The 72,089-nt window shown below is 30.9% G+C and overlaps 5 protein-coding genes and 1 long non-coding RNA gene across 16 annotated transcripts in view; 3 read left to right on the top strand and 3 right to left on the bottom strand.

Moving 5' to 3' along the window:
• Positions 1-16,748: 16,748 nt before the first annotated feature.
• dtr (defective transmitter release) lies at positions 16,749-31,041 on the bottom strand. The gene is made up of 12 exons (XM_088228369.1): positions 31,033-31,041; positions 30,830-30,856; positions 26,907-27,186; positions 26,599-26,712; positions 25,519-25,662; positions 24,706-24,851; positions 24,451-24,625; positions 23,810-23,992; positions 19,598-20,449; positions 19,244-19,489; positions 17,351-17,496; positions 16,749-17,255 (listed from the first exon to the last, which is right to left on the bottom strand). The coding sequence occupies exons 1-12, from the start codon at positions 31,039-31,041 to the stop codon at positions 16,809-16,811; spliced, it is 2,769 nt and encodes a 922-aa protein (XP_088084495.1). The 3' UTR covers positions 16,749-16,808.
• A 576-nt stretch (positions 31,042-31,617) lies between these two features.
• LOC148280439 (uncharacterized) lies at positions 31,618-37,316 on the top strand. Of its 2 annotated transcripts, XR_015822603.1 has the most exons (4): positions 31,618-32,614; positions 34,805-34,881; positions 35,693-36,562; positions 36,633-37,316. It is a non-coding gene; the product is annotated as an uncharacterized LOC148280439 (long non-coding RNA). The 2 variants fall into 2 exon arrangements; XR_015822602.1 differs by having other exon boundaries at positions 31,645-32,614; positions 35,693-37,316.
• Positions 37,317-37,320: 4 nt separating this feature from the next.
• LOC148280440 (cancer-related nucleoside-triphosphatase) lies at positions 37,321-46,876 on the bottom strand. Of its 9 annotated transcripts, none has more exons than XM_088228365.1 (6): positions 45,558-46,876; positions 44,299-44,347; positions 43,599-43,861; positions 41,836-42,036; positions 38,205-38,290; positions 37,321-37,479 (listed from the first exon to the last, which is right to left on the bottom strand). In XM_088228365.1, the coding sequence occupies exons 2-5, from the start codon at positions 44,342-44,344 to the stop codon at positions 38,222-38,224; spliced, it is 579 nt and encodes a 192-aa protein (XP_088084491.1). In that variant the 5' UTR covers positions 44,345-44,347; positions 45,558-46,876; the 3' UTR covers positions 37,321-37,479; positions 38,205-38,221. The 9 variants fall into 9 exon arrangements, with proteins under 9 accessions (XP_088084491.1, XP_088084490.1, XP_088084489.1 ...); XM_088228364.1 differs by having other exon boundaries at positions 45,554-46,876; XM_088228363.1 differs by lacking the exon at positions 45,558-46,876 and adding an exon at positions 44,741-44,979.
• Positions 45,324-57,423, top strand: Echs1 (Enoyl-CoA hydratase, short chain 1). The gene is made up of 6 exons (XM_088228355.1): positions 45,324-45,499; positions 50,445-50,621; positions 52,419-52,567; positions 53,885-54,089; positions 55,779-55,966; positions 57,072-57,423. The coding sequence occupies exons 1-6, from the start codon at positions 45,391-45,393 to the stop codon at positions 57,135-57,137; spliced, it is 894 nt and encodes a 297-aa protein (XP_088084481.1). The 5' UTR covers positions 45,324-45,390; the 3' UTR covers positions 57,138-57,423.
• A 2,206-nt stretch (positions 57,424-59,629) lies between these two features.
• Positions 59,630-63,912, top strand: LOC148280442 (DNA excision repair protein ERCC-6-like 2). 2 transcript variants are annotated; one of them, XM_088228366.1, is made up of 6 exons: positions 59,630-60,005; positions 60,206-60,351; positions 61,068-61,257; positions 61,637-61,806; positions 62,259-62,468; positions 62,983-63,912. In XM_088228366.1, the coding sequence occupies exons 2-6, from the start codon at positions 60,211-60,213 to the stop codon at positions 63,709-63,711; spliced, it is 1,440 nt and encodes a 479-aa protein (XP_088084492.1). In that variant the 5' UTR covers positions 59,630-60,005; positions 60,206-60,210; the 3' UTR covers positions 63,712-63,912. The 2 variants fall into 2 exon arrangements, with proteins under 2 accessions (XP_088084492.1, XP_088084493.1); XM_088228367.1 differs by having other exon boundaries at positions 59,641-60,005; positions 61,071-61,257.
• A 4,363-nt stretch (positions 63,913-68,275) lies between these two features.
• Positions 68,276-72,089, bottom strand: part of LOC148280443 (uncharacterized) — a 6,253-nt gene continuing 2,439 nt past the window's right edge. The window contains exons 2-4 of the mRNA XM_088228368.1: positions 71,682-71,894; positions 69,791-69,984; positions 68,276-68,824 (exon numbers count right to left, since the gene is read on the bottom strand). Coding sequence (XP_088084494.1) covers positions 68,649-68,824; positions 69,791-69,984; positions 71,682-71,872 — 561 coding nt within the window. The 5' untranslated portion in view covers positions 71,873-71,894 and the 3' untranslated portion in view covers positions 68,276-68,648. The remainder of the gene's footprint in view (positions 68,825-69,790; positions 69,985-71,681; positions 71,895-72,089) is intronic.

The raw sequence follows: 72,089 nt of genomic DNA on the forward strand, positions 1-72,089 counted from the left end.
TTATTTATGTACAAGATGTTAATGTAAGTTGCGTCCGTTTTTTTTTCAAATAAAGAGAACAAGAAGACAAATTACAACACATTAGTGAATAATGGATTGGAGCAGCAATCAAGACTTTTTGTGTAATATAATTTTATTTGTCAGTGTGTTGTTTTTTTATATTTTTAAATATTAGTTTACCAATCTCATTTACTAATTTATTACTTGCTTTTAGTTTATACTTTTTTGAGTAATTTTTTTTCTGGGAATTTTTTTTTCAGCTTCATTTATTTTTTCAGTTTCATGTATTTTTTCAGTTTCATATACTTTTTAAGGCAGTTAAGATTTTTTTAAGTTCCATAATTTTTGTAAGATGATCATGTTTTTACATATTATTCAATTTTGTATTAATTATCTTTCAACATCTCTAATACAAAATATGCTGTATTTTGTTTTAAAAAAAAGAACATGCTGTCTACTTCAGAAAAGGTATTTACTATACCAAGTTAGAATAGACAGTGCCTAAAATGTTTGCTTAAATTTTGATTTCGCTTATTTGTATATTTTTTACCTTCTTCGCTGTAATGGAAACCGAGCATAATTTATTTATTTATATTGGGTAAACAAACAGTATGTTCACAAATATTGACAATTTCTTTGTATATTAGCGCAGGACACTCACGCACATACAAAAAATCTTGTTTTATAAAAACAAAAGCCGCCGATACACAAAATTTTCTTTTTGATACTCTTTCTTTAAAAATGAATTAAAATAAGCGCAGTTTACGGGTGCGATAAACGGTAATTCCAAACGTCGATTTTTGCTAGGCATAATCAATCCGACGCAATGTGCAGTTGTCTTTTTCGGACATTGTTTAAGGATCTGCAAAAAGGTGACATAAAAAAACTTAATTTAAAAATCTATTAATGAAACCGCTCTAATGACGAACATTATCTTAAACAGTGCCTAATTGGATAATGTATCTTTCAAAAATGATATCACAAAAGGTGTTAGGCTCAGTTATATATATTTTCTTATTTTTTTACAATAGAGGTAAAACAGAGTATTAAAAAAATAAAGCAAAATTACATAGCAATGAAATACATATTAACATTTAAAATAGTAAACAACAAAATCCCACAAAGGCCTGTTTTGTATTTTGTATTTTTTTTTTTGCACCACAACAGGCCAGGAAGCCCAATTACAGTGGTGAATTACATCACAGAACACCCAGGCTTAAGAAAAATCACATTTAATTTTTGTGTTCTCACCGGGAATCGAACCCGGAACCTTCCGTGTGTGAGTCAAGCGTCTTGACCACTACACCACGAAGGCCGCCAGTGTTCGTGGGTATACAAGAAATGTTTATGAATTTTTGCTCTTATAATAAATAGGCAGGTAAAATATTTTTTTGTAATTTATATTCTTATGAAAAAGAAAATAAAATACTATGTCAAAGATAATAAGGTACTCTTTGTATGATGTACTTGTATGTAATATTGATCTAGCATATCTCAGTCTGAACTTCAGAATGTTTATATGCAGGTGTTGGGTACTGAGTATTTTAGTGCTTTTACCAGTTTTTTTTATTTTTGGGTTTTATTCAATAAATATACAGTCATACACAAAAAGTATTAAAAACAAAGATTTTTTAACACAAAAAGTCTAAATAAGTTTTCACAAATTAAATAAAAGATGTTAACATTAAATGTGACAAAAAATAAATAAATAAATAACTTAAGAGAGAAAAGAACAAACGTTAACATTTTTATTTTCCATGAAGGTTTTTATTAACAAATTACAACCGAGAAGAAGAACATTTTAGAGAAGGAAATATGGAAGTCTAGGCATGTCCAGGGCTTATGACCTGTCATTGGCTGGTTTAAGTGGCCACTTCACCATTTTTCCTATGTTTTGACATCCACATTTCTTTCATTCTTCTATCTGTTTATTATAGTGAAGTTAAAGAGCTGAAACCTTTATTTATGCGGGTGAGATTCATCTAATTGAATTATTTCACCTACATACTAGGCAACGTCTGAAAACAATTTTTAATTTTTTAAACTTCTTGGACCAGTTGGTTTTACAATATTTTGAGATTTTGTAGACAAAAGATTGGATTTTTTTAACAGAGATGGAGAACACAAGGGAATATGGAATTCTAGGCATTTACAGGGCTTATGACCTTTTGTTGGCTGGTTTAATTGACCAATTCACAAACGGTGTAACATTCACCATTTTTTGTTTGTGTTCAATGTTTAAACATCCATATTTCTTCAATTTTTCATGTTATTATTGGTAATAAATAAAAGTACCGAATGAACACATATATGAACGTATACATATACACACATGCATACGCAAATCTACGTGCATATATAAAACATACAGAAACACATACATTACAAGCGGTGCTCGGGGGCGAATCATCGATTATGCGCAGCTTACCATTGTATAGAACTGTAAATAATAATGTTTTAATTACGGGGGGTAAATAAAATAACCTTTTATTATTATAAATTAACATAACCGTTTATATATTCTTCAAAAAATAAATAAAAGCACCCAAAAACGCACCCAGTGCATAGCCCGTTCTCAATGCGTGAAAGAAACGAGCCGATTATTGCAGCTTATTTTTCAGTACAAAATGTATTCTGTATTTTAACATCCAAAAACCCAGTAGGTATATTTTCCTCGCTGAGTTCACTTGCAGATTACAGATAGTATTTAAAGCTTCTCTATTTGGAGAGTAGCATTTCGATCATTATTTCCTAAAGACTGTTTTCGTTTGGTAGTATTCTGTTGACATTTGACGCCAGTTTTTTCGTCCGCGTGACGGTCTGGTGACATTTTTGTATTTTGGCATGAATAAATAAATCTAAATATAATCTAATTGGTTTTTTCAAAAGTTTTTCAGAAAAAAATATATATTAACGTTTGCCATTACGTAAAAGAAAAACAGTTATTGTGTACATAATGGAGAGTGACGTCTTACAATAATTTGTTTGTTTTATTTTTAGTTAGTTAATATTTTTAGTAAAAAAATGCAAAAAATATGTACGATGTTTTCAATCAGTGCTAAAGGAAAAGGAAAAACATATGAATATAATTATAATTTTATTATTATTTGTTAACATTTTTTTTTAAACTTTTTCAAACATGTACTGTATTAAAATAATGAGGAATATACCTACATATTTCGCAAAGTTATTAATTCTTGTTTGTTTGTTGGATTATTGGTAATAATTATTTTATTTAAAATAACTAGGTATTCCGTCTTCTGTTGTCAGCAGGTAAAACTGGAGCTGGAACGATGAAGTTCTTTTTACAAAAATCATAGAAAACAAAGCCGTGTAGATATATTTTATTTTATACACATATTTTTAAAGTTTATTTCTTACGAGTATATGTATGTATGTACTTGTATATGCAGGTACAAATTATGAAAAAAAATGTAGCTTATCTATAAAAAAGTCACCGTTCGCCACTGCGATACATATACCTACATATTTTAAACCAACCAAGATGTACAATGTACATTCAGCAACTATCCCAAATAATCAACTCCATGAAGAAGTTTTATGTATAAATGCAATGTGCAGTCAAAAATGTCTACATTAGTACTTAGTCCATTATAATTTTTACAGGTGCGTCTAATAAATGAATTTGAGGTACAATTATTTTAAGTTGGCATATAAAAAAAGAAATTTATTCTGGTATAGCGAAGAGGACAACGGAAACCAATATTTTGTTAAAGGTACGGCGAATCAACCATATTATTTAGAATTTTCAGAGAAAAATTAAATCACATGTGAGACGCCATTTTTGAAGTGATAGAGTAAAGATTCGCCGTAATCATTTTCAGTCTTACCAAAACAATATTCCAGGCTCCTTATAAATTTCTTTTAAATTTTTAAAGATTTGATTAATACAGTAGAACTCCAATTAGGACCGGACCTCATTCGAATAATCAAAGAACTGGATAATTGTTTTTTTTTTCCGAAAAATGGGTCAATTTTAATTAATTACTGAATGTATGTTGAAAATGGGAGAAAATTTTTTTAAAAGAAAAAGCTTCTAATAAATTAAATGAAAAGGCAGCACTTTTAAGTGCTGTACATTAGTGCAGTATATAAGTACCGAGCTGTAAATAAAAGTCCATTGCTTGCTGAACATCTCGTTCAAACTAAACTGTTTAACTGTCATCATCCGTTTTCGGGCAGCCTAGTCGCACATCCGCTTAACAGTGAGAATTTTCATGTGGTCATACTCGGGAAATCGATTCGGATAATAAGCGATTCGGATAGTCGGAGTTCGGATAGTTGGAGTTCGGATAATTGGGGTTCTGCTGTATATACTTTCCCTCTTTCCTTTCTTTTTTTTTCCGTCAACGCTTAGAATCTTCTTGACTACTCAGTTTTTATTAAGTCATGGTAAATTGAATCAAACATTATTTTTTTTTAATATTGTTGACTCCCCTTCGTGCTGCTGCGGATATCCTAACCAATCTTCTGAACACATCCTGTGGTCTTGTCCCTTTCCCCTTCTCTATGATTACCAAATGAAGCTTCTCGCTACTATCCGTGGCCCTGTTATAGGTCCTGTCAGATATACAGATCTGGTGGCTTCCAAAAAGAATTTCAAGGCTTTTAAAAAGTTTTGTAATCATTTGGGCGAATTGATCATGTCCAATAAATTTAATCGCAGTCAGTGAAGAATTCACTTCCCTCTTTCTCAATTTAATGAAGTACATATTATGTAATTCTGGATTACTTTATTTCAGCACAAAGATGCCAAGGATACCAGATTACAAAGAGTTCCTTCAGGCAGCTTTTCTCGTTTGACAACGAGCAAATTTTCCGCGTATGTGGGCACCGCCAAGGAGACTTATGCCCTTAGATGCGGTGTGCGGTATATGGTGGGCAAGTTGTATATGCATTCTACTATGGGGACCATACTAATGAAGCGAATTCGAGTTGACTACGTATATAATTATAGTAGAGAAGTTTGAGTGTATCTGGTGATGCGAATGGCTTAGAAATTCGTAAGATAAACCCCAGAAGTCTATACGTCTTATCCACTATTGTATTTAAACAAACAAACCATCACGCCGTTTTCCCGTAAGGGTAGGCAGAGAGGATAGAACGCCACAACACTCTATATTTACATACAGATCTCGCTTTCTCCACATTCATACATCTTCTCATGCACGCGCGCCGATTATTCCGACTTTTGACATGTCCATCTTTAAGTATTTGTTGGATTTAGTCATGCCATGTCTTTCTCGGTCTTCCTCTATTTCTGCATCCATCAACATTCGCATTGTAAATATTCTTAGCCGTTCTTTCGCTGTCCATTCGTTCTGCATGTCCAAACCAGCGCAGAGCTCCTTTCTTGATTCTGTCGATAATGCCTGTCTCAGCCTTACATAATGTATGGATCTCAACATTTGTGCGTCTATCGTACATAGTTTTACCACACATGCGCCTGAGAGATCGCATTTCGACAGCATTCAGTCCATACTTCGCTGCCATACATCAAGGACGGGACCAGGGCTCCGTTGTGAACAGCCAATTTTGCCTCTTGTGACAAACATTTATTTGCCAAGGTATTTATGTGACCTCTATATAAAAGTTTATCATCCATCTGTACATCCAAATCTCTAGCTTTCATTGAACGATTGACAATATTCCCAGATAGTTTGTAGTCAGATACCTTCCCTAAAGCTTTTCGTATAACCCGTCGCTATCTTTTAAAAGGCAAATTGAACAACGTTGCAAGGAGGGAACTAGGTATGAATTAACGATTGCATTTAACTGTGCAACTATCCATGTTGAATCGAACCGCTTGCCTATTATTACGATTTACGCCTACATGTTTTTACATCTAGATATCTTTAAGCGGCTATAACTTAAAAATCATAACCACTAGTCTTAACTAACGAACAGTTTCTCTGTGTTTGATTATAACGTCAAAATGAGATGTGAGATGGGAAACGATATGCCAGAGTGTTTTATTTACAGTTCTAGAGACCCGGGAATAGATAATACAAGTCTAGTTACACAATATCTTCAAGTGGCCAGTAATCTCGATTCGTTTAATTATTGAACGATTCAGAGGCAGTGCTTTTGTAGCGCAGAAACCTTTAAAGCATTAAGGTTACTCCACATTTGTTGAAAATAACTATAGCATAATTTCCCTTCTGGCATTTGAGATCAATTTTATTAACTATTTAGATATAGTTAACCACATTTTGTAGATAATCTACAATGAGGAATTCCAGCCCAACCCGGAATTAAATTTTTAAAATGTTTTCGTGTACACGTGAATATTTAAAAAATTTAGAGTAGGATGAAATATTTCAAAAACGCACGCAAAAATAAGTCAAAAATGTTAAAAATAGTTTTCATGTTAAAATCGTAAACGATGACGTCACTCCTTATATCTACGTGTAGTATTTCCGGTTTCCGCTTTAAAGCCCCCGCACCTTGTAAGGAACGTTTTGACCATAGAAAAAAAAAAAAAAAAAAATTTATTGGAGATTTGGCGGCGAATAATTCGATTACGATCTACGACCTGAAATCCGGCAAATAATACTATGTTGACATTTCAACCAGAGATTATGTCAACTTTCTAGGTTTTTCTAAATCGAAACGTTCGTAAAAACAACTATAATTATTACATAATTAGCGCATTATTACTCTGAGTAGGAAACCTTATTTGGGATCGTACATAAAATAAAACAATACATAATATCATACCTACATAGTTAATACATCCGAATTAGTATGAAACATAAAACACAGTACTTTACATATAAATAACATTAATAAAAATCACTACATACCAAAAAGATTTGAGTAATATTTTTTAATTGCGACACTTTTGGATTTATATTCGACTTTTCGTGTTTTAGCTCATTCGCAGTTCGTTAAATTCGGAATGGTCAATATTTTTCAGAGACCTTTTGCCAAACTTCCTTCAGCGAAACTTGAAGATTCCCTGAGTGCGTATTGTGATTGTGAATATCATGTCCAAATGTGTATTTTAAATTTGTGTGAGTAAAAAAGTTTATGATGTTTAAAATAGTATGGGTTGTTTGAATTATTTATTCGTAAAACTTTAAATAGTATTATTGCATGTACAAGATACTAGATTTAAATTAATTTATTTGGTACTTTTAACTTTAATTCGAATCACTGTTGTTTGTAGCTTTTTTGTTATCGGTACAATTTTTCATGAAACATATCGTACTTTTAAATATTTTTTAAACTCTTATCTTAATTAAAATGGTGGCCCCGTGGTTGAGACGTTTAACTCACCCGTGGAGAGTTCCGGATTCGATCCCAAAACACGGATTTTAAGGACATTACTTTAACATTTTCCTGTTCTTTCAATAGAGTATATTGTGTTTGAAAGTTCATGTTGTGGTCTCGTAGCTAGTGTCTCGGACTCACGGATCCCAGGTCCGCGGTTTGAATCCCACTCTACCCCAACTTGATTCCCATTTTCTAATAGTGAATTATTGACAACTGAAATTGAATATTTGATTAAATCATAAGAACGCAAATATTTCTTTAAATTGAAAAAAAAGTAGTAATAATATAACCAGCTTAATTTTTTTGTCTTTTTAAAAATATTTTTTTATCATTTTTATTAAACTTTTTGTACATAATGTTAATTGTACATTAGCGGGTAATAATCCCGTTAATGTACAATTAACGTAATGTACAAAATGACAATTTCTTCCATTCATCTAATAAAATAAAAGTTTTATAGTTGAAGTTACAAAACATATTCGTTCGAAAATTTAAAAAAAAAAGCTAAATATATATAAAAGTAGAAATAACTTTATTTGCATATAAATAACCTTAAATCAATACTGTTATTCAATAGAAAAAGGAAAAAAGAGAAAAGAGGAAAGGAGGAGAGATTAAGGAAGAAAAAAGAGATGCTTCTTCAGACGTGATTTAAACAGAGATACTGTAGTAACATCTTTGATGGTGGATGGGAGGTGATTCCAGAGTCGAGCCGCATGGACACTATATGAATTAGATAAGAAAGAAGAATTGTGGATGGGTATTAAGATAGCATTTTGAGAATTAGAAGGAAAAGGTAAACCATGAACTGATAAGCGTTCTCGGTGGTATATAAGAATGTTAGGACTATGAAGTACAGTGAACAGAAATGAGAGGGAGTGATAGTCTCTCCGCTGTCTAATTTTGAGCCATTTCAGTTGCCTACGTATTTATTCGTTTTCATAAATGTTTATATTGTTTGTCGTAGTTGTGTCTAATTTCAATGCTAAAATCAATCTTCTTAATTTCTGCTATGTTTTAATTAATTTAAGTTTCTAACAGGTTTTAAAAAATCACAAAAAACTGATTTGTAAGTTTTGGTTTAACCCGAATTTTATTTCTAGCAAGTCTATGTATGTATAAAAAAACAATAGCGTGTATATACAGCAACTAATAATATTTTTTAAAATTCAATTCTCATAGCATATTATTTCGATAAATAACCCTTTGACCAGCATCCAATGTGGGCGTTCCTGCTTCTTATCTCGTGACAAGCTCACATTAGCAGAGAAAACACAGCTAATAGTTATAATTGGACCCAATGCTGGTTCATTTGTTCTTGTCCTGAATGCCTTCATACTATTGTTATAAGCTATTAAATTGAAAAATAACCACGTGTTGGAGATTATGGAAACTGGTCGGGCGATATTCATTTCTTCTTGGAGGTACCGGACATAAGACAAATGTTTATAAAAGAGTCATTGACGCATTTTTGGTCATGCAACTACAGGATATGAGAGTAATTTGAATTGCCTAAAACACGTACGACTTTTGCAAAAATATCTTTGTCTTCAATGGCCCCAAGAGTGCTGAACATCTTGGATTATGTTCTCGTAAACAAAAGCCATCTTCAGGAGGAATATATAAAATAAGATTGTGTCTAGGGAAATAAACTATTCCAGGAGACTGCTTCGAGACATTGCATAAATTTGTTTATTTTTTATTTATTTATTTATTTTGTTCATTAACGCCCGAAAGGCATTTACAAAAAATAAAAATGAAATTCATGCTAACGTACTAAATAATAAACAGAATATACAGAAAAAACTTGTGAAATTAGTTAAAAAGGATATGATAAAAAGTTTTACAAAGTAAAAAAAAAAACAATAATAACAAAGGTATGCAAGAAAAAACAGTGAGCATATAAACAAAAAATGCAAAGATATAAGCTTATGAAATAAATCTATTATCATAGTCGAAGATAACTCTATTATCATAAGTTAATTGAGTTATCTTCGACTGTCTATAAAGTGAAATCAAAATTAATGTACAAAATTGTGTATATTTGTTTGAAATTTAATATCTTCATCGGTAACATGTAATTGAATACGTTAACGAATAAAAATATTTTTTCATTCTATTTTTCACATAGAAAACTTAATTTTTCTTTGTAGATAAAATTGAAGATAACTTATTACAATAGAAATGAAGAACATTTAAGAAAAGGTAATATGGAAGTCTAGGCATCTACAGGGCTTATGACCTGTCAATGGCTGTCAATGGTTGATAAATTACCTGGTCCATGAAGAAGTATATAAATTGAAAAAATAACATTTTCAGGCGTTGCCTAGTATGTAGGTGAAATAATTCAATTAGATGAATCTCACCCGCATAAATAAAGGTTTCAGCTCTTTAACTTCACAAACATCAACAGATGAAAAAATTGAAGGAATATAGATGTTCAAATATAGGCAGAATGGTGAATGTTACACAGTGTGTAAAGTGGTCACTCAAACCAGCCATTGACAGGTCATAAGCCCTGTAGATGCCTAGACTTCTATATTACCTTTTCTTAAATGTTCTTCATTTCTGTTGTAATATGTTAATGTAAACAGCTCCCCAGGGAGTTGAATCCAGTCCTTGTCTACAAAAATTTGGACAAACTCAAAATATTGTTTAAGATAACTGTTAACTTCGCATTGTAATCGGGGCCCATATTATGACAAATCCAAAATCATACTACAAAACGAAAATTAATAGCAAACCAAACTAACCATAGATAAAGCTAGTCAATTATAGAAATTCATTTCAAATTTATTATTTTTGACATTTTATTTTTGACCTTGCCGCCTACTTATTTTCAAATAATGTTGCTCATTGTCGACATAATATTAAGTATTTTTTTCATAATATTTTTTTTGGCTATTTGGGATTAAAAATAAGTATTCTATTTTATTTCTCACCTCTCCGGCTATCCCAACGCAAAAAATACGCCTATCGATCTCTCCGTTAAGACGTGAAGGAAATACAAACGAACACACTTTTACAGCTACATCGGGCATTAAAAGGTTAAAAAATACCACAATGTAAAGAAAACAAGAAATAACGATTCTTATGAACATCTTTTGCGGTTTGCAAAGTTGCGGAAACAATTATAACCTCAAATCTTTAAATCTTAAAAAAAAACAAAGATATTACCCTTTGAACCATCGAATTAAAAATGGTTCAGAAGGAGCGTAGAATCATATTTGAATACATCGGACTGTGTCCAAAAATCACCGCGCTTTGCCCCACTTTCACCGCGCGCATGCGTGAAGTCACCGCGTAATGTTGCCAGATCGCGAAAATTATAACCATAACACAAATGTAAGATTATATTTGAAAAAGGAAGCAATTTGTTTATTTCTCTGAAATCTTATTGTACACGCAGAAACATTGATTGATACAAGTAAAGGGTCATTTCATAAGAGTAATTGAAATAATGAACTTTGAACTTAAATGCATCATTCAATCACTCTGCTCAACTATGTTTTCACGTTTGCTCTATCTTTTGTAAGCGTATTGATGTAAAACAACAAAAAAAGAAAAAATAATTTATATTATCAATATTCAAATCATTAACTTTGTGGTCAAACATTTTACTAAATGTTATTAAATATTTGTATATAACCACTTACCGACTTTTCTATGTCTACCGGTTTCGAGACGTACCCGTCTCTTCGTCGGGACACCAATTAAACCAACAGGCAAAACCCACTATACACCTTCACCATAGTTGTTGCACAAAAATATAAAACCAACATGACATGCATTTTAATAAGCACATGCACTGAGGACAAACGTGCACTGATTAAAGTATGAAAATATTATCTTGTTTGAGAATTAATAAAAAAAGTAGAGGGGATGGAGGAAGGGGATAAGCTTAATATATAAAATAAAAAAAAACTATAAATTTATTTTAAACAAACCAATTAAATTTTCAAGCTATCAACACTTCTGTAGGTATGTGAATTTACGTGTATTTAAAAATGATTTATGGTTGTTGATTTGATCCATTGAATAAAAAATATGCGTCGAAGAAATGGTCCTTAAAATCGGTAAAATCGATATCATATTTCTATGGTATTCTAGAGTCTAAACATAACAATCTTAATATTTTATTGATTTACTCAAAATTTAGACATTTTGATTTCGTCGGTTTTATTTAGGTATTATTAGTCCGATGTGCAGTTATCTTTTTTGTACAATATCAAGGAGGCATCTGCTAGAGAGTGACAGAAAAACTATGTTCAAATATCTATTCGTAAAATTTCTCTGACACCGTATCCTCTTAAATATTTTGAAAATAGATCTTCTTCTTCAGCCTTCTGTCCTTCACTGCTGAATATAGGCCTCTTCCATACCCTTGCATTTTTCTCAGTCGGTTGCGACTTGCAGCCTATTTTTACCCCCTACAGCAGCTATGTCGTCGGACCATCTTTTTTGAGGTCTTCCGACTCCTCGCTTATTCTCCCAAGGTCTCCATCTTAAAACTTTAGGGGTCCATATTGTGAGGTCTTGTCTCGCAACATGTTCTGCCCATTGCCACTTCAGTCCTACTACGCAATCCATGATATCCGTTATTCTGGTTCTGGATCTGTTCCTAATTTATCCCTGTTAGGAAGGATAAGGAATAAATTAGACATTAAAACCTCTCTGCTGATATTTAAAAGTATTATCGTTCCCCACATTGATTATTGCTCCAGTATTTTATATTTAAGTAATGAAGGAGCTCTAAAAAGACTCCAAATAATACAAAACAAAGCGATGAGGATAATATTAAGATGTGGGAGACGAACAAATGTTAAGAAAATGATTCAACTTCTAGATATCATGACAATTGATCAAAGAATCAAATTCAATGTTGCCAATGAAATAAACAAAATTATTAAAGGAATAGTTCCGAGATATTTTCAAAATAAACTAAAAAATAATGAGTTCTTTCATAACTATGCAACAAGAGGATCTAAAAATATAAAACTGGAAAAGAAATCAAAAGCAATGTCCCAGAACTGCCTTATGTACAAGGGAATAAAACTATTTGAAGAAATGCCAGTAAGCATAAAAAATGAAATTAATGTAAATATATTTAAAATTAAATGTAAAAAGTATATATGTGAAAAATATTAGGTAGTAAATAGTGTAAATAGTGAATTTAATTAATGAAAATGTACATATGAAACAGTTAATATTATAAATTAGGATACTAAGTGTATAATAGTGATAAATAATGTTAGAATAAGTATAGATGTAAATATTGTGTTGTAAATATATATTAGACTATGTAATACATAGAACTAAATAAATAAATAATAAAAATAAAAAAAAAACTTATTTGGTCCCTTCGAAAATAGATAATAAGGTATACCTACCTCCGTTATACGTAATGAAGACAGATTGGAATCCATTTGAACCGATTAAACATACGGACCTTTTTTCAATCAGGGCAAACCCTGCCACTTTTCTTAGAAAACGGTACTGGACAGCCTCGATATACCGAGTCAATAAAAAGTTTTGAATAGTTTTGTAGAATGGAGACCAAATTTGAGAAGCATAACCATAGTCCTTAAAATGTAAAATGATTAGAATGACAGTTGTCAGAAAAAGTGACGACATAACTTTGTAGCAACGTCATAGGTGTTACACACGAAAAACCATTTGTATCTAGCGTGTTAATTTTTTTTTTATACAATGCTTGAAACGCAATAAATCAACGTTAATATATAAAATCAGCAACAGAGATGAAGAACATTTAAGAGAAGGTAATATAGAAGTCTAGGTATCTACAGGGCTTATGACCTGTCAATGGCTGGTTTAAGTGGCCACTTTACACTATTATATTTGAACATCTATATTCCTTCTTTCATCTGTTGATGTTTGTGAAGTTAAAGAGCTGAAACCTTTATTTATGCGGGTGAGATTCATCTAATTGAATTATTTCACCTACATACTAGGCAACGCCTGAAAATGTTATTTTTTCAATTTCTATACTTTTTTGGACCAGGTAATTTATCAAATATATTTTAAGTTTGTCCAAATTTTTGTAGACAAGGACTTTATTCAACTCTCTGAGGAGCTGTTTGTATTAACGTATTACAACAGAGATGAAGAACATTTAAGAGAAGGTAGTTGAATCCAGTCCTCGTCTACAAAAATTTGGACAAACTCAAAATATTGTTTATAAAATCAGCTTTAAAACTTAAAAAAAACTAAACTTAACCTAATTATTAACGACGCTCTTACAAGATTACATCATTCTGCAAAAAAGTTAGAGATGGGACAAATTGATCAATGTAAATTGATCGAATAAAAAAATAATTCATTTTATGTTGTTCATGAAAAAGGTATATATGTCTCATTTTTTTGTGCATAATCATGTTAAATACACTATAAATAGGCTTGTTTTTACTCTTTTTATATCAATTTTCGGAAACAGAGTTTCATGATTGCATGAAATATCTGATAAAATCGATTTGATCGGTGATCAGTAATTTCCCATCACTAATGAAATTCGTTTGACAGCTTTCATTCTAATCAAGCTATGTTTTAAGGACTAGAGATGATTTTTTTTATTCAATTATTCAATATCGTTTGGTGTTAAATAAGAATAAACTCTTTCTAGCAATGATCAACTTTAGAAAAGTGATTATGCGCTATAAATTGGAGCTCAGTGCTTTATCCGAACGAATCACAAAAACCTAACTAGCTGTAAACAGATGAACTCTTAATTGATAGCCTCGATCACACAAAGAAATATACAAAATGGAATTATTATTGACTGCGCGCGCTACTTAAAACCTAACATCATTTTTCAAAATTACGATTGCGTTGAAATCGAATCTTCAATTCAAATATCATTCATCATTAAATTAACCCTTTTACTACCAGCGTCATTATTTTTTAGGTTTACGAATGAAAAATAAGATTTCTCGTACCAACTTAATCATCTGATCAATTTATAAACAATATTAATGAACTATCCCTTTTTGATATTAATTCGTTCATACAGGTTATTCGTCCTTAATTTAACTACGAAATGTGAGATAAACTTGAAATGTTGTAGAATGGAGCTCAAATCCATAATTTATTTTTTCAAAATGATGCAGTATTCACAATAAAATACCTGATTGTTTTGTTTTATTTTATAAAGGTAACTGATTCCACAATAATTCGTGGTACCAAAGAAAAATATTGCAATAATTTTTCACATACGCTTTTTCACGGGTAATTTTATCATCCATAATGTCATTATAATTACAGTCTAATTAGTTTTAATCCGCCCTTGGACCTGTAGCAATTGCATAGAAATCTTTAATCCGAGTAATTAAAAAAAAAACATTAAACGTTATTTAAATATTATATAACGCGGACTATATTATGTAATTTAATTCAAGCAAGCTACGAACAGATGGTTTAAACAATTTAATTGCAATTTTTGGGTTTTTGAATGGCTTAGATATTCGCAAAATAAATCCACAGATTTTGGACGCTTTTTTGGAAATGTGATCAATGTGATGGTTGAATTTAAGTTTGTTATCAAAAAGTATCCCAAGATTTCGAATTGTCTCGACGTTCATCAAAATTGTGTTGTCGATTTAATAATTGAAAACGAATTTATTTATTTTTCTTGTAAATATAATAGCCATACATTTTGTTATATTAAAATATAAGTCGCACTATATCTCTTCTTTTGCGATTGTTTTGTTGATAGAGATTGTCAAATTATATCATTTTGCATTCTGTTCAATCATGTGCAACAATTGTTGCAGGTCATCCTCAGATTCTGCTGCAAGTGTAGCGTCGTCTGCGTAGCATGTGATGTTGATTTTTTGTTTCCCATTTTGTATCCGATTTACAGTGACGCCACGTCTTCTATAATTTTGCCTAATTTATTTTTTTAACATAAGTCTTATGGGACCAAAGTCCTGTGTTGAATTGGGTTGTTTGTTGTTGTTGCTGATTAATAAATATAGCAAAACAAATAAAATATTATACAAACTCAGAAACATAATTAAAAAAAACACATGACACATCAATATTAAACGAACAAACAAATACAAACATTAGATTTACATGAAAAAAAACTCATTAAAAATACAAAAAAATCAAGATGAGAGTCGTGATATTCTTAGTGATAATTTCTGTGAAATTATGGGAGGCTTTATGATGAATGCCGCCCAATTCCCTCAGCTAATTATTTATTGGGTGCAGTGGATTGAAATTGAAATGTAGGTGTTTAGATCATTTTTGTAACATAAAATATCTGAATAATAACATACCTGAAGCGTAAGACTAATCGTGAACCTTTATCAAAAATACGACGCGGTTAGCTTACCAATGTTAGGTGCGAAAAAATAATGAAGATGAAATATCTGTTTTGACAAATTAATATTGAATAAATTAAATAAGTTTTATTATTATGTAAAAAAATAAAAGATAGGATGCAATTCAGTTGAAATATTTTATTGACAAACATACATATTATTTATTTCTAAAATAAAAATAAATCAGCTAATCCAATTCTATTTTTTTTTTTTTTTTGCTGCTGTGGTTTTTCTTTTACATTTATTTTAGTAACTAATAAAGCATTAATTGTGAATAATAGGCGTTTTAACCCTGAACACCAAACATTCGTACAAACCCCAACCTAACCTAACCATCCGTCGATTTGACGAACGATTTTTGTGTGGATATTTCTAATTAAAACATATTTATGTTTTTGTTTTGTTTATTATACACATACATGAAAAAAAACGTCGCTACGACGTAACCATATACTATATACGTATACTCGTTGAAAGACAACTGCTGGCTTGTTCTGTCAGAATTTCGCTTCGTACGTTCGTCATATATCCACCTCATTCTTACGCAATCAAAACCATATTTCGCTCTCGTACCCTCGCATGCGATACGAATGAATTTACGAAACGAATTAGTTACTGCATAAGGCCACTGTTTTTTAATGGACGGCGGCAAGCACTGAGCGGACAAGCGACGACACGATTATCGACATGCCAGGCAAAAAGATACAGCGGATCGGGATTCGTCGATTCGTCGATTCGACGAAAGTTAGGAGTCTAGGGTTAGGATTTAAGATCATTAGTGCGCAGTCAATAGTCAATAAAATTAATTCATAATTGTACATTGTTAAATAACATCAAATGGGCATAAAGAACACATTATTTACTCCGATCTGCGGTACTGTTCTTTCTGTAGAAAGCTCGCCTACTTATATATATTGTGGTCTCGCGCGTATCGTTTGATTAGGGAACATCCAATAAGAGTTAAAAATCTTTCCATATGAAAGTATTATTTTTGCCAAAATCGTAGATTGGCGGTAATGCTCGCCGACCGACGATGTGAATAATTTGTAAAATAAAAAGATTGCTTCCTCTAAGAAGATCAAAATAATAAAAAAAAACAACAGATTCATTGTTGAAAGAGCGAAGATTATAATATCTCATTTTTCGCTAAGAACTATAAAATGACACTTATGTTTGTTCATTTGACATGCTTTGCATCGCTAGTTTCATCTCTAAAGTGAATGTAGCATTGTAATTCTCATTTTCTTCTTCTACATTATTAGCTTGTTCATTATCTTGTTCTAATATAGGTTCATGTTGGTGTTCTGTGTCTTCAACAATATTCGAGTCGTTTTTAATATTATTTTCATTTTCTTTGCCGATATTAACGTCAACTACAGAATCTTTCATTTCCGCGTCTCTTTCTTCAATTTCATTGATCGTTTTTTCTAATTCAGTTATTGTGTCGTTTGTAACAGGATCACTTGAAGAAGCTGTTGGTTCTTGCACACCAATATTTTCAAAAGGCAATCCTTGCATAAATCGGTCATAAACGTTTTCTATCACTCTTATATTTTCGTTTCTTGTGTGCATAGCCCTCATGCGATTGTTAAGTAAATCCGAGACCTCAGGCAGCTGGAAATATATTAAAATTTTATTTATGTTTTCTTCATCTAAATACGATTACTTTGATCTGAATCAACCTTAATTTGTGATTTAATTATACTCACTGTATATTCTTCATCCAATTCATCAGCCACTTGCTCGATGATAGAATTTGTTTGATTATCAAGAGTGCCAAGGGTTTTAGCTATATCATTCCTTATATCATAAGATTCTCTATTACTTTGGTCAACGTTTGAGTCATTTGCCGGTTCTAAAATACATCAAAATATTTCAAATAAAATCACTTACCAATTGATCTACAATACTGCAAAATCACAAATAAAAATCAGGTGAAAAATATTCAAAACTAGTCCCAGAGTACAAATTAATGTGAATGCCATAGTTTCAAAAAAAAAGAGTTGATTGTTTGACCATCCATTCCCGGGTCGGTCGGGTGTATAGTCAGATAATTCACAAAATAGTAAAAGTGAGATTTAAACGCCACTTAACTATTTTTTTTGTTATCTTTCGATGTGAGTAGTCGGTTAAGTCCAGAGGCTAATCATCTAAAGAGGAAATACGGTCTGACTTTTGTTTATACAAACGTATTCCCGTATGTTCTACCTGGATTATGGTACTAGAGTAGTGATATTTTTACACACTATAGATGTGTCTATTGATTTGCTTTTTTAATACAATTTCTTTAAAAAATCAAACAAAATCTATTCAGTTTACGGGAGTGAAAAACGGGACTACGAAACGTCAACTTTGTCGATTTTAGTCAGTCATAAACAGTCCGACGTGCAGTTCTGTTTTATGCACAGTATCGGGAAAGCCTTTGCAAGAGAGTGAAAGGAAAACAATGTATAAAAACCTATTCATCAAAATTGTCTGGCGCCGCATATCCTTTTAACGTTTAAAATAGACAAAAACATTTGATATGCTGATTTGCAGAAAAGCCTAATTTTTTTATTTAGAATTGAAGTACTTTTTAGCAAATTAAAAGCTGCTCCAAATTTAATTTTTTTCATTTTCAAAACATATAAACTATTGTTGATAATTTGTGTTTTTGACTGAATAAAAATAACACAGCGATAACGTGTGCAGTAAGTACATTAAGCTAGTTATATTTTTATGCCATTTTTTAAAATAATTGTCAAAAAAGTCACGAAACATATTAATCATTTTACATTTTGGACATAAAATTAAAAGTTATTTGTTACACATGAACAAACATAATTATAATAAGATGAATGTGGGGAATTTTTTCATCTTTGTTTTTACATTCAAAATGTCAATTTTGTCAATTTTTTTTTTTTTTTACTCAAAATGTCAGTTTTGTACTTTATTAATTATTTTAAGACCCGGGAATTATTTTAAATAGTTATAACGAAATTTGTTTACTCGGTGTTTCATAAATAAAATAGACCTAGAATATTCTAATATTGGTCAAAGACTTATATGGGTCAAAGTAAGCATGTACCTTCTAAACTAATTTTAATGAACATTTAGGATGAAATACAGTTCCTACAGTTAGCCTTCCAAAATAATGGTATTACTGAATAACATACATTGTTTCACAAATTAAATTATGTGAATCTAATGACTATTAGGGTTAAAAAAAACACTTCTTACTAGGAAGTGCCAAACTAAGAAAAATGCAACACATAGGGCGAAATAATACGAGTATTAATAATAATCGTAATTATAGTGCTTTTCGGGTGTAGGCGAGCGCGACTAGAAGGTGACACAATATTTTGCCAAGTATTCATTTGCATAAAAACCTGCACCAGCACCAGCACCATCCTTTTCTTCAAAATCCACAATATCTACATGGTTATCCCTTTCTTTGATCTGATGGAAATAACTGTCTATATTATTTCTCCCGGCTATCAACACATCAAAAACTGTGTCTTCAACATTTTGCACCCCAATCTCTTGAGCGTTTGAATCCAAGAGAACGTCGACAAAGTTAGATGGGTAGTTATGAACGTAAGAAGAATTAAAAAATAAGAGACCTCCTCCAAGTTCCATATCATCTCCTAGAGTGGAATTTGGTCGATCACGCCTCCTTACAGTTCGTCTGTGTATTTGTAATAAATGACTGTCGACATCATTGAATCTCTCAAGCATTGGATCTTCTTCTAATATATCTGGATCCATAATGGCCGCAAATATTTCTGCCTCCATAACTTCATCTGTTTTGTTTTTTCCATAATCTTCTTCAAATAAATTTGCGGGGCTTTCATCATAAACGACGTCATCTAAAAAACAAAATGAATTATGCGGTGGCTTAGCTGTTCAAATTGTCTCGATTTGCCATTTAATTTAATTTATATTTAAACACAAAAGATTTTTTAAAACCTACATACCTGAAGTAATATCAATGTTAATAATTTTCAATTGGTGATCAGCGTTTTCGAAAGTCAGTGGTTTATTTTCCTGGCGTGTGGAAACCATTATTTGTTTACTACTTGACGATTTTGAATCTTTTATATCAAGGGACTCTAAATCGTGAAAATGAGTATCATCGTTTTGGCTTTTTATTTCTTTATTAATATCATTTGCTATCTCCAAATCAGCAATACTTGCATTTGATTGATTTTTACTGTCTATAATAGGTCTGTTATTCTTCTCAGATATTTTAGAAGATGTTTTGTTTTTATCTACATTCAAAATTAGAGGCATTGCATCGGGCAATGGTATAAAGTTTATTGCTTCAATTTTTTTAATAATTAATTCTTCACTCACGGTTTCATTATCATTTGAATCATTCATTATGTCAATTTTCTCACTTAACACATCAGAATTATTTATTATTTTAGAGGCATTAGAGTTAATTGACTGTAGCGAATTTTCTGATAATTTATTCAATAAATGGATATAACTTTCTGGTTTCAAATGTAAATCGTGTTTGATTGATTCTTTAACACTGGTTAGTGGTGAGATTTCCAAATCTCCACTATCAGCAATATTTGTACTACTCCTTTCAATGATATTGTTCATTTGATCATTATCATTATTATATTTTGGAGAATCATCTTCAGTTTTATCATCTTTCTCCATGTTGATGGATTCATCATTTTGTTCATTTTCAGTAGAATTTAAAACTTCAATTTTCGGGGTGTACCCTTTTGGGTTGTAAGTTAAGACATCATTTTCAGATTTTCGCTTAGGTTTTACATCAATATCCTTGAAAGGTTCAGTTGGCAACAGGGAGTTTTCTAACAAACCAAAAAATATAATTTGAATAAATATGTTTAATAATAATATAGATCAGAGAACAATTATTATAATCATCATCTTTCCCTATCTTCTTCTTCTGCAGCCTTATTCTCTCCACTGCTGGATAAAACCTCTTTCAAACGTCTCCATTCCTTCCTATCACCCGCTTTCATCATCCACGTTTTTTCTCTATACTCAAATCGATATAAAAAAACACACTTTTACTAAGTTGTGTGCATTTAAACTCCATAGGTAAAAAACTTGAGCACATGTATTCTTCCATTGAATGAATTGAAGAAATATAGATTTTCGAACATAGGAAGAATGGTGAATATTACACAGTGCTTAAAGAGGCCACTTAAACCAGTAAACGACAGGTCATAAGCCGTGTAAATGCATAAATTTCTATATTTTCCTCAATAAAATGTTCATTATCTCTGTTGTAATCTATATATACATATATAAAAGGCAATGTCTGTGTGTGCGTCCTCGATAGACTAAATAACTATAGGACCGATTTACGTGCAGTTTTTTTGCAAAATGATGAGTTTTGCCACGGGCATGTTTATAGCTCTTCAATCTGATCAATAAAAAAAAGTTAGGAGCGTAAACGTTTTATTTATCGACCTACCGGGGCTGCATTCCACGAGAATGCATAAACTTGAACATTGGGAGGATGTTGTTTTTTTCGTTTTTAAAAAAAAGGGTCACATAATAAGAGTAATTGAATCAATGAACTTTGAACTTTAAAAATGTAACAAAGTTTATTTTACATAAAGCGGATATTTTTATGTCATGTTAAATAATATATTTATTTATTTATTTGACGGACTTATGCAATCCATTCTAACGATGGTAAATACAATTTCTTATAATAAATACTAATTGAATAAAATACAACTAAATAAAATTAAAGCTAGGACAGAAAAAATATAAATTACTACCTCAAGACAAGATCCGGTCTATCTTAGTGATTTTTTAAATCTATGAAGACCTACACCAAAAAAGTCCAGTTCTTGTCTCGAGTTTACAATACGACACAATCGGGACATTGGTGCATGCAAGCCATAGTTTGTGCTGTGGTGATCAAGGAATAGCAAATTACTATTTCGCAACCGGCGGATTGGAACATTGAATGCCACTTGTTCCAGTAACGATGGTATATCAATAATTAAGCCATTCAGTAAATTACACATAAATATGGAGTCTATGTTATTTCTAATTATATGGTGAGCAAAGTAGCGTCAAAATTTGGGAATTTTGTAATTTGTAAGTATACTAAATATTTTTTTATCTTATGAGGAAATGCGGCCCGATTTTCCTCCATACAAACGTATACCCGTATTCTGGGGTGGTATTCTGGATATTCTATACCGCCTAGGTTGATTAATTTGAAAAAAATATTTTTTTAATGCGACAACACTTTGCTTCATACAATGGCCACACTGCTGATTAACAGTAAAATGTTGTAGTTTCAAAAACGGAAATAAAACCGATAAGGTTTGGTCAATAAACTTTCAAAAATTTCCTTCTTTTAAAAAACATACTCTATCCTGGATTCAAACTAAAGATATTACGTCTTTTTTTCTATGATATATTTTGTTTCCCTTTAATATGGAATATTTTTATTGTTTTGTTATATTTTTTATTTCCTTTTTTAATTACTATAAAATAAAAAAGTACCTTATAATCTTTTACAGAATATTTTCTTTTCTCTTTCTTATATTACACAAAAATAATATACCTATCTAAATATTATAGGAGCAAAAAATTCGTAAACATTTCTTGAACACCTACGAACAGGTCGTGCCTTTGTGGGATTTTTTGACATTGCTATGTAATTATCTTTTTTTTAATACTCTGTTTTTACCACTTATGTATATTGTTAAAAAAAATACGACCTAATTAAGTGTTTTGGGTAATGTTCGAGGTTGCAATAATGTTCTTAATGAAAATCATCATGTTTGATTTCAGGTGTTCACATTTTTTGGCGTTCAATCATCAGTGCGGCCATATATGAAGCGAAAATTAGCCGCATGGAAAAAATAAATATCCCCAAATTAACCACTCTATGGGATAGAGAAGATTTATAATTGCACCCCTGGGATGTTATTTTGAACCATTCTCGTAGCACAAGAAAACCGTTTTTCTCGTGTATTTTGTATGTAAATACGCGAGTAATACAGCCGCGAGAGCGTTTGGAATACCAGCCCTGGATTATGGCACTAGAGTGAGAGCAGTGATGTCTTTACACACTATTAATATTAACCATTGACGTGTCCCTATTGTTTTTTTTAATAAATTGTTTTATTATGTTTCATTGGATCTAGAACCATCTATACCGCCTATAGGCGCACGGTGTGCAATGTGGTAACTTTTTTAAAAAACGTAAAACGTATCGATACAGAAAATTTCATTCTGATATTCTGTCTAAAAAAATTAACAAAATCGGTTCAGTTTTGAGGTGCGGAAAACGGGACAAAAAACGTCAATTTGTGTATTTAAGTTAGGAATATTTTTTTTCTCTCAGTTGTCTTTTTTCGCTCAGTATAGGGGAGGCATCTGCAAGACAGTGACAGAAAAGCAATGTTCAAATATAGGTTCCTTATTATCAAAATTCACAGTCACCGCATATCCAGACAATTTATGTAATCCGAAGCACAAAAATAATAATGCATATGTACATATCTTATTTTGACTAAATACTGTAATTGGTATCAAAACTTTTTTTTTTTAATAAAAAGATATATTTGCGTTTTTATGATTTACCCAAATGTATCATTTTGAGGGCCATTTTCAACGAGTTTTAAATAACTCACTATTAGAAAATGGGATCAAGTTGGGGTAGAGGGGGATCCGAACCACGGACCTTTGAGCCGTGAGTCTGGGACACTAGCCACGGGACCACGACCCGATTGTGTTCATTTAATCCATAGACGAGTATATACTCAAATCTAACAAGCAAAACATTAGCAGGTTCAGCTCGTATAATATTAATAACTCCCGAGGGAGTTGAATCCAGCTCTTATCTATGAAAATGACATTTTTTTCTAGTTATTGAAATCAAAGTATGATACAAACTTTAGGTAGTCAACATTGATCAGGAGACCGATATGATATTAGTAATGTATGTTACCCTAATATCATCATCATAACCCTATTACTGAATTTACATCACTGTTTTTTTTTATGTCATATACCTATAACATAAATTTCATTCAGTTACCAATCGAATAAAGAAAATTGGGTTATAACCATATTTGATTAAGAAAAGTGTGCTTTGCTAAAAGTGTTAAGGTGTCTATCCATAATAAATGTAAATAATAGCTCACATGTAATATGTATTTGCTCTTATTTACCTTTATGTGATGTCAGCAATTCTGTCAGGTTTTGAAATCCATATGGATCAGAACAGATTTTTTTTGGAATTCCCATAAAGCTTTCATCGTCTGATGAATCTTCTTCTATTTCTTGGACAAAACGCTTGCTCTTCGTCTGTTCAGACCAGGTTATTTTTTCAGTCATCCACGGTAATTTGATTTCTGCAATCATATATATTTTTTTTAAAATTGTTTTTTAATAATGTAAATAAAATAAGTTTTAGTAAATTTAATGTAAAAATCATCCTCATTATCTTATCATATAGTGCTAGGGAACAGCATTGGTACACCAAAACAGCATAAAGATCAATCATGTTATATGTAAAAGTAAAATGATTAATCTTGTGCCTTAGGTGCCTAGGACTATGAAATTTTGCAGAGAAAAACACGCCACATGTTATTATTTCATAGCGACCTCTCTGGGAATTGAACCTGGGACCCCTTACGTTTGGCAAACAAATGTGTTAACCTTCACTAAAAGGCAGATATTATTCCCAAAATACTACTATATAAAAGTTTTGACAAGAAATTATAAATCATGGAGATTTTATTTTAACCATCAAACCATTTTTTTGAAAGTTCACTTATACATTTTATTATTTTAAGAACTTAAATATTACCCTTTTCTTTTCCACTATCTTTGTCATCATTGTCCTCACTATCTGAAGTTTCACTGACAGATGCCTTTGATAAACTTTCATCTTCCGAATCCGTGTCAAACTCTTTCTTGTGTGTATTATTACTTCCGCTTAGGATTTCTTTGTCTTTAACCAATTCAATTGCAGGTTCACCATTCTAGAAATAATGTTAAAAGTGATCAATAATAAGATACTGCATCATATATTCCCGAGTGAATAGTGAAAATACTACATTACCTTTGCCCTTTCTATATTCTCAGCCTCAAGCTTTTCGGCCTGCTTTTGATTTCTCATTCTAATCAGGAAGTTTACTGATGTCAACATTTTATCGTGTTCTTGTTGGATCCATCTTTTTCTTTCTGCTGTTTCCTCTTCAAGTCCACCTTTACAAAGTTTATTTCTTTTTGAGCATTTTGTTATTAACCATATATTTATTATAAATGCATGGATACTAAAAAAGCCTTAATAAATCTTCTTGTTATAACTTTTTATTCTGAAAATGTTTATTACTATCCTGAAAATGTTTATTAAATAATTGATCTCCTTCATTTTTGTAACTAAACACCTTCCTATTTCTATATTTTTTGATCAGAAAAACTACAATCGATTTGTGGAATAAACTCAATTATAATTCTTATCAATAACTATGACAGGCGCCGTGGTGCAAGTTGGTTAGACAGTTCAAACTAAACTAGCGTAGCGGGTTCGATTCCCGCCAGTTGCAAGAAAGAAATCCAAGAAAAAAAAACCTCAATTGCTCGGGGTGTTGTGTATTTTTCATAGCTTCTTTTCATATCCTCTTTTTCCCACCTGCTTACAAGACTCTAAAATAGGGACTTATTTCTTTAAAAAAATATATTATTAAAACTATCCAACATAGCTCACTATGAGTTTGTTGGGCCATATAGATCAAACTAAGACAATGAAAAGTAAGTCTTTTAAATAGGGGATTTTTAATATCATAGTATTTGTATTTATCCTATATAATGTATCCTGATAGAAATAAAATTAATTAAGAAAACTAAGATAAAATTTAATTTTGGAACTAACCTCTTTGCCATGCTTCAGCACAAGCTCTATCTTTGTCAAATATGGGTCGATTATCCAAATTCATTAACACCAAAAGTTTCAGCGTAACAGTCTTTCGGTATGCAGGAATGTTACGTATCAGAGGGTTTCCAGTTAACACCAAAACTAAAAGAATTCTCTATATTTAACGTAGATTAACATCCAATTTTCAGTTTAACTGTATCATATAAAACCTATTTTGTATATAAAATCAAATTGCTAAGAAGCAACATTAAAAATTTATGAATCATTATGATGGATCTAAAGAAAGGTACATTGCTGCAGAGGTTTTGCAATCCAAGCTCATAATAATTCACACTATTCAATAAAACTTGGGCATTTTCGTTAATACTGCCTGCACTTCTAATAACTATAATAATTTTCTTTAGACAAATAAAATTACACACAATAATTTATTGTTTGTGACAATATGGCTGGATTTTAATAAAGTTTATTGTTTTCCAATTTCTTTCACACAATTTATTATAATACAAAATACATAATAAAATATTTGTATTTACAAACCAGATACTTCAATACAAAGATGAGCAATAATAATTTTTGTGTTTACTACAAACTATTTTTATTTTATTATCGGGTACTGTCTGCTCTACAAATTCATCATCACAACTATATGAAATGGCTCCAAAATACCTATCGGACCTTTTTATTAGGGAAAATACATGTCAAAGAAAATCTACACTTAGATCTGCATTTGATTCAGGCAGAGGAAAACTTGTCCAAATCCGGCGCTCCCCAAACACTAGATTCGGAGATCGTGCTGTTGCCGTTGCCAACCCCTGTGCCTGGAACCAATTGCCTCCAAACTTATGAATCATCAACAGACCCAGTCAGTTCAGATCCCAACTAAAATCTCACTTCTTTAGTTTATCATACCCTCAATAATTGAGTTAAAATTATTTTTAATCAGAAAATATAATATGTTGCTTTAGCTTAGTTAGAATGTAAGTTTTAGTATACAATTGTAAAGCGCCCTTGAGGTGATTTTTCACATAAATGGCGCTATATAAATCAGACAAATATTATTATTATTATACCTACCTTTGAGTTTTGGCATACTTGCTAAAACATCTAATACTAAGGGATCCTCCATACGGTTGTGTGATAAATCCAGAACTGATAAGTTTTTGCATTCTGCGAGATTGTGTATGTGAGCTGAAATTTTTTTTGTGCTATTTAACAACAGATTGATGTTTTATAATAAAAAAATAATATATACAATTTAAGTAAATCACAATATCAATATTACAAAGAAAAACAAACATATTTTTTACTCTCAGGTATTCCAAAATATGAATGAATATAATTAGGAGAAAAAATATCTTAAATTTATTGAAAAGTTAGCATACCGACTGTAGATAACATGTTGTGGGCAATACTCAGTGTTTGAAGAACTGGAACAGTTTCAAGATTCTCAATTTTGGTAATTTGATTGTGGTCTAAATTAAGAGTATCTAAATTAGGACATCCTTCAAGATTTTCAATCTTCTTTATTAAATTATAATGTAGATAGAGACACTTAAGTCCCAATAATGTATCCAATCCCTCTAGTCTTCGGATACCATTATTCTCTAGGAATAGGCATTTTAAACCTGTATATTCCTCTAAATTTTCAATCTTTGAAAATCCCTAAAATAACATTTTTTTTAAATGTGATGAATTGAATCACATAATGATATCTTATGTTTATTTCAAATTCTGTTTACCTTAAAATGTAAATAAAGAATGTCATTTAAGTACGGTGTTACATAAAGCTTTTGCTCTTTACAGTGTTTGATTATAAATTCTTTTGTCATAACGGGTCCTTTAAATATATTTTTGAATTCACTCGAATTGTCAGGTTTTACAATTTCTTTACTAGATTTGTAATTTTCACCCTGGGTCGATAATTCAATAATCTGAGAACTGTTTTGAGATTCTTTGAGAATTGAGTTTGATGGCGTTTTATCAGCAACAATTATTGTTTCTTTTATTTCAGACTTATTTCCACATGAATGCAAAACATTTTTTGCTCTGTCCAATAATGCTGAGTTATCTTTTATTACCTTATCCAGGGATTTTTGAGTTGCTGCAATGTTAATCATTGCATTATTTAATACTATATTGGATCCCATTTGTTCCGAACTCCCTTCACCTTTATCATTTGTTTTTAATTCAGAATTTGGATGTAAAATTTTATTAGATTGTTGTAAAACATCATTTACTTCTTTTAGGAAAGATTTGGACATTTCTAGTGTTTTATCGCAAGTCAAGTCATTTAACAATGAATTGCTTTCAATGCTCTCCATACTATGAATATTGATATTATACTCATTTTTTCCTAATGATTCTGCACTGACGGAATTTTCAACATATTTATTTTTATGTGGGTTCGACACTTTTTCATCTTTATTTTTATTAATACAGCTTAAGTAGTTTTCTTTGTTTATTTTAGAAGCTTTAAGAGTTGATTTAACATCATTTAGTAAATCCTCAATACTAGATATTTTTTTGGCTATATCATTTTTAAATAGATCGTTGTACATCGAGTAATCTGTAAAATCTTGGTCAATGTCTAAGACTTCTTCTGCAGTGACTTCATCATGATTATTCAATTCATGTTCTTTGTGAATATAAAAGGTATTATTTGATTTGTCTACAGTATCAATGTCTTTTGTTTCATAGCAGTTACTTATATCATCAGAAAAATTATTGGTATTCAACAATAATGTATCGATACCTTCAAGTTGAGTAAGTGCTTGTTTAATCTCCATTTCAACAGACAATGTAGATTCTTCAAGAATATTTGCATCACTAACAGTTTTTAAGTCCTCGGGTTTATCAGGATTGATAAAAGAGCTGACATTTTCCAAAAGTGATATAGTCTCATTGACTTTACATTGAACAGTTTGATGTTTACCTTTGAATGAAAAATCGGATTATTCAAAAGAAATTTAATGTCAACTGAAAAATTAGACATATTGATGGTCTTACCTTGGGAACATTTTTCGAGTGCTATTTCTTTAGTTGTGTCAATATTCACAATTTGTTCCATATTTTTTTTTATAGTCTTCAATTTATTTTCTATATTTCTTGCGTTATCTTCTTCTATGTCAATTACCAATGAAGGTGACAGAATTTGCTCCATTGATGATATTGTTTCCTTGAGTTTGTTTTCTACTTTCCCGTCAAAAGCTTTATTGACAGTTTTTAATTTTGACTCTTTTGCAGGCAGCGTATCTTCAGTGTTGTAAATATTACTTATTCTTTCCATAATGTTTTGAGTACTTTTAAGTTTACTTTCCATGTTTGATTCATTTTGTTCTACGCTATCAATGATTTCGGAAGGTGTCAGGACATTCTTCATTGCGGATATTGTTTCTATTAGCTTGAATTCTACTTCGCTATTATTAGGGTTAGTTGATTCATATAGAGTTTTGTTTTCATCTGTACTATCTTCCGATGAAGCAATATTCATGATATTTTCCATAATGGTCTTAGTATCTTTAAGTTTATTTTCCAAATTCGATTTAAAATCATTTCCCTCGTCAACAATTATCGATGCAGGTGTTATCACATTTTCTAAAGCGTTTATAGTTTCAATGAGCTTAAATTCTACAGAAGAAGAAAACTCAAGGTCTTCTGTAGTATTATTTAAAACATGATGATGTTTTACATCTTCAAAGCAAAAGTCGGTTTTGTTTAAATTTTTTTCAATTAAAATCTTTTTTGGATTTTCTTTATTCAAATCACCACAATCCATTATTATTTTATGATATGAATAAGCAAGAAGCTTATTAATAATTAACAACCAATACCTTGTTAATATTTCCGTATGGGATATTCGTAAATCACTTACTGAATCTCAAAATAAAATTCACCAATTACTTTGACAAATTGTAAATTCAAAGAAATGTACATACTCGATAAAACATGTTATTTTTATTTGTAGTTATCACCATAGTTACATTGATGTAATTTTCAAATAATTTGATACTTCTTTGTCATGGCAACCATTTTAACAAAAACGATATGGGGTAGAGGTATATTTTCTAAATAATAAAATTAACTTGTACTGTAGGTATATAGTTCCTGACTAGAATTTTAACAAATAACCAAATAATTTGGCCAAAAAAACATAGGAATAATGTTTAACAATGCTAAGGACAAATTAATTGTAGGTACAACAACTATGTTTATATTGACCTTTACATGCCCAGTGGTCTCGCATGGGACCGCGGGCGTCGTTCCATAATAGTTCTACATTATCTCGGCGTCGTTCAATGCCCAACGGGCCTGTATGGGACTGGTGATTATGGTGAATTTCGCTATTGGATATAGTATTTAAAATATGAATATTGACTTTCGTAAATAATGTCTTTGAGATACCTACCGATCCATAATTTTTTTTTTGGTTCCGATAAATATTTTTGTCATGATACGTAATATTATAGTGTTTATACCTGCGTTACAAGGTCGACTCTTGGGATATGCAATGTGTTTTATTAGGCAGACCGTAGTAAAATACACAATCTACACCACTGTCACTTTTTCGTCATCTTGTGAATTTTTTATATATATATTTTAAAAGAAATTGTTTATATTTTATTTTAGCGGGTCTATTCTTCTTTAACATGTTATTATATAAAATGTGTTAAATTGCAAAGAAAGCTTTTGTAAATCATAAACAGTCTTTTGTTTTGATAATGATTTTTATTTTCCCTAAATAGGATGACTAATTTTAGAGATAAATATAAATATTTTCATAACAGCTATGCGTAGGTTGCAAATGGCGCAAATATTTAAAAAAAAATGCTTGAGCAGTGGGCTACCTTTATTGCACGCGCCGCACGAGCGTATAAAGGTTAAGATAAGTCCCTATATCATGAAATTAGAAAAAAAAAAACTACTACTTTATGAACATAATTTGAAATGAATCATAAAAAAATCATCGAGATATAAAAATATACAATAGATAGTAAAATAAAATGAAAAAAATATTTCGGTATACCAATGCATTAATTTATGAGCTGATGAGCATGAAAGGGCGAAAGCACATTTTTAAATAAATATTTCATGTCAACCATCCCAGGAATCGAACCCGAGACCTCTTGCATGGTAGACAACCAAGCCGATCACTATACATCACGAGCCCGACACTGTCATGGCATTGAACTAAAATAATTATTGTTGTACATATTACATATTGTTCAATTTTGAATGAATATGACTTGTTCCAGTTCCAAAAGTTTGGCTAGAAAATATTATATTTTTATTTGTACTTAGTACCTACCCAAACATTATAGAATCCAAGGAACTGCTACATATATGGTCTATCAACAATAGTTTGAGTTTGTCCAAATTTTTGTATACAAGGACTGGATTCATCTCCCTGGGGAGCTGTTAATATTTACATATTACAACAGAGATGAAGAACATTTTAGACAAGGTAATGTAGAAGTCTAGGCATCTAGAGGATTACTATTAGGAATTTACCTGGTCCATGAAGAAGTATAAAAATTGAAAAATTTTCAGGCGTTGCCTATGTATGTAGGTTAAATAATTTAATCACATAAATCTCACCTGCATAAATAAAGGTTTCGACTCTTTAACTTTACAAACATCAACAGATGAAAGAATTTAAAGAATATAGATGTTCGGCGGCCTCCGTGGTGTAGTGGTCAAGACGCTTGACTCACAGACGGAAGGTTCCAGGTTCGATTCCCGGTGAGAACACAAAAAATTAAATGTGATTTTTCTCAAGCCTGGGTGTTCTGTGATGTAATTCACCGCTGTAATTGGGCCTCCTGGCCTGCTGTGGTGCAAAAATAAAAATAAAAATAAATAAAATATGGGCGAAATGGTGAATGTTACACAGTGTGTAATTGGACACTTAAACCAGCTAATGACAAGGCATAAGCCTAGTAGATGCTTAGACTTCTATATTACCTTCTCTAAAATGTTCTTCATCTCTGTTGTAATATGTTAAGATATGGTCTATGGTTAATTTTCTATCCACGCCCGACAACCCAAATGGCTCTATGGGTGTGTAGTCTTAGGCGCTCTAGATGTATATTATTAGAATATAAATCTATGATTTGTCTATGAATATATGAAATAGAATTTCTGATAGAAATATTGCGGAAATATTCCAAATTCCAATTTTGAATGTTCGGGTAGTTTTTGTTGAAGTTTTGTACAGATTTCCCACGTTGTTTGTTGTTTTGTTATCTGTTTTTTGTAGATTGAACGAAATCCGATTTTCTTTTGTGTAAACATTACTTAAAATACTCCTTTCATTCACATTGTTATTAGTAAACGTTAACCTCACTTTTTTTTTCGTATTAATGTTTCAAAAATATTAAGCTGTGGTTACATATTGATAATCGTGTTTAGTGCACAATGGTAGCACAATGCCGTGTTATTGGCAAGTTACCCGTCCATTTAATCAAATCTGTCGATGAAAATATTGAATTACTTAATGTTCCGATAGTCGATGACTATTCCGCGATCGTGCAGTGTTCTTTTTACTTAAAATGATTTCCGGAAACGTACTCTGTTATTGTTCCATGTTGCCGTTAAACTATGAGGATAATATCTCAAATGTTACATCTTTTAGTAATCCTTCACTTCAGAATCACCATGAGAAATATTCATTACTCGGCTATTATAACTTGGCTGGCAATGTTTTTAAATACTTACATACAATAAATCTTTCTTACAATGCATTGTTACTTCTTCCTCCAGAGTTTGGTATTTTAGTGACTTTAAAAGAATGTTATTTATCCTATAATCATCTCGAAACCTTGCCTTGTACATTTGAAAACATCGAATCGCTGACCATCTTGCATCTCAATAATAATAGAATATCAAATATGCCGTCCATCAGTAAAATGACTTGTCTTCAAGAATTAGATTTGTATGATAATGAGTTAGAATTTTTTCCGCTCATCCCATCGAGCGTCGAGTTCTTGGATTTGGCTCAAAATTTAAGAGAAATTCCAGATGTCGATGCATACTACGAAAGAATGGAAAAATTTAGAAGCAAACTTGAATATCAAGAGAGGCTCGACTATAGGTTGGTATACTCGATTTATTAATCGTTTACTCATTCAAACCTGTTTGTTGGTGTGTATGCTGCATTGCTACTCTAGTTGGAGTGTATCTTGATCGTCTGCTACAATGAAGGGAGATAATAATAATATTTGGTCAATTTATATAGCGCTATATTTGGGAAAAAACACCTCAAAGGTGCTTTACGATTTTATATGTAAACTTACATTCTAACTAAGCAAAAGTTACATATCGTGGGTATACTGGCAAAAAGCTTTAACTCTCAAATCCTTGTTTTGAGATATCAAGCATTTAAGTTTTGTTCCAATTTTACTCTTTAATATCTTATTTAAATATAGTAAGATGTTAAGTGCTCATTTAAGAACATGTATTTAATTTTTCCGTTTCTTAATTTTATATTAAGTTATTTAAAGCTTTTAGCCTGAATAAAATACCCGGTATACGACTTAACCTTTAATTAAAACTGAAATTTTAATGCCGATCTTCAATATAGATTGTAGTAGATTACAATTATCTATAAAATTATATCTATCTACTTGTCGTAATTTATTGTACCGCTATCATACCAGCACTTGGCTGCGCCCTGTGCTGCACAATTGCAAGGAGTGTGAAGAATATAAGAACTTTTGTCTTCTCACTCGGTCTTAGCTCTTTAACTTCAAAAACGTCAACAGATGGAAGAGTCAAAGGAATACAGATGTTCAAATATAGGCAGAATGGTGAATGTTGCACAGTGTTTAAAGTGGCCACTTAAACCAGCCAATGACAGGTCATAGGCCCTGTGGATGCCTAGAATTCTATATTCTCGTCTGTAAAATGTTCTTTATGTCTGTTGTAATATGTTATAGTGATGATTTAATAAAATATATTAATAGAAGTCAAATAATGTGCCATAAAAATATTTTGGTACTTTTCTAAACATTATTTATTTTATTTTATTCATAAAACATACAGTCACACATAATAAGTATTAAAAACAACAATTTTTTAACATAAAAAGACCAATTAAGTTTTCATAATTTTTTTTTTTTTTTTTTGTAGTTGCAAATTATTTGTACCTTGCTTTTGTTATGTGCAAGGTTTTATCGAATACATTTATCTTTAAATTATATTCCGTTGACTTCAAAATTTTTCACCGTAGACTTACAATAATAAAAATAAAGCAGAATCAGAATAAACAGAAAAATTCTAGAAATATTACATTAACAAATAATAAAAAATAAAAAAAAAGTAAAAGTTGGACACAAAAAAAAAACAAAAGGAGCTAGATACCACCATTGAATAACTTAGCCTGCTTGATCGTCCCTGTAATGAATCGAACGGTCTCTCTTCGTGTATCATTACAGTTCAGGAGCTCAGCTAGGTTATTAGTCGCAGCAATCCGAGTGTTTATTTTGCATTCAAGCTCCCACCTCGGCCTATCAAACATTGGACAGTATACAAGAAGATGTTCCACAGTCTGCTCAGTGATGCCATCACATGGACAGCAACTATCGTCTCGCAGCCCAAAGCGATGCAGATATTCCCTCATGCATCCATGTCCTAGTTTTCATAAATTATGCAAAAAATCAAAAAAAAAAATAAATAAGAAATTCAAGTGAGAAAAAAATAATTGTTAACATGTGCGTTTTACATGGAGGTTATCCTTGTTAATAAATTAAAATAAATAAAAATAGTATACTATTCTCGAGTATAATAAATATTACACTCGCATTCGCAGAACAATGAACAAACGACCTTCCGTGTTATGAAAAATACAATCTGAAAAAGTTGCCTTTCTCATTGAACAGATACTGATATAATTTATTGACTCTAAACAAATCATCTTGCGTACAAGCTCTCATAAGAGCTGCGCAAGAGTATGTGTGTATGTAAATGAAACGACAGCTTATCTTACTCTTTATAGATGTGTGTGTAATTTGGAACCTCTTGAAGCCATTGGCATAAAATAATTCATAATAATAATATAGTAGATCTGCCTTTCCCGCCTTTGAAATGGAGCCGGTGTAAAGGGTATTCCCACCCTTCTCGCTGATGGGCACCAGTCAATCGTGTCGGTAGAAACCTTACCCACATAAAAAGTGTTAATATTATCTCCCCAGTCTTAAGAATATTTTGGTGTGCTAAGGTATCCCACGCTTATGTATGCGGATATGATAATTATTATTATTATTATTGTCTTTTTTGTGTGCAGTAAATGGAAATCCAGCTCGTGGAGAAGTTCCAGTTCAATATCATCACTAGAAGAAACTGGATTAGTAGAAAGTGTTTGTAAGTTTAGTACTATTTTCTATCAATAATAAATTTCAGCACCTCTCGTACAAAATGGCCAATATCTGCATGTTTCTAGCACATTGCTTTGTTCTACAGAAGGCAACTAATCTACTCATAAATGAGTAGGTTTACATTTTGACCCATTAGTTTCTTTGTAGACGTTGCTCAGTACGCAACTCCTGATTTGAATTCAACTATGCTGTGTTGTGTCCTTTTAAAGTGTAGAAATACTGCTAGGATCTTAAAGAAACAGGATGCAATCACATTTCATGTGTATTTAGCAAATGAATGTGTGTGAAACAAAATGAACATTTCGTTAGTGTTGCCAGGGTAGTAATTTTTTTTACCTTTGCTCATCTAATGAAAATTGGATCTCGGATTAAACAACTCTATCGTGAACATTTGACCGACATTATCTTTAAAACATCAAATATTATTTAACATGATAGAAAAATATCCATTTTATGTAAAATAAAATTTGTTTAATATTTTAAGTTGAAAATTCATTAATTCAATTACTCTAATTAAATGACCCTTTACTTATGTACTCTGTTGTGTCAATCAATATTTCCGCTTTTAGTGAAATTAACAGATTGCTTTTTTTTTACCTTAAATTTGTGTTAAAATTATATTTTTTCCCATCGTGCAACATTACCCGGTGGCACCACGAATGCGCGCGGTGAAAGTGAGGCATAGTGGGGGAATTATTGGACACAGTCCGATGTATTCAAATATGATTCTACGCTCTTTCTGGACTATTTTTAATTCTATGATGTTAAACTAATTGGAATTTTCGTTATTCCTATAGACAATGAAGAAGATGACGAAGAAGAATGGGAGACTGATAACTATTGGGATCCATCCTGGTGGGATCCCCCATGGCCCGATGCAAAAGAGATCTGGGAAAGTTTCCTTAATAATATATACAGTCAAGGAGGATTCACCCTGTCAGATTTTCATGTCGCATCTATTAAATCGCACTATGATTGCCCTGAGTTACCAGTTGTTCCCGGACAGTTTGAAGATGGTTATTTGCTATAGAAAAGACAAATTTAAAATGCTGTAAGGGACTATGTGAAAATTGTTGCAGAAAGCAACAAGGTCAATCTTATTTCTTGTTTTTGTTGTAAGAATATTGTACAATTTTGTAATCTTTTATTTTGCTCCCTTGAACAATTTACATTTTGTCCTTGGCAGCATTTTAAACTTACTTTGATTTAATGTAATTATAATACTTTATAATAATTTGGTTGAAACCATCCCAAGCACCGTTTTCATTTTCTTTAGTTATGTTTTAATATGTTTTAACTAACACATTTATTTCTATGAAATGTGCCTTGAGATTAGAGAAAAAAATATTGGCTAATTATGTAACCCAACTTAAATATATACAATCTAAAAATAAGGGCCGTTATTTGATCATGAAATATCAAAAGTAATTGAAAATATTTTTTCGATGTATGAAAAAGTAATAAGTACTTTTTAAAAATTGTAACCATACTGATTTAAATGACATATTCTTAAATATCCGGTCTTAAGTACTCTCCCGCCTATCTCTGGTGTTTAGGACAGTTTAACAATAGATGGATGATTTGTTTTGCACTATATTTTCAATTTACTAGAAAATACTATTGATGAAAAAATGCAGTTCCAATGAATTTACCAATTTAATCAAAATGCACCTTTCATATCATTTTCTAAATCATATTCTCTGCGTGTCCAATTATGGAACAAAATAACAAATCCAGAGTACATCGAATATCACATTCAATGAAACTAACTTTTAATTCAATTTCAACTTTTTGATCAAATTTATTATATTATACAAAGGCAGTGGTACCCGGTAAAAATTTGCTATTTTATAAATCATGAAAAAACTGTTGGTTGCTAAATGACTGTTTATCAATTTTTTAACTGAAAAATATTTCTTATTCACTTGATGAACTCATTGCAATTAATTTACCTACATATTGATAGATTTTTTTAATAATTGGCGACAGGTAAAAGAACAACCTAACCCACTAAAGTGAGTTTCGAGATAATCGCTATTAAAGGTTTTGAAGTTTTCAGCCTGTGTTTGGATTTTTTAAAATAATTTGTTTTCTATAAAAGCTGTGTTTACAAATCTTTGTTGGATTTTTTTCTTGCAATTGACAGGAATCCAACCCGCAACGCCAATTTCGCAACTGGCTTTTTAACCAATTGAGCCACGGCGCCTGTCTTGATGTTGGTATTTTCGCATGCTGCGACATCTGTTGATAATCTAGACTGACTAATCAATGTTTGTGTGGTGATAACTGAGGCATACAGTAAACTAAATATGCATTTGCCGGATAAACAACCTAAAGGATAATTAGGTTGTTCTTCCACCCGTGTCCTCAATCGCCAAAATGACACCTTTACGTAACATAAATCATAAAATAAAAACAAAATTCATTTTTTCTACTGACTTGTGGAACTTTATTTTAATTCTAATAATAAAAATACATACGAGGTGTATTTAGAAAATAAGGGGAATTTTTAAATTTCATGGGTTTGGAGAGTCCGATTGTCAATTTTTTTTTACTATGTTGGTATACATGCCCCTGAAGTATGCTAAAATTTTCAGCTGTATTAATTAATTGGCCAGCATACAGATACATATCGGTAGTCAGATGGCAGAAGACACCATCTGTAATTTTCGAAAATGTTCAGGATAGCTAAAATAAAAATTAATTTCATGACTTTAATCCACAAACTAAAACATTTTCGATTTACTTTTCAATGATAAAATACCACTCTAACTAATGCTGTTTTTTTAAAATATTTTTTCCAAATGTATTTACTGAAATATTAATTTAAACTTTTGAAAACTGAAACACAGAAAAAAATACAGATGGTCCCTTCTGCCATCTGACTACCGATATATTTAACTTAAAAAAAATAACATTACAAATCAACCGAAATAACATTTCTGTCTATGAAATAAAAAAAGCTTGAGATATAGAGCCTTAAGTAGATAATCTTAAAAGTGACTTCTTGTTACCTACCCAAACTGTTCAATATTATAGAATATAAAGTAATACCATGAACATAAAAACATGTATGGTTATTTTCTTTAAAAGTTATGAAATTAAAATGAATTAAAGTAAAATCTACACTTTACTATGTAGAAAGGAGGAGGCAAAAGAGGAAAGGAGGAAGTCGTATGTTCTTTTTGAAAAAAAATAGAACATTTTTGCACAAATTACAGATTTGAAACATTTATGCTAAAACTATAAGTCAGATGAAAAAAGCACAATAAATTATTGCTTCCAATGAAGAATTTAAAAATAAATTACTCATTAGATGTGTTATGTTACTCCAGTAACTTCTTTATAGTTTCCAGTAGTAAAATCGGCATCATTTCTCTGTTTGAAGGACCCACCTGAAAACAAATTAACTTTATAGCAAGTTCTTAATTGATTATACAACTAGTGCTTTATTAATTTTAATGTGAAAGTCGTCAATTAAAAATTAATATGTTTCGTAATAAATGTACGCATTCCATTTAATTTAATGTTATACTGTCACTCTAAAGACATTGTAATAATTTTTTTATTTAATATAGATTGATATCTCGAGGAAGGCGGATAACCTGTCATCCGTTGATTTAATTTACCATCATGTCAGTATTATACTCTCCAAGTGTAAATCCAATGTAAAGATATAAATTCGACGCAGGTACTTATGTCAAATCTTAAATGCATTAAAAAGGCTTTCGACATTTGAGACTAATAAATATTTACTGTCAAAAATATATTTCAATTTGGTGTTTAAATTAGTACTTTTAATTGTTCCAGAATAATGTCCTATGTTGTTTTTTTTATTCTATTTTTGACATTGAGGAACTCATTCTATACGTTCAAATTAATATTATTACTTGTGGTTAAGTTATTTTCAAAATAATTTTTTTCTATTTTATGAGATACTGGTTTTTAGAACTCTATTCTGTTACATATAATTATAAATTCTTTGTTTGTCTGTGATCTTTGTGTTTAAATGTGTTTTCTTTTGTATTTTGCTAGATAATTCGTTTATTTAAAACAAAATACAAAAAATACAGAAGCTCATATGATGTAAAGTAATTATTTTTAGGAAAAATACAGTGAAATATATTTATCTACTGTTGAAACACTTCATTTGCATTTATGTAAATTTATATTTTCACTGATAAAATTCCTCAACAAAAAATGTACATATTTATTTTTGGTCTATAGTGTTGCTGAATCAAAGGGTTTCCAAATATTTATAATTAATACTAAATAATTCGGGGAACCTGCTTGCACAGCATGGGTTGAAACTACAACTTGGTTAAGCTGAATAATTAACAATTTATTATTGATATAAATCCTTAATTTATAAACATAAATATGTGTATGTTGTTTGGCCTAGAAATCAGTCATTGAAAAATCATATAGCACTCTGTCTCGTAAAAGTCTGAGAATAGATACAAAGTTACTTTTTCTAAACTGTACTGAAAGCAGTTAATACGATAAATGCTTCAAATTGTTTATATTATATATATACTATCTCACAAGTCACAATTAATTCAGTATCAAATCACAACGTTCCTTTGTAAGCCAAAGTGGTTTTTTGTAAAATTATCACTATTTTTTATGTTAAATTTATTAAAATCATGAGTTAGGTTTAACCAAAGTAATTACTTAAAATTTTATTAAAAGGTAATGAAAAAAGAAAACATTTTACTTTTAAATTTGATATTAGTTGATGCCATTTTGTTGAGTAAATTTTAGACAGTTTTGAGTTGTACCGTGAAAGGTAGCTTTAAACAAGACGAACACTAAATAACTAACTTAATGGAACTTGTTTAGTATAAATTAAATAGATAAATAAAATCATCACTCCCTTGCCATACCTAATGGCGCATAGGGCACTGCATTGTTACACCAATCGCAGCTTATTTTGATTTTTAAAAATTGTTACATAATAAGATGATCAGTCTTGCGCTTCAGGTGCCAGTCTAGGGACTATGAAATATTCTAGTGTAAAAACACCTTTTTAAATAAATATTTTATGTCAACCATGACGGGAATCGAACCCGAGACCTCTTGCATGGTAGGCAATCGCGCTGACTACTAGTTTTAAACTATATACCCTAACATTGAAAAAGGAGAACAACTAAATGGCCATTAATATTGTATTTTGTATATCTTGCGGATTATCAACATTGTTTTAATAAAGTAAACATAATATTAAATTGTAATAACATAATTATATTAATAATGATTGTGTATTTTGATAATATGGGGTTATTTCTTTTTTTCTGTTAAAAATAAATTAAATACTTGACTGATAAATAAAAAGTAATATTCAATAGTATGTGTGTGTTTAGATAAATAAATGTAATACAATGCACTTGCCTGTTATAAAAATTAAAATAATGTGAACATCACAAAAATGTTGGCTGTTGTAATTTTAAATCAAAGCAAAAAAATCCTGATCGGAAAATCCTTTTTAATTTTTTAGACTTATTAATGAGATAAGAAAATCCTAAAATGCGTAAAAGTTGTTAAGCTGAAATTTTCTACTTGTTTCAAATCAAATATTAAAAATCTGGGTGGACAGAGTACGAAACGATGACGTTCTCCTAAAGATGAAAAAAGATGTACTGTACTGTAAAAGAGGTACTGAAGACCATAATGAAAAGTACTTTGGGCATGTGATATAAGGCAAAAAAGATTTTTTTACAAGCCATTCTACAGGGAAAGATTAAAGGGTAAAGAGCTTGTGTGACTGGTTCCATTGCAGCACTGTCCTTGTTCAGGGCAGCTGCCAACAAAGTAAGAATTGTTGTGATGATTTCTAACCTCCATCGGGGAGAGAAAAGATAAGTACTGTAATAATAAATATGTATATTTTTAACTCTCCCTTCCCCCTACTTATCCTCTCTTCAAGCATCCTCGTCTCAATCCCGCCTTATTTACTACAAGTATATTTCTGTAACACTGTCCGAAACGTCGGCAAGAAGAAGTTTTAATACGCAGCACAAGAACACCGAAAAATATTTCAAGAATATTTCTGTTTTTCTTTTATTTTTAAAATTTTATAAGAACATGTGTATATGTTATGTTTTATATTTCTTTACTAACTTTATACAATTTGTGAAAACTTATTATTGATTTGAATAGAGAATAGTTTTGGAAAACTAGGACAAGGGCGGGCATCTCTATTAATGGAATTGGAATGTTGAATTTGAGATATGCCGATGACACTACTCTTTTTGCCAATAATGAAGATGACATAAGCGAACTTCTCTCTTTTCTAGAAAATATGAGCAATAATTTTGGTCTCAAAATGAAAGAGAAAAGACCAAAATTATGATTATTGACCGGAGACATGAGAATAGACCGGAAATAACTTGCCTACTTTTTTGCCAATAAGTTATAATGAAATCGACTATTTCGGTGTTCATAGCTGACAGATATCTTACTCTTATATTAGCTACATCTACGGCAGTAGGAAAAGCTATCATACCTGTATGCAACCAGCGCACTAAATACAGAAAACGCGTATTAGCAGAAGCAGCCCATAGGGCATAGAATACTCTTCCAGCAGAGCTGTGGAACTGTGAGAGTGGAGTTTCGGAAATAAACTTAAAACCCACTTGTTTTCTAAATCATTTGAATAAATCCTTAGCATGTGTTGACGAAATAAATTGTTTTATTTTAATCAATATTCATAGAAACACTTTGCAAAGTCCCCTCGAGGTATTATATTATGAAAATGGCGCTATTCAATAATGATAATTTAAAAGATATATATTCTCAAAATCAATCTTATTTTTATCTGCAGCAAATTATTATTGAATAATTAATAAACATTGACAATTATATATAATCATAATATATTACACTCTTTTTATTTAAAACTATGTCATTGAAAATGTCAATTAGTTAAGTACCTACTTACAGTAAATAAATCAGAAGTTTTATTATTCCTTATTGATTCTACTAACTGAATCGGTCTTCCTTTGGCCACTGGAATAGTTGACAGTAGAATAGCATCATTTTGTTGCATGATCTTTTTAATATTGCTAATAAATAAGTTGCTAAACAGCTCCATTTTTCCAATTTCATCAATGACTATTATACTACCAGGAGAAGTATTTATCTGTAAATAATTTCACAAGAAATTTATTATTTTTAAAAAAACATACTAAATGATAAATACATTTAATCGGCCTTAAGCCCAAACTTTAGTACCACCAAATACTGTTTTATCAATTGTTTGATTTGTTTTTATTTAGTATAAAAACTATTACAACAGAACCTCGACTATCTATATTGGAATTTTTTTTGTTACAAATTTAACTAATTTACACAGCGCCATCTATTGAAATAAGTTGTCTCAATATTCCCAACCGGCCAAGTATCTACTTATATGACATCAACGAGTGCCTCTTCATGTGGTTCACACAAAAGTTATCATCTAGTCAGCCAATATCTGGTTCAATATTATATAAAAAAGTAATATAAAACAAGTTTGAATGGAGATTCAAATTTCAAGGCAAATTCGGATTGGCTCGAAAGATCGAAGGTTTACACGGTATCAGAGAACTAGAAATACACGTGGAACAGCTTTTCCGCTTTCACTTTTTAGTGTTTAGGTGTGGCGGTATGAGAGACAGGAAGAATGTAACTCAATACAACTTATATGTCTCAAAAATATATGTGGCAGCTTCTAAAAGGAAAGCTTATTTTAAGGAAAAATCAACAATTATTTTTTTTAACTGTCAATAATTTTAAATTAATGTTTCATATCTACATACGTGTGTACATATTTCAATAAAAACATTCACAATGATATAATAGATACGTATATTTTTCTTTCTCCTCTTGATTATATAATTTTTTAGATTATCCAGATTTTCAGTTATCTGGACCTATCCTCATCCCCAATAAGTCCAGATAATCAAGGTTCTACTGTATAACAAAAACATTTCGATCAAAACTATTCAACACATGAAATTTCTTATAAGTACATAGTTTGACAACCTTTGTCATTACATTGAAATTATTCTATTGAAACAAAAAAACTACAAAAATAATTAGAGGAAAATGCAGTCTTACAAAGTCGTTGAAAGAGAACTAATTTTTATAAAATGGGGTCCATTGGTAACTCAGATGCAATTACTTTAAACTCAGATAACATGAAAGGTAAGTACCTACTTAAAAAATATATATATAAAGTTGGTATCTCCCTATTCTGGATTACAATTATTTTGAGTAGGTGTTTGAGATATGTGTGTGTAACATCAATAGTACTTTTGAATTCAATAGACTTCATCAAAGAATGGTTAGTCAACTTCCATGAGAAGATTGCACAAAAAAGAACAAGAGTGGTCTAACCAGATTACAATCGTCATTTCAAAACCTTTTTTTTTTATATGTGAAAGTCAAGTTAACTTATACCCATCTTATGCCAATCAAATCATTTAAAACAATGTTAGCGTAAGTATTTACATTATGTGATAGAGAAAAAGACTTTGATGGTAATGTTCTACTCGTTCAAAACTCTTAGCTTTGTTGCTACGATGAGAGTTTTTTTGGTCGACAGCCCTGCAACTCTACCCTTCCTACTCTTTCTGCACATTTTCTTACATACTCACCACCACAAGATTTGGTATATTAAACTTTGTAATTATTATAAACTTAAAATGGAACTGCGAGCACCTTTTCTAATATAGGAAGGACAACTGATTCAAATTCTTTCAAAAGTATGCAGTACTTTCCAACTTTATATTGTGTCTCCGTAATATGTTCTCCAGAATCATCACTTCTAGCAAGCCTTGCCTTTATTCCATCTAAGCTAACAATATCAAATCCAATCCTACACCCATTTCTTCTAACTTCTTCTGTATAAAAACCTAATGTGGGTATTTTCGCATCACTGAGTAATGAACAGACTTTTTTTACAACAGTTGTTTTTCCAATACCTGCAATAAAAATAAAAAGAAAAATACATTTAAAAAAATAATATTTACTTAAATAGACCTGGGCTGGTATTTCAAATGCTCTCGTGGCCGTATTTTCTTAAAAAACCTTATCTATTTACATACAAAATACACGAGAAAAACTGTTCGTGCCTCGAGAGTGGTTCAAAACAGCACCCCTGGGCTGGTATTCCAAACGCATTTACAGCGCGCTATAACGCTTATTAAGTATGTAAAAACGTGCTATAACACGCTATAATTGTGTTCGGAATACTAACCCTGGGGTGCAATTTTGAACCACTCTCGCGGCCGTAGAAAACACTTTATCTCGTGTATTTTGTATGTCAATAGATAAGGTTTTGCTAGGGCCGCGAGAGCGTTTGGAATACCACCCCTGGTTAATTTATTTAGTAATGTTTTTAACTGATACCAAGTCTTACCAGGAGGACCTGTTAATATCAATTTATTTTTCATTGCATTGGTCATCACCTGTAATAAAAATGTATTAATATTGTAGTCATTTATTTATTTCACTTTTGATGGTCGTGTTGCATTTTTTCAAACAATGTACATGGTACATGTTGAATGTGTTTACTGAGTGATTTTTTAAATCATTTATTAGATCCACTAATATGTTTGTTTAAATAATTAATATAATGCTTTATTTGGTAGGTTGTATTTAAAATAACAAGTGCAACATGTAAAATGGTGATTCGAAGGGAGGAAAAACTTATCTCATTCAAAGTTTCATTTTATTATCAAATAATGATAATTATCTTATTTTATTTTTATTTGATATTTATTTATATATTCCTTTATAACTATTGTCAGCTTATACAACACAATCCGCACGTTTTTATTTAAAATAAACATTAGGCTCACGAACGTTTACGGCTCACGCGCTCACTTCGAAGTGATAATTATTTTTGGAACGCACCACAAGTACTTAAAATGTCAAAATTCAAAATACCAAAAAAGTAATATTCTAACTAGAAATTTGTCCGAAAATATAAATAACATAAGTTAAGAAATTTATTATTGAACAAAAGTGGCAAGATTTCAATTTTCGTAGATTTTTATAGGTTAGGTTGCAGAAGGTTATTATCTGGCAGAGTATTATTCTATTTTTATTATTTACATTTTTGTATGTTCACAATACATTCACATGTTAGTTTTTGATTAGAGTACGCATGTGTGCATGTTTACGTATCCATAACCATTTTAACTTGCAATTGTGTATTGTATGATTGTATCCAATCGTATCAGTTTTAAGTGTGTGTGTTAAGTGTTAGTTAAGAGGCAATAAGTAGTGGTTCAGTGTGAGGTGTGAGTGTATTCATTATAGTATGGGACGTATGGGTGTAATCTCTCAGTATAAACACTCGTCCACGTCTACAATTCTACAAGTCTAAAGTTCTTGTTTGTTGAATAAAATTATCGGGTGTATGATATGACATTTTAAGTTACAGTATAAAAAAAGTGTTTGTGTCGCGGCGTAACCGGTCGGTTTTGGTCATCTAAATTTTATTAACATGTCTAGCACATCCATTATTCGAATTCTCGTTGGAAAATCCCTTGCGGGTTCTACAATCAGATGTATTCCAACAGCAACATTTAATCGGAGTAAATATTATAGCACAGGTAAACTAAATTATCTTCAACAATAATAATTTTATTTTAAAAAGGCGTACATACCTACCTACTGATATCACAATTTGCAACCGGCGCGGTGTAGGTATAATGATGCGTGTGTTGTGATGGTATGCTTAAATGTATTGCTGGATTGGCTTGTGAGAAGAATTATTATTGACTTGAAATACTACTTGGTAAGCACAGTTTTTCTTAAAACAAACATCGTTTCTATTCTGACATTTTAGGGCATTTTCCCAAATTTTGATAACTTCGGTCAAAGACAATTAAGTTACTTGCATTTACAAATTATATGAAATAAGCGTATAAACAACAAAAACAGAAAGGACAATTAATAAAATGTGCACAAACATAAAAATAATGAGAATATACAATAATAACATATAATGAAAGATATTCATAATAATTAACACATAATAACTAAACTAATAAAATTTGAACATGAATTGAAATAAGCCTTATCTTAAAAAACTCGATAGTGCCTATTTAACAGAACAGAGATACTTACAGTTAAATCTTATAGTAATAACCTAATAGAGTCGCCCATGCGGAGAAAAAGATTCTATGATAAAATATTTAGGCATCATAATTGATAAAAATACAAAATGGAAGGAGTAAATAAATAATATTGTAAATGAATGAGAAAACTTATATATGTATTTGTTAGATTAAGGAATATATTAACCATCGAAAAATTAAAATCAATTTTCTTTGCATTAGCCCAATCCATATTACAGTACGGAAAAATCGGATAGGGTGGTGCTTTTAAAACAAATATTTTACCAGTTGAAAAAATACAAAAATTAATTACAAAAGTTATTTTGAAAAAACCGTCTACTCTCCCCACTGTTCAATTATTTAAAAAAATTAAGGTTTTAGATATAACATTGAAGAATCGGTTGCTTCAAATCCATAAAGACAAAATAAATAGTAGTATTTCTAGGTCACAAAACGTAAGTACGCGACCTAGAACAGGTAGTAATATCTTAATTCCCAAATTAAAAACAACTACAGCACAACATCATTATACTCACAGAGGAATATTTTTCTTTAATGAAATGAACAAAGATAATAATTAGTAGTCAGGAATACAATATATTTAAGAAAGAAGTGAAAAGTTACATTTATAATTCTTCTTTATGTAACACTGATGAAAACACCGTTTATATATTTTTTTGTAATTTATATATGTTATCCTAAAAATATTAATAATTTTAATAAAATAAACTTTTGTAAGATGTCACTCCCCATTATGTACACAAGAATTGTTTATTTCTTTTACGTAATGGGAAACATTAATGTAAATATATGTTTTTAATTCATGTAAAAAATTGTATTTAGTAGTAGTATTGTATTTTTATTTGTAATCTGATTAATTTATTTTTTTTTAAATTAAAAAAAAATATTATTGACCGCGAAGTTAGCTGCAGATTACAGCAATACAACGGCATGTAGGTACTTGGGTTAAAATTGACAAGCGCTAACCGAAACCGTCCATTACACGTTTGTTGTTAAACTAAAAACCAAACTAAAACCAAACCAAAAATTTGGAATGCTTTTGCTCTATGCAATAGAGCTTAAAAGCTTCTCTAGATAATTATTTCTCTGAGACTTAAATACATATAGTTACATAAACTTTATAGTTTAATAAATCATTACAAAATATAACATAATCTTATAATAATGATAAAAACAATCTGACTTCTGACCCTGACTTATGAGTATTTAGTCTAAAAAAACGGTCACAGCAGATAATAAGAAAGTTCGTCAAAAACCTCGTTAAACCTATTGTTCTTCAACCTATTCTAGATCCAGCGTAAGAACGACCCGCGTCCGCGCATGTCCCGCCTCCTCTCCCACTTATTAACTTAACACATTTAATCCCGATTAATCAATTAAATTAAATTTATTCATTAATTTTATTTCTATTTTAATTTTAATAACCTACACACTATAAAAAAATGATAGCAATTTATACATTTAAAGATGATGATAAAAAGTATGGTTATATAAATGTTGCATTTTATGTGGCATCAGATTTATCAAATCGGTTATGGACAATCCCAATTTCAATTATGGATTAATATCTATAATTGAAAATATTTTATTTTTTTTATTTTTTGCACCACAACAGGCCAGGAGGCCCAATTACAGTGGTGAATTACATCACAGAACACCCAGGCTTGAGAAAAATCACATTAAATTTTTGTGTTCTCATCGGGCATCGAACCCGGAACCTTCCGTGTGTGAGTCAAGCGTCTTGACCACAACTTCACGGAGGCCGCCTAAAATATCATCATTGCCATTAAAAAAAAAACTAATCTTCCTCAAATGACCCACTTGAAACATCAAAAGCCAATGAATCATCATTATTGTCCTCGAGTTCATCAACAATATGATCGACATTCCAAAATTTTTCGCGCTTTCAATTTTCGGATAAGTTTCTCTTGCTATTTTGTACTAGTGTGATTGATTTTAAAAAAAACCTTTTGGGCATGGAAGATGTATGTACTGATTTTAGGACATATTTTTTATAATTTTCTGCTTATTTAGTATACTTACGATCTACGTTTATGAAGTCCTATTTGGATATTAAATTTATTAATAAAATTTTCAGAGATTGGTGTTTTTGTTTACATGTCTAATATTGTCCAGCTATATCTTATTTACAGAAATAAAATTCAGACTATTAACAGTTATATTCTTTGAAAAAATCTTCCGCCTACATCCGCCATTTTGTTCTTTAAGACTCTAAAGTTAATGCGTAAAAACGGATATATTTTTTAAAACAAGTTATTTTTATTGTTTTTCCTGCAGACTCTTCAAAAACTGTTAAGAAAAGTTTCTTAAGTTATGTAAATACTCGAAATGAATTTTTGGATATCCTTAAAGAATTTAAAGGGAAAAAAATCCATGAAGAATTTTTGTCAATATAAGAAAAATTAGTAGAAATGACTAAATGTCCAAATGTCGAAAAACATGTTTTAAGTCATACTTTGAGGTCTTCTAAGTGCCAATCAAAAAAATTAACAACCTCTAGCTTCAAAGATGATAGTTTTTGCATATATTGAAAAATGTCTGACATATTTTATTGAACTGCTTTACTGGTCAGCAAAACCCATACAGAAACCGGGACGGCAATTTAAAGCATTTAAAGAGCTACGCGATGGATGATATTCTCAAGTCAGGATTTGGGAATACTAATGGCGGCAACACATCAATAAGAGTTTTTACCAACCCAGAATACTCTTCACGAATCACTGACATTGATTTAGATTTAACCATACAATTTTAAGTTATCTGTGAAGTGATTTTAAGCGGTTACAGCGTTGATGCTAACAAATTTGATGTTTTTGCAAAGGAGACAGCAAAAATGTACACAAACATGTTTGTATAGTTGGCATCCCATGTCGCCAACTAACCATACACAAAATTTTGATGCATGGCGCCAAATTCATATCGCATGCAGTCTTACCGATCGGCCAGTTATTGCACTTGGCAGTTAAAGCCCGCAACTAGCATTTCTGACAATACAGACTGAAATTTGCACGAAAGTTTTCACAAGCCGATTGTAACAGAGATGTTATTGAATCGACCGTTATTAAGTTCAGACCCATATTTATCAAGTTGAAACCACGGCGGCAGAAAAAACTAAGCCATTTTTGTAAAAGGCAGTAAATCTGATGAATGCAAATACACCTTCCTTACCTCCAACTGCAGAAGATCCCAAAAATGTAGAAGAAGACAAAAGAGTATGACAACAAACATTTTCTTTTTTCATCAATCATTTGATTTCCCAATCCTACATGAAAAATTCTTAAAAAAATAGAAAAAGAAGAAGTTTACAAAAGTAATTTGTACTTTTTTTTATCAAATTACGATCAAATATTGTATTTCTTATGGTTTAATTGCCAAAAAATGCATAAAATGATTGTGACCGGTTTTTCTATCTCATATGTGCGGCTAAGAATTCTGGAATGCCGTTACTCATTCAATTGTTTTTTTAAAAATACATAATTTGTTATTAAATGCTTACCTAGGTATGTATTATGTATTATGTATTTGAATGTATGAATTTACAGTGTACACTCACACTAACTCACAAAATACATAAATTGTATGTTTACTCGGTTCACCATAAGACACTAACCATTAAAATAGGTTATTAAACATTTGAAAGCACCATACCTTCTTTCAACAAATTAATATGCCTACTTATAACTTCTAATATAATATATTTTATAAATTTAGTAATATATGTGGCACAATAATTAAAATAAAATTACACCTTACAAATTAATTTATGCCTATTTACTTTTAAACAAATCTAATGTAAAAAAATCTCCTTGTGTTTCCCTAATTTATGGAGATCATATATGTATATTATTATAACCTCGGAGTAATAATGCGCTACAGCTCTAGATATGCTATTTTGCTCTATTGCATAAAACAAAAGTGATGAAAACTTTTGGCTTGGTTTTTGTTTTAACAACATACGTGTAATTTACGTGCTTGTGTTTCTTGATCTGAGTACCTACGGCCCAATGTTTTGCTCTAAACTATAGGTAATTTCGTGATTGATAATCCTAGAACGACTTTTGTCCGTATGGACCACTCTATAGCATTATTACTCTGAGATTATAACATAGCATTTGAGAAGACCTATAGTGTGTTATTAAAAAATATAAATTAACATTAACTAATTTGTATTTCTGGTTATGATATTATTATCACCCCAACGCTACCATTTAGATAGTAATCAATGGTGCATAAGGCTCTGCACCGAAACTCCATTTCTAATATGCTACATAATATTATTATTTTAATAAAGTTGTAACCTAGAGATAAAACTTGTTTTTTTTTCAAAATACGTAAAGTAGGGTAAGATTTATATTTATATATGTTTTTTTTAACAGTATTTATTTGTTTATTTCAGCTCCTAGCTATGAGTTTATCAAGACTGAGGTTACTGGAGAAAAGAAAAACATCGCCTTGATTACTCTTAACCGGCCTAAAGCTCTAAATGCTCTGAACAAAGGCTTAATGTCAGAAGTCGTCGATGCCATTGAAATGTTCGATAAGGACTCTGGTATCAATGCACTCATTATCACAGGTTAGATATTATTAATGTTCAATTTCACCTCTCATTATTAAATGGATTAGGAAATATCAATTCTCAATTATATATTTAGGTACTTTTTTTGTCAAACAAAATGTGATTAATATTTTATAATGAAAGATTTGTACCTACCATTAAAACTCCTATTGTTACCTCTCGTTGCCTGAATATGTTTATGTAAGATAGCATATAGCTTCTCCTTTTCGGCCGGCATTATCATATTTAACCTTTCTAAGACATGATCATTTTTCGAGATAAGTATTTTAAACTGAATTTTACTGAGAACATTCTAAATATAAAATTAAATTAGTAAGTAGGCAGCGCCAGGTCAGATCTAGCACCCCGTCACTTACTAAAAAGGGATGGGAATATACACATTCGACAATTAATAGCAGCACATTCTTAGAGGTGGGGGTCAGTGCTATTCAAGCTCCTGACGACACTGCGATCTGTGAAGATCTATTGTGACGATACCAGCATATTACTCTCTACTCTCTTGTAAACGAGTGTCTGGTTCATTGTGGCAACCAAACCTATGGTAGATTCGGCTCTGTAAGTAGGTTTATGGGAAAAAAACTCATACACATTATGTACTGTTGCATACTAAACTATAAAATTAAAAATAATATATGCTCGCAAATTATCGTGTCACTTTTTATCAGTTCTTATCTAATTCCAAACTAAATTTTTTAGCTTTTACCTAATCTTGGAAAATGTCTACCTTGTCGTTTTAATTGTAACCGAATGGTCTCTTATCATCACCATATTTTTTATCAATATAATGTGCTGCTTTGTGTTACATAACATCACCGGCGAATTGAGATTTAGGCTTCAAGAAAATTGTAAAATATTTTATTTCAGTTTTATTAGCAAATCAATTCAAAGAACAAAACAATTCTCAAAAAGTTTTATATCATCATTAATTTCCTTATCCACACCTAACCTACACTGCATTGGTACATGAAATGCAGGATATCTCGATTATCTGTTACATGCATGTAAGGGGATCAGTCTTATGCTTCAAGTGCCAGTCCAGGGACCATTTGCAAACTAATATTTCAGGGCAAAACCACCTACATATTCTTTACCATAACTTGTTTCCCGTTATTTATAACAAGAAAATGCCCCTAATATTTAAAGCATTGAGTAAATCATCAGAACACAAAAGTCACCCTGTCGGGAATCAAACTCATGACCCAAGTAATGATAGCCAAACGCGTCAACCACTGTACCACAAGGTGGACTAATTTTAACCCGATTTCCTTTTACGGGATATTCACTTAAGAGAGTGCTTTTGAACCGAAAGAACTCATCCAGGGTTTCGGTTATATTTTTCAAACAGAACCGTATTCTTAATTTAGTCTGGACATAGGAAAAGACAATAGGCGATGAAAATTGGCAGTAATACAGTATCTGGTACTTGTAAATTTGGAATCTGTTCTTTATTCTTTACCAATGAAATGAACAAATTTCAAATTTAATAAGTAATTAATCCATGTCCGCTTCCTAAATGGAACATATGGTAGTCACAAAATCTCTCCAGGCCTCTCTGTCTGCTGCCAACTCTTATGTGACCTGCCAACTCAGGTCTGCGTCCTATAATTTAGACGACTGCCGACGAACTGTCAGCCGTGGACCTCCAGGACGGCGAGTAAAGTAAGCAAGCGTGATTAAGGCACTCGAGAGGCATCCGTAACCAGCCCGATGACAGTTGTTACCGTATAATAATTAAGAGCAATAAAAAGGTTCAAAATTATTTTTGTTTTTTGAAAACCAATCTGATGATTGCAGGAAATGAAAAGGCTTTCGCTGCGGGTGCTGATATTAAAGAAATGCAAAATAACACATACGCAAACTGTGTGGGAGGAAACTTCTTGAACAGTTGGGGTAGGGTGGCACAATGCACCAAGCCTGTTATTGCTGCTGTAAATGGATTTGCAGTAAGTATTTTATTAATGGTAGATTTTTGTAAAATAAAAGAGCTGAAATGTTTATTGATAACAGTGAGTTTCTACTGAATTATTACAGACACGGGCGTAGCCAGGTTTTAGTATCGGGGGGGGGGGTTCAAGAAAATAAAACTACTGAAAGTGCATGCAATAACCTTTATATTATATTAAAAAATATGAAAAATATTTTTAAAAAAAACAGAAGGTTCATTTGATTACATATGCACTACAGAATTAATCTACTACGGCACAAAAATATACGAAGGTTAGCGAATGCGATCGGATAATCGACGACGACCGGTGGCGGGTGGTAGAGAGGGCGAATCCAAAATACATTATTTGTGTAATAATTAGTAATTAAATAAGTTTTGCCGCTCGCCTCTCCTTATTTTAATATTAATGATGTTGATATCTTAACTTTTCGGAGGGGGTTTGAACCCCCAAAACCCTCCCCCTGGCTACCCCCGTGATAACAGCAGTATTTAAAATATGCCCTAACTATTATGGACAAATTCTGTAATTTACATACTAGGAAGCTTATCAAGATTAATATATAATTGAACATTTTTGTAAAAAGAATAAGGCATATAATGACATGCCATTGGCTGGTTTATCTGATCCCTTTACTCATAGTATTAACATTCCGTATTCTGCTTGAATTCAAACAATAATTCCTCTTTCTTCTAATCTCCATCTGTTGATTTTGTTTATCCTATACAAGTGCCTTTTACAATATACATAGTAAATAATATATTCACTTGTATAAAAATGAACTTAAAAACACTAATTTATTACAAGAAAGTGAAAAAATATATGTAAATAATTTTTTTTAAATGTCAGTATAGGAATGTAAAATACAAGTTAATAATAATGAGCCTTTTTATTTTGCAATGAAAAAGAGATAAAACCCTAGTAGCTGAAGTAATTTGGAAATCCTACCTACATCAATAAAGGTTTCAGCTTAATTTTATTTTATAGAATATTTTTATAACATAACATTTACTTTTAACTAATTTAATCAATAATAAGAGTATAGAATTAAACTGAAAATTCAAATCGACTAGAGATAAGTCCGCAGTATGGTAGTTGGTTCACTACCCTATCATGCTTGAGATCCCGGGTTCGATTCCTGGCAAGGCGGGCATAAAATAATAATTTAAAAGCTAGTAATACTCTGCAATAACTAACTATTTGATGATAGAGATTTGCTGCATTTGTTGAATCTATACAGTGTCCTATACACTATCGGTTGCAGATAAAAGTATGACGATGATACCTACCCCATTTTTCACTCTTTTCTTTTTTTAGCTCGGTGGAGGGTGTGAACTGGCCATGATGTGTGACATCATCTATGCTGGAGACAAAGCCAAGTTTGGTCAGCCAGAGATTGCCATCGGAACCATTCCCGGAGCTGGTGGTACCCAGAGGTTGACGAGGGTTGTCGGAAAGTCTAGCGCAATGGAAATCTGCCTAACTGGAAACTTTTTCTCTGCACAAGAGGCACAAGCAATGGGTATGGTCTCCTACAATAAAAGTTCAAATGTGTTTTATGCAACATGTTTCAAAGTCAGACTAAATATTAACTGAATATTAATGACGTGTAATTAAATAGACACGTTACTAACATAATTACCTTCTGTGCCTTCATTTTCAAACGGATTTTAATCATAATCAAACATAATGCTACACAGAAATATGCCATGCCATCATGTGCGATAGAAACATGCTTTAATTGCACTGCAGCTGCTAAAAACAAAATAAATATATCGTTTCATTCATAAATACAGTTCAGTATATGGAAAAAGGCAGCCTCCGTAGCGTAATGGTCAAGATGCCTGTTTCGGGTTCGATCTCTGGTGAAAACACAAAAAAATATATATTTTAAGGTTGGGTGTTCTGTGCTGTAATTTACCACTGTAATTGGATCTCCTGGCCTTTTGTGATACAAAATTACCAGATATTTGTTTTTTTAAGTACTTTTTGTGCCTAAAAAAGTATCTAGTATCGTATCTATGGTAACGAGCTACACAGAAATAAATTACAAACTTAGGAAATACGTATATCTCTTTCTTACATAAATGATTTATTTATTTCACAGTTTTAAAATATACAGAGGTTCTTTGTTTCAGGTCCAGACTAGCTAGGAAATTCCTGTGTTTTGGAAGGACCTTCTTTTTACATATATTTTTTTCATTTCATTAAATGATGCTTAAAAAAATTCAAATAATAATAATAATATCAAAAAATTTAAAATGAATACAAATTAGAAAAGATACCGATAATAATAAAATTGCAGCATAAATATAAATGAGAAAATATACCATTAATAATTAAAAAATGAAACATAAATATACATATAAATTGCATGTGTATCGTGATTCTCTTTTTTCAAATTATTGAGGGCAACGCAATATTAGATGTAGCTAGTACCTAGAGTGACGTGTCTATTTATTATACGTCAGTGAATCTTGTAAATAAATCTTACCTCGTTAACGACATTACATGATTGTTAAAAATCAAGCATATTGATAGCAACCCGTGTCATTTAATAATAGGGAAATATCACAAACTACAAATACCAATATAAATATGTAAAAATGATTAAGAAAAAATAATTATATTTTCAAAATCAATATGGATATTGTGGAAAACTGTTTTCATGCATAGTTTTTTTAATCAAATTGTTAAAAAATATGTCTACAAAAAAGTGACATGTTTGGCCTTGACATCAAGATTCGTCAGGAGGTTCTATTTAAATTTAAACAGTCACAAACAAAGTTCAAAATTTTACCAAGTCGTGACGTATAAGGGTGTATTCAATGCAATGAACCGTTTTCACAGGAATTTGAAATGATAGATTTTAAAAAAAAAATCTACTTAACAGTATTTCATAGACCCTTGTTAATTTTAAATTGTAAAAAAATAATGTATTTCAATATTGTCATTTGTCACAGCTTGACAGTAACTGTCAAGCTGCTGTCAAATTAATGTCACACCTTATGACAACAATAACCACAACTTATCAAGTATCAGTGACAAAGTACCAGAAAAAATGTTCAGTGCTAAGTTTTGTTGGTTTTTCATTTTCGGTGGGCATTTTTGGTGGACATTTTCGGGTCACGTGAAGTCCAAAAAATATTTTTTCTTATCTTTGTACTAAATAATAATATTTTCTTCATTTTCTAAAATCGTTTTTCTTTAGGTTTGGTCAGCAAAGTTTTTCCCGCTGATCAGTTACTCGCTGAGACTATCAAACTCGGGGACAAGATTGCATCTCATTCCCCTTTGATAGTGAAGCTTTGCAAAGAAGCTGTTAATAGGGCATACGAGACCACGCTACAAGAGGGACTCCTATTTGAAAAGAGATCTTTCCATGGAACCTTCGCCACGGTAATTTTACTACTACTTTTTTTTATTTTTACATAATATTCTGTAATTTATTGCAAATATTCATCAAAGCTGATTTAAGTTTAATCAAATAATTTTTCCAACTCTTCATAAAATTGAATTATAATCAGTAAATGAGGAAGTTCAGTGCTACAGGAAATCAGATATAAAGAATGCCCGGTAAAAAGTAGAGCATTTATACAGCAATGTTTCTCGAAAATGTATGAAAAAATTAATAAAAGTGAAGTAATTTGAACAACTTCACAAATTCTTGTCAGTCAACTAATCAATGATAGCGTTATGATAGATTTCCGGGATCCGGGAAGCTGTTTTTTTCAACGTTTAATATATTTTGACAGCTTCGGGGTTCTACTTTTAAATGTCTGGACAACTCACAGGTGAGGACTAGGAACATCACGAGCCGAGTAATTCCAAAAATACAAAACTTAAAAAATTGTAAATGCATTTTAATTTAACTTTTATTTATATTACAAAAAAAGCAGAACGATTATCTCATAATTCTTTTTACTATAAAATTAGCAAAAAAGCTAACTTTGTTGTTATTTAGTGACAATTTATTCTAAATTAAATGTTTTATTAACAAGTTGAAACTACGGGAAATTGGATGTCAAAAATGTTTTCCTACACGTGGTAAAAATTAGAGCATTTAATTACATGGCAAAGTTTCTCAACAATGTATGAAGAAATTAATTAAAAACTATTTTGAATGACATCACAAGGACTTCTGAATCAACACTAGTGTTGTGATATATTTCTGGTTTTCGGGAAGCCAACTCACCAATCAGGACACCTATCCGAAGAGAACTATTGACGGCACGCATCATCATCAATCGTAGTGATGATAATATGATACGTAAAAATATTTTTTTTTGGCTTAATTTGATAGTCTATTAACAAACATTTTTTTTTTAAATCATTGAACTTCCTCAATACCACATACATATATTGACATTTAACTAAGAAGAGATATGCCTAAAACATCATATCTTTAATTATTATTTTTTGTGATTGTTGAGTTTTTAATAACATAGGTGAAATATAAAGTTACGTTAAATTATTCTAAAAGTTTTTTTTTATTATTTTGCAGAAAGATCGCCAGGAAGGGATGACTGCTTTTGTTGAAAAAAGGCCCCCTAACTTTACCAGCCAATAAGAAGTTCATTATGTGAAATCTTTTCAGTGAAAAGAATTATAAGTGTCATAAACTTTGCTCATATTACATCATAAAAAATACAATTCCTCATTTAAAATAATTATGTGTTCAAATGAACACATGAATTTAACGATCTTTATTTTTATAAAAGAAGTTATCTGTCACATTATTTTGTATCGTGTTTACTTTTCGTATGAAAAATGATCATTTTTCATACGAAAAGTAAACAATACATCAATCTGCTGATTTTATAGAATAAAAATAAATGCTGTTTCTTAAAATAAAATGTTTTACTGTAGGTTTTATTGTGTTAAGGTGTATGAAGCACATACAGCTGTGTGCAAAATAGAACCGGAACCCTGGACGAGTGTTTTCGACTCTCAGGTAAAAACCTGAATAAGGAAATCGAGTGAAGATAAGTCCGCATCACAAAGTGGATGCCGCGTTCGTCTACCATTCTTGAAGTCCTGGGTTCGATTTGAGGCAGGTGGATGTAAAATATTGGTTTTAAGGGTTGTTTGATCTAAAATATTTCTTTGTTTTTGGACTGGCACTAGAAGCACGAGACTGATCTCTCTTACCTTCATGTAACTGATGATCAAAATACACTGTATTAGGTTTACAAATGCAGTGCCTTATGAACCATGGGGTGCAAAGGTGGGAATGATTATGATGATGATTTTCTTATTAGTAATAAAAATTCCATATCCAATAATGAGGAACTTCAGCCCTACGGGAAATTGGATACAAAAAATGTTTTCTTGCGCGCGGTAAAAATTGGAGTATTAAATTGTCCGGTAAAATTTCTTAAAAATGTACGAAAAAAAATTATTTATTTTTACAAATATGCACTACTTTGATTGACGTCACTGGTTCATATGAACCATTCAATGATATGAGAGCTTTGAAGGATATCCGGTTTGGTCACCGTAAACGAACCAATCGGAAGAACTGTCATAGAACAACCTCTGACGGCACACGCGGAGTTATTTCAGAAATACAAATCTTAAAAAAATCATAGTGGTGATAATACGATATAAAAAAATAGGCTTTGTTAAATGTTCTATTAACAAATAAAAAAAGAAAAAAAAGACTGAATTTCCTCATTGTATCAAATCAATGAAAATTAAAATATTACACACACCTCACCGTATATAAAATCGGACGGTAGCTAGGTGGTGAATCTGAAGGTAAAATCGAGTCCTTGGTAGGGGCAGCGGTGATATCCTCCAAGGGCAGAGTTAGGATGTAGAGGGGGAGAGGTCCGATGACCTGGTGTGACTAGTTGGCAGAAAGCTCAGTACACAGCGCATCTGTGTGCATTGTGGAGCGCCCGCTAGGCTTCGCTGAACACGGTGCATCGCCCGCCGTGGTATAGAGACCCGAAAAGGACTTGTAGCCGCGGGCTCACTGTAGCACACACTGCCGTGTTGTACAGACCTCTATACTCGCCGTTTTATCTCGGGGCAATGTCTGATACTGTTATTTTCCAAAATCTTGTCTTACAAATTAATCGTTTTTAATGCCGAAATATTTCTCTAAAGATTAACATAGGCAATTTAACATTTAAAAAATGTAATTACCCCTTTTTGCCATGTGGCATTTACTTGTGTATTACCAATTTTGTTTATTGGCTTTCGCTATGTTTTTGTTTTCAATCCCCTTTCTGCAGGTTAAGAAATTGACTTTTTTTTCTATATCTTGAAAGAACTTGAAGAATGCTTGAATCACTATCTCCATGCTTAGCACAGATGGTCAACCGGGAGCGGACTGTGGTCGTAAAGTCAAACAGTCATAAGACGCATAGATCATAAGGCTACCTGTACCATGATAACAAAACATCAATAAAAAATAGTCTTATCAATATAAAGAAAACAAACAATGACAAACATTTCATTTTTCTCCATTTTAGTTGTATAAATACGATACATTCATTATTTCCTTATCCACATTTACACTGCATTGCATTATTGGTACACCTTCCAATCCTTTTATTGATAAAATGATCAGTTTTACGTTTCACGTGCAGGGACTATAAAATATTTTCGTTATATTTTTTTTGTCTCAACCATGTCTAAAATCAAACCTGAGACCTCTTTCATGATCGGTAAGTGCTCTGACCATTAAACCGGACGAATTGGACCGCGAGGCGGATATCAATAAAAATATAAACTAAAAACACAGGTATACTAAATATATTTAATTTTTATGTTAGAATCTGATACCAACAAATATATGTAATTTATTTTATACGCCTCCACTCGTTTGCGAGTGATTTGGGAGATTTATTAAAAAATAGCGAATGTGAAATGAAAAATAGGTAGTTAATAGCATTTTTCGTTTATGGTTTTGGTTAAATTCAAATAATTTGGTACAAAAATAAATTGAACCGCCTCGCTGAGTCCTTTTTTGGTTAGGTTCTAGATTTTTTTTAGATTGCGTACCTACCCACTCCTTCGTCCATAGATTATTTTTCCCATATCTATTTTGTTATTTTATCTGTGATTTAATGTGTCAAATCACGTCAAATGTGGCAGTTTATATCGGTGTGTATCTGAAATGTAAATATTATTATTGAAACGCACATAACTTCAAGCAATAATAATTTATTCTCGAATGTGCGTAGTGTATGCATATTTATGATTATTTGCTATCCGTGCACTAAAAGTGGATCCCGTGGCTTCGCAAATAACATCTCATGTCGTTGAATATAATTTAGTTAAAATGCAAGAGTTTAGTGATATTGAAGTTATCAAAACAAGTTTCTCCATATTCATAGCCTTATTTTATCTGGAAATGTTGTATATTCTCATCATGACCTTGTCAATTTTGAATCGCGTTAATCAACAACATCCTTTCTAGAACAAGGTAGATATGTTTCCGATTCATAGTTTTTTTTACTTAATTCATTATGAAATTATGCACGAATCAGTAAATTTATTTGTTAGTTATCTCATCGTATTTACTAAAATCATGTTCAAATTTAATAAAATCGTATTCTAACAAAATGATTGTGACACACTTTTCCATATATACCTTCAAATAAAACACACATGCTTTTTTTTCAGACATAATGAGAGACGCAACTCTTTATTTATCGAAACGAACAGATTCTAATTTAAGCAAAGATGTTCAAATAGACAGAACCTATACCAGAGACTTGAAACCATTTCAAATAGAAGGGATACGATTTCTATTTAGAAAATTCTTGAAAGTAAGTCACATTAATTAATAAATTCACTAGCCTGCATAACATTTTTTCCCTGATGTTGAAACATTCTCGATGTTTTAATCCAGGTACTATGCACAAATCTTATTGAAAATATTCCTAACAGTTTTAGGTAGTGGACTAGTTATGGGGAACTTCAATAAATAATAATAGTAAGTATTAAAAAAATAAATAAAAAAAAGCATCATGAAAAGCTAAAAAGAAGGTCAAACATTGTTTTCATTAGAAATAAATTTCATTAAGTTTAAATACCTGTTTTAAACTGACTGTTTTCAGTGATTTCATGATCTTTGCAATTGATTTTTTATTGTCTTTCAAGGAAAAAAAGTGAAAGAAAACAAAAAAGTATTGAAAAATACTACAATAATGGAATTGTATTACTTTTTAAAAAATATTTTGGCCAGAGCTAATGCAAGTACTTTAATTGTCTGCTTGAAATATCAGTTGAATCTCAGATTTATAATAATTTTTAAAAATCATTATATCTGAGGGCGAAATTAAATGTGTTTTATGATATGTAAAAAAAGGGTACCTATTGGTACTATTGTTTCTTTCTTTCAAAATTTAGATAATTAATTACCTACTAATGTCATCAAATTATGATCTATTCATTTAGCCACGTTTTCCTTGTATTAAATCAAAATGATAATAAGTAATGATATATAAATTTGTGTCCATGAGGATATTATTTTTATTTTCAGGAGGATGGAGTAATTTTGAACGATGAAACCGACCTCGGAAAGACTTTACAAACTGTTCTCTTCTTATCTTCTATTCAACTTATTTCTTCTGTTAAAACTCTCATTCTTTCCAAGGAAGATAACATAGACCATTGGTTGTTTCATTTTCATAAATGGTCTTCTTATAAAGCAGAAACCCATAACCATAAAGGTAATACATATACTAATACAACTTATTCATAGTATAAAAAATGTTTATTTCATTATTTCTTTAAAAATGCATAAATTAAAAATAATAATTTAAATGTTTTGTTAAATCGTTAAAATTAATCAAGCTGTAATAATGTATAGTGAGGAATGAACCCAGGACTAGCGCCCTGTCACTTACTGAAAAGGGACGGGAATATGCACATTTGTAAATCAATACAAGCATATTATTCTCCCCTCCCTTGTAAGCAAGTGCCTTGCTTTTTGTGGCAACTGAACCCGTGGTAGGTTCAGTTCTGCCCAGGACCTCTGATCCACGGGTCCACAACGCTATCACGAGACGACAACCTGGTTTAAATTAAGTTTCTTTTTTCTTGTTTCAGCTCCACCCAGCACTAATTTTACAATAGCAACTTTAAAGGATTGTGAAATATTGGCTTATACACATTGGGATATAATCGTAATAGATGACCTTGATCCTACTAAAACAGTAAAACATCTTAGTGCTGTTAAACCTTTGTTTAAAATTTGGCTGACCAGTGATAATTTATCTGTGAGTTTTTATTATATTAACAACAAAATACCATAATATTGTCCCTCTGTATCTGTCGTAATTAATAAATTTTAGAGGGGAACCTTTTTTTGATTGCGTCTTGTTGTGTAAAAATTGTGCTTTAATTTGATTGTCTTGTTTAAAAAAAATAAATAGGCTTATAAATACTTAAAATAGGAATGTATTCTTAGATAGGACAGATTGTTAAGAGAAAGCGAATATGTGGATCTATTTTTTTTTAATGTTAAATATTTGAATCATTCAAGTTTGTTAGTAAAAATTCTCAGTAGAAGTTTATTATGAAAATAAAAGACGAGTGATAGTTAAATCTACAAATGTTGAAACCAGTTACCGGTTTCACCACTTTTGCGACATCTTCGAGACTGATGTCTTTATTATTAAAATTCAATAAATGTCTCCTTTTTTAAATAATTGAAGATGCTTTTTTTTAGGTAAAAAGCAAAAGTTTGTGGAAAATTCTAAACTGGATAACTGGGAACTCTGTAGGCACACAAAAATCCTTTGAAAATACGTTCTTTTTGAATGAAGATCAATTATCCAAGCTGTGGAAATCGAGGCAATGCTTGAAGAATTTCTGTAGCCGCTGGCTTTTAAGGAGAACTGAATTATCAGTATCCAGTCAGCTTCCAATAAACACAGATGTAAGTATTTATTTTTTTCATTTTGGCAATGAAACAACTGCCATAGAAAATAATTTGAATGTGTGGTAAAACTATGTACGATAGATGCACAAATGTTGAGATCCGTACATTATGTAAGGCTGAGACAAGCATTATCGACAAAATCAAGAAAGGAGCTCTGCGCTGGTTTGGACATGTAGAACGAATGGACAGCGAGAGAACGGCTAAGAATATTTACAATGCGAATGTTGATGGATGCAGAAATAGAGGAAGACCGAGAAAGACATGGCATGACCAAATCCAACAAATACTTAAAGATGGACATGTCAAAAGTCGGAATAATCGGCGCGCGTGCATGAGAAGATGTATGAATGTAGAGGAAGCGAGATCTGTATGCAAAGATAGAGTGTTGTGGCGTTCTATCCTCTCTGCCTACCCTTACGGGGAAACGGCGTGATGGTTTGTTTGTTTAGAGAGTGAATGTTAAGTCAATTATGTAATATGTCATTTTGTGTTTTATATTTTTTCATTTCAGGAATATCACAAATGCTTTTCAAAGTGGAAAAGTATTCAAAATGGCAACATTGATACTTTTGATGCAAAAGTAAGTGATAAACCTTTGCTTTCACAGTTTAAATCTTCAAACCATCTTAAAACGATTAGGACGATACAACAAACAAACTCTAAAACGCAAAATGAAAATGACGAATCATCTCCATCTCTTCTGGACTATGTTTCTTTTGGTGGAAATATCGATGGACCGCACAAGAGAAAGGGTAAAGATGAAACTGGATTGAAAATAAAAAAAAGTAAACTATCAGATCAGTCTGAAGTTAGCTGCAAACTGATTCCAGTTGATCAAAGTGATTTTCAATGTCCCGATGATAAGAAAAATAATAACTCTGAAACAATCGATCAAAACAAAATTATAAAAATGGAAAATTCTGATTTAAATATTTCTCTCAATTCAAGTACCATTATTACGAATCCTAGTGCTGCTTCTATACAGTTGGAAAATGATAATGATGCTTTTATAATTGGCAATAACAGTTTGCAAAATGATTCGAAATTCCATCTACTCGATTCTCTTTTTGCTGGAAACTCCAGCAAAAATGTTAAAATCAAATCAGAAAATCATGGAAATGATTCTATTATAGAACAAGATAATCCCTGTCCCACCCACGAGCATTCCGATAGTTCAATAGAAAAGAAGCAGTTCAAATTGCTAGATGATTTTTTCTTCCGAGCATCTAAAAAACCATAGTTGAAAGATAGTTATCAGATGAAAATATAATATTTTTTAGGAACATATCTGGTTATGGGGTATTTTCGCAAATATTTATTTACACATATTTTTATAAACACAGTGGTTTTAACGAACACCAATATAGGTTTAATAATTTATATAGTTTTAATTCTTGCATATCAAGTGCAGTTTTTATTGATGTTGCCAACAAAATAAAAATAATTATATTATTGAGGACATAGGTGGAAGAACAACCTAACCCACAAAAGTGAGTTTCAAGATGATCGCTGTTAAAATTTTGGAGTGTTTTCAATCAATCTGTGTTTTGATCTTTTTTTCAATATTTCGTTTTTAACGAAAGTTGCATTTGCTATTGAGCTATTACATGAGATTTAAAAATTTGCTGATTGCATATGGTCTTATTCTTAGTGGTGGGGGTCGGTGCTATGAAAGCACTGTGACCTGTGAGGATCTATTGTGACGGGCGATGTTGCGTATGGTCATATTAATACGGCCTTTTGAATGAGTCAATGTCTTAAATCGTTCTTACATCCGATGAGTAAAAATGAGTCAAGTTGTGCATTTTCTATACCAAAACCGGGGACCAACTTGATAGGCATGCTGCGACATTTGTTTACAACCTAGAGTGACTATTCTTTGTATGTTGATAGCTAAGGCATACAGTATATTAAATATGCATTGGCCGGATAAACAACCTAATGGACATTAGTTTGTTCTTCCGCCTGCGTCCTCAATTATATGTTCTGCAGCTCTAAGTTTTTTACATTTTGTATCCGCCTCATGGTGTAATGATCGGCACATTTGCCTACCATGCAAGAAGTCTCGGATTCGATTCACGACACGGTTGACATGAAATATTTATTTAAAAAGGCGTTTTTATACTAGAATATTCCATAGTCCCTGGACTGGCGCCTGAAGTGTAAGGCTGATCATTTTACATTCATGTAACAAAAATAATCAAAGTACGCTGCGATTGGTGTACCAATTCAGTGCCCTATGCACTATTTGTTGTGAAAAATAACAAATTCTAACCTATGCTTCTGTATGACAATTTTTTATTTCATTTAATTAATATTTTTATTTTAAAGTAGGTAGTTACTGCATACTATATTTTTCTGTAATTACTTATTTTACACTATATTTATATCCTTATATTTATTTCATCTATTTTCTAATTGAAAAAGTTAAAAGCAAAAAATGTTTACATTTTTGTGATAAGGATTTGTTTCTTTTGCGTCATTGCAATCAACCTGATTTCAATTGAATATATCTCACAGAGTTCTGATTGTCAAATAATTGTTTTTTGTCATATTTTTATGCACGGTAAAATATGAATAAGTGAGGCAAGTTAAAACAAAGACGGCAATCTCCACTATCGGTCTGAAAAGAGTTAGATCTGGTGATGGATAGAGAAACATAAATACTATTGACAAATCTGGCCCTCGGACCACGGAATCGGAGAGCGCTTCAACGCACTTATGGCACTTAACCGGTTAACTAAATTAATAAATTATCCTCGCAGTCCGGTAAAAGTACTATAAAAACAATTAGAGAATGTCATCATTGTTTTCACACGCCTTAAGTTATGTAGGTATTAACATATATTTTATATTAAAAAATTAAGCATAGTCTTCCTACATGAATTTTAATTACTATCATTTTGAGATTGAATATTTGCCCTTTATGAAAAGTAAATGAAATCAATGTGCATTGTATTTCTATCATTCTTTTTCCTGAGCCAGTATTTTTATATTTGTTTGTAACATATTATAATGTATTTTTTAATACAGATAATCATTGTTTTTATTAAATTTAATATTTATTACTTTTGCAAGTATGATTGCTCATGAATGTTTTCTTTGGTGTATTTTTTATTATGTGTAGGGGTTATATGAATAATTAAACATTAAAAAACTATTAAACTAACATTTTTTCTGTGTTTTTAAATATTGTAGTTTTCAAATCCTTGTAATCAAAATACTATCCTTGTTTAAAAAAAAAATACACACCTTTATGTATTTGCTTGATGACAACAGGTTTGCAAAACATCCCATTATTTATGAATTTGTATTTATTAAATTGTAAGTTCTTTTGTAGCTTTTTTTTAAAAATTGTGGATACATTATATCTCACATGCATCGTACATTGTAATTATTGTTCGTTGTTATTTGTTTAGTATATATTACAATAAAAAAATAGTTCTTAAAGTAAATGCAGATTAAAGAGAGTTATTGTTTGCTAGTTGATTCATACTATTTATTTTCACATTAATTACACTTGCGAATGACAAAATTTATATTTACAAACCGATTTTATAATATTTGTTTTATACATATTTATCAAAACGTATTGTGAAATATATTGATAAAATTCATGATACATGTTATGTGGCTCTGAATTCGGTAGAATCTGATAATTTAATTGAATGCAAATAGTATATTAGTTGAACTGTGTATTAATAATAAAATATCTTCTAATAATTGCTTGTTCATAATAAAATTATTTATCATCATTTTTACATTTCTGTATGTATTTATATTTATTAAAATAGTCATTTATATAATGCACAAATCCATGTTTTATGTAAGGCTGCCTTTTAAATTTTGTTTCATGTGTATTGATTTTGAATTGTTTGATGTGAGGTTTTAGACATTCTTCTATTGCTTTTAATTAATATTTCCGCGTTTATTTTTTACGATTTTATAAAACTTATTTTTCATGTAAAAATATTTATTGTGAACAAAATAAATTATTGTTTTTTTTTTAAATTTGTTATAAAATATTTGAAATACTCATGTTGTGCATTGTCCCCAAAACAGTGTATTTTATTTAATTTTAAGTATTTATGTATTTTATAATTCGGGTTAATAAAAAAGTTATAAACTATTCATGGTTTTCATTTTATGATTATTGATCTTAATTACATTATCAGATAGTCAAATAATAATAAAAGTTTTATGATCAGTGAAAAATCCAATAGCAGCCACACCAATATTTAACCTGAATACTAACTACCCCGTTCAGATTTTTTAAACTGAAGGCTTTTTAGCCTATTGGGTCTTTTTGTTTACCAGTGATGCAATTTAGTCATTTTTAAAACAAGGACTTAAGGCATTTGTCAATTCCAATTGTACAATAATATTTTTAAAAAAAAATACTTACTACTTTATTATAAACTCTAACCATTGGTATATTTCAGAATCCATAGTATGTAGGATTGAGCTTGTTGCTGGGTGTGTAGCTCCTACCCCAGTCAGAGATTGACAAAAGACACGAGGTTGCTGTTGAATGCGTTGAAACCACATGCCAAATAAATAATGGAACTAAGTGACTGCGTTGAGCTGACTGTTTGGGCTGACTGGGTGATATCATGCCCTCTCTTTATAGGCCGCGTTCCTTTGTTCTTCATTTCTTCATGAGGTGAATGTACTGCACAACGATGCTCTTATCTAACGTGGACGTTTTCTGTGCAATACTGTTAGTCTTGCTGAATATAATGTGTTAAATTCAATATAAAAATGATGACTTGCTTCATGAGTCGTTAATCTATATTTCTGGGAAATTATTGCTCGTCTGTGTGTCATCGACCAAAGGACATGAACCCTACAATGTACAGATAAATGTGTACAAGTATTATTGATGTTTTATTAAAATAAATACCCATCATTGATTACCAGTGGTTGATAAACAAATGTAAAAACATAATCCCTCTTTAAAAACGAGCATCTCAATATACATTACAGGGGTAAAAACATTAAGTAAAAACATCATGTGAAAATATTATATATTTATGTATATAAAACTTTTTTGAATAAACAAAAAACATGTTTGATACCTACTTTCAATTTAAAACTTTTATACATCATATGTACTTTAAAGTGTTAGCACATAACCTGACTTTCTTCAATAAATTAACTTTTAAAAGACTGTGATAAATAATTCCTATGCACGTGGTGATGTAACATTGTGTTACCACAAGCAAAAGACGGAATATTCTAAAGTTCATACATTCGAAAAAAAACATGGAGACGTACTGTTTAATAATTCCTTTTCCATAATTTATTAAAATTAACATATAATTTAACCCTGTTGTAGCAAAACAAATTAAGAATTATAAATACACCGGTCATCTTACATGTGTGCGTCCCCCATCACTGTCAACAACCGACTAAATCTGTTTCACACAAACACCGGTCACAGAACAGCGTCTCTGTCTTCCTTGCTATGAGTTATATATTCGTGCCCTCTCTTCAAATGTATTGCTGCATTGGCGTTACATTCATTCTCCGCATAGTAAGGATAAATATTTTTATAGCACAGTTATACAAATTTTACTTGCCAAATCCGGTGTGAAATCCATTTGAAGATTAGCAAAAAAACAACTCCATCATTTAAAAAAATACGAGAGAGATATCAAGTCTTGTATAAGATTAAAATTATGAACTGTCCTTAGCATAAATATAGGCCGATAGAGTTACGAAGGAAAACAATAATAATATCTCATAAAATATGCTTAAAATAATGTTTCAATTTCCATTTCTTAAAAAATAACAAGGATGTCTTTCTTAGTGTATGAGATATGGATGGTTTATTAAATTATTCATGTCATTAGAAATAAGTATTTTATGCAGGAATTTGAAGTCAGCTGTTTGCTGTTTTTAACAAATTATAAAGTATTAATGTTCATATTTGTAGTTAAATTGACCTATATTTTGTGATATTCTGCATACATTTTACTACATAATAATTATAATATAAATGACATACAGACGTACAACCCTAATGGAAATCAAAGAATGTATCCAATACTAAAAATGTAACTAACAAATAAATTTACAAATATAATTTTAGCGTAAGAATTGACAATGATCAGATTAGTCAAAATAAGTAAGCCAAGTTGATAAAGCTGCTTCTCAACTAAAGTAATAGATTGGTCATCCTCTCCCATATTTAAAGTAATTTAAGAGATTGGTAATGAAATCTTGTCTCGAGTAGTCAGCGACTCTTGTGCACCAAAAACTGAAAAGTGGTGGACAGTCATACTCTATCTCTTCTTTATAAAGTGCATCTTTGTTGATTTGTCGGATTGTAAAATCGCACTTGGAATTAACTGCAAGAAGATCAGATATTACAAATTTCACATTCTAAAAATTTCATGAACGATCACCTGAATAAATACTTTGAATCTAATGAAAAAACTGAAAACAGCGAAGTTTCTTGAAAATGTATGAAAAAAAATGGTGTCAATAAAAATGAACTACTTTGAATGACGTCACGAGTTCTTGTGAAACAACCAATGATTGTTGAGTGTTGTGATATATTTCCAGTTTACAAGAAGCCAATTTATCAATCAGCAAAACTCACCGTAGGGAACTTGTGACATCACAGGTGGAGTCATTTCAAAACTTTAAAAAGTAAGAATAGATATTTTTTTAATTTTTGTCTTATACATATATAGTTGGATAATTTTTATAGCGCCATTTTTGTGAAAATCACCTCAAGGGCGCTGTACAATTAATAAATATCCCAGTACATCTTGCAACTACAGAGCGCATGGACGGTTGGTATTCTAGTTCCTCGTTTTCAATTAAGATCAATAAAAATTATAACAGATAGGAGCTAGATTACAGGACGTCTCGCAGCTACAGAGCGCATAGACAGTTAGAAATTTAGACACCATTTACACATTTTAAAAATTGACAAATAAATTTAGTGTATTAATGATACAAAAAAAAATATAAATAATATGAATAATAAAAAGGAGTAAAATTACAACACGTCTTGCAGCTACTAAGCGCATAGATGATTGGAATTCTAGACCCCATTTACAAAATTTAGGTATTTTAGAGTTGATATATGAAAGCTAGATAACCAATTATCGTGCTGCTACAAAGCGCATGGACGAGGACTTAGTTTGATTGTCCATTAACAAATTTTAAAAAAACACTGAACTTCCTGCCAAATACAAGACTAAACACAAAATGGTTACCAGATATGTGATTTTAGTCATGACAAAATTTCACTTTTACATCATCTTTACAGGCTTACAAAATAAAATTTTTATTTTAATACTTACAACACGCCCATCCGTTAAACATACATGTTTTGTGAACTGATGAAATAATGTATCGTTCTCCCTCCGTCCTAATAGAGTAGTGTCCGACACTAAATGTATTCATAAACGGCCAAACTAGAATTGGTTCTTCGTAAGTTACAGAATACTTCCAATGATCATAATTTCCGCTTTCTGCATTTATTGTAAAGTTGCGCCTGTGAAAATATGAACACAGAATTGGTTATTATGTGTATTCGCATAAATTAATATCATTACCCTTTTTTAATAAGTTGAAGAGTTACTTTGTTTGATTTTTATTTTGACAAATAAGTGTGAGAAGGTTTGAATATCGGAGTTCAGTAATTATGTTGGTTAAATAAGGGGGTTTGATAATACATATTGTTGCAAATAAAAAGTTTAATTTATTTCAAATAATGATTTCAATAATAGATTTTGCTTCAAGTAAGTGTATTATTGATTAATAATTTTGAGTTCAAAAATAAAAAAATTACCAATTGGTCAAGACTTTGAAGATATTTTATTAGACAAAAACGCTTCTAGGTCAATAAAGCAAAAAGTTAAATAAAACCAAGAAGTTTGAATGATACTTTGTATTAAAATTCTTCTGTGTAATGAGTTTAGTAACATGTATTGTTAAAATATTTATGAATAATTCTATAAAAACCTCAATAATAAATTTTGTTTCACATATTTAGATTTTGTGATATTGGAGTTTAATCTTGGTATTATAAATCTATGCTCAGTAATATCTAAATATGAAAATCTATGCCCGGCAATCAACAAATTTAAAATATGGATGTTTGATGGGCAGAATGGGAGAAAGGTGAATTTTTTAATTGGTCAAACTCGTAAATCTTGACTTTTATATTCCCTTTTCATAAACATCCGATAACTGCAATTCCATTCTACAACTATACCAAAGTACGTTACTAAAGGGGTGTTGAATTACTTAAAAGTTTCAGATTATCAAAAGTGAATTTGAACTGTATTTTACTGGAATATTTATTTATGTAATACTTCACAAGAACACATTTTATAATCGAATTAACAATGTATTATTCACTAGGAAAATCCATGCCGAGAAAGACATTTTACAATAATTTTAGTTTAGTCTGATATATATGTTTTTTTTCACAATGAGTTGTTTTAGAATAGACTTTTTAAATAGATTTATAAAACAATAATTGATTTTAAGTATAAACATATTGTTACAAATCTTAACTAAATGTAGGTAGCTTTGATTGATTATAGGTTGACAATACTTTCCGAGTTAATAGCATTTCTATCCATTAATACATTATTTATTTTCTGCTTATGTATTTTGTTTATGTCCCAAACATTTTTGGCAGACTGTTAAAAAGGATTTAGGTCCAAGATATAAATGGAAACATTGACTATAAATATGATGTTCTCATTCTTGGTACTGGCTGCAGTTCTTCGATGGCTTCCCGGGTTCCTATGCTTCTAGCTATGGTGTTGGTCTTGTGTTCGTACCAATAACTTAGTAAAACCCAATTAAAATTTGGAGAACATATGGATGTTATGGACCAGCCATGCAGCCATCTATCCATATATTATAGCTATGAAAATTGCTACATATGACGTACAGTACTGGGAAGCAGATTAGAATACTGTAGCAGATGTATAAAACAATTTTTTTTAAATCTGGGATAGTCTTTTATTTCTTCTTATGTAAACAGTATGTCATTGCTTGCTCTTGATCTGATATCAAAATTTCTCATAGTTGGATTCTCTCTCCTCGCACTATCGCCATCGTAACTAAGTGTTTGCAGTCTTTGGAAGCGCGTCAGACTACCGAGCGTGTCAAATTGTCAAGTGTGTCAAATTGTCAAGTGTTTGACTGTTGCCAATCTACCTACTGTATACTTACATGTGCGGAATTAGGTATTTCTTCATATGACTAAAGTCGGCGAGGAATTCCCAAACTAATTCAGCTTTCACATTTGGTAATAATCTCTCCTTACTCATGGAGTAGTGTTTGTTCCTTAAGAACATGTAAGCGATTATACTTAAAGCCATTATTGCGAGTAATCTTTTTTTGTGCCACATGACTGGTTGCATGTCTTTTCTTGTCAACAGAAATCTAAAATACATCAAAATTTATTAATACCCCAATAAATTAAAATATGCATCCACGTCTTTTTCTTCCATTGTTTCCTCAGAATACGATTTAAATCGATAAGCTATAAATAAGTACTCATCCACCCCTCCACCTCACTAAGATAACAGGAGGGGACTGCACAGTATTTTTTATTGTTATTTTACTTAGATATAAAAG

Source organism: Micrasema longulum, unplaced genomic scaffold, assembly GCF_059751315.1.
Source record: "Micrasema longulum isolate JH-2025_06_02 unplaced genomic scaffold, ASM5975131v1 h1tg000579l, whole genome shotgun sequence".
Taxonomy (NCBI): domain Eukaryota; kingdom Metazoa; phylum Arthropoda; class Insecta; order Trichoptera; family Brachycentridae; genus Micrasema; species Micrasema longulum.

Coding starts and splice junctions, on each gene's coding strand:
- dtr (XM_088228369.1), bottom strand. Junction 25,663..26,598: donor AAGTATGCCAAAACTCAAAG/GTAGGTATAATA, acceptor GAATTCTTTTAG/TTTTGGTGTTAACTGGAAAC. Junction 19,490..19,597: donor TAACATTGATATTACTTCAG/GTATGTAGGTTT, acceptor TTTGTTTTTTAG/ATGACGTCGTTTATGATGAA.
- Echs1 (XM_088228355.1), top strand. CDS start 45,391: ATGTCTAGCACATCCATTATTCGAATTCTCGTTGGAAAATCCCTTGCG. Junction 45,500..50,444: donor GAGTAAATATTATAGCACAG/GTAAACTAAATT, acceptor TGTTTATTTCAG/CTCCTAGCTATGAGTTTATC. Junction 50,622..52,418: donor CAATGCACTCATTATCACAG/GTTAGATATTAT, acceptor TGATGATTGCAG/GAAATGAAAAGGCTTTCGCT.
- LOC148280440 (XM_088228365.1), bottom strand. CDS start 44,344: ATGACCAATGCAATGAAAAATAAATTGATATTAACAGGTCCTCCTG. Junction 43,862..44,298: donor GATATTAACAGGTCCTCCTG/GTAAGACTTGGT, acceptor TTTTTATTGCAG/GTATTGGAAAAACAACTGTT. Junction 38,291..41,835: donor AAACTTCTGATTTATTTACT/GTAAGTAGGTAC, acceptor ATTTGTTTTCAG/GTGGGTCCTTCAAACAGAGA.
- LOC148280442 (XM_088228366.1), top strand. CDS start 60,211: ATGAGAGACGCAACTCTTTATTTATCGAAACGAACAGATTCTAATTTA. Junction 60,352..61,067: donor TATTTAGAAAATTCTTGAAA/GTAAGTCACATT, acceptor TTTTATTTTCAG/GAGGATGGAGTAATTTTGAA. Junction 61,807..62,258: donor TGACCAGTGATAATTTATCT/GTGAGTTTTTAT, acceptor GCTTTTTTTTAG/GTAAAAAGCAAAAGTTTGTG.